Source organism: Nannobrachium achirus (assembly GCF_963921795.1).
Source record: "Nannobrachium achirus genome assembly, chromosome: 12".
NCBI classification, from domain to species: Eukaryota; Metazoa; Chordata; class Actinopteri; order Myctophiformes; family Myctophidae; genus Nannobrachium; species Nannobrachium achirus.
In genome coordinates, this window is record NC_137832.1 from 48007395 (window position 1) to 48079483 (window position 72089).

Consider the following 72089-nt stretch of genomic DNA (forward strand, 5'->3'; position numbering starts at 1 on the left):
TCACTTCAGTGTAACCACTTAGACTCAAGATATTTAGTAAAACAGACCTGAGTTGCACTGTCAGTTGATCTCACCGCATTTGCCTCCATGTAGATGTTGTAGCATTCTTCCACTGGGTCAGTGTCTGATGTGTCAGAATTGTGGTTGGGCTCAGTTTCTGCTTCGTCTGAACTCGATCCAATCGTGATGACATTTGGGTCAATAAAAGGTCTTCTCCTTGGAGGTGCACTCGACTCTCCCCCGGAGTTGGAAGTTGTATCGTTGCCATTCTACATGCGGTGAAACAAAACACGAAAATGGGCCGTTAATGTTTTTCATACATAGGCCTACTGTTTGTGTAACTAGAGTTAGGAGTCACTATGTTGAATAGGCCTATGCAAAGCCAAGAGAACACATGATTATCAATAAAGAGAAAAGCCATGTATCTACTAGCTACCTGCCCACATGCACAGCATAACTACACCGCGGTCAAACACCACAACTTACAAGAGATACTTTTAAGTAGCCTACATACTATATAGCAGGGGTATTCAACAAAATTGTCCAGGGGGCCACATTGACAGAAACCCAAGGGGCCGGGGGCCGCACTAACGTATCCACCCCCCCCCCCCACCAGCTATTAATCTAATGAACACTTGAAACAACGGGCACGACCACATTTTCACTACTACATTTTCACAAATAAGCACATTTTCATCTAACTACATTGCAAAGCAGAATACTTTTAAAGTAGAATACTTTTCATGTTAATGTGCTTAATTTCTGTTCAACAAGTTGACAACTGTACACATGCTTTCTTGTTTAAAACCTAGTGCTAACTACATCACACTATGATGGCCAACCTGGCTTTGATGCTATCTTAGAGTAGATGTCGACCTTATTGACAGTGCACACACAATTGCCTTCTTTGATGCTTTAACGATGCTCAACGAGGATCAGGTGGGTCGCAGACACACACACACACTCCACTCTGCTGCAGTGCTCTGACTGGAGTCTCTTCACTTGAATATGATGGAATATGATTAGGGATTACTGTGATTATGGTAAGATGAAGCTCACGTTTCATATCGCGCAAACCATACCTATGACGTTCATTAGTCTCCACAAAAAAAAAGATTTTGGATTTTTTTTTTTTTTTTTTTTCCAAAAATCTTGAGATTTCAAATGAGATGATGTGTTATGCATTTTATATAATAAAAGATTTGACATAGGCTAATCGTGAGGTTATCCTGAGGTTATCCTTTATTTTTATATTGATTAAAGCCTATACTAGCCTTGATTAAAGCCTATACTAGCCTAAAGGGGTACGCAGAGGTACTAAAGGGGGTACTTGAGAGAAAATGGAAACATTTATTTTACTGATAGTGATATGTGTAAAGATAAAACATTGACAATGTATGTGAACGTGCTGTTCCATTAAGTTTTAAACCAAATAAAATACACATTTTGACTAGCACAACTTACTGAGTAGAAAATAGGCTAATTGACATAAAAACTGGACTAATTATGTATTTTCTAATCAAAATGTTGTTGTTGTCGATTAAAGGGGGGTACTTGAATTCAGCAATCAGGAAAAGGGGGTACTGAAAAAGTGTTTGAGAACTATGTGGTGTCTGTAAAGTAAGACCAAGTACATTTACTAAAGTAGGCCTACTGTACTTAAGTACACGTCTTTTGAATTAGGTTACTTGAGCATTTCCAATTTCCAAAACTTCTACTCCACTACATCTAGGATACTGTACTTTTACTCCACTATTTGAAAACTTATGTTACTATAAGACCTACTGCCCAACAAAGGCTGAGTGCCGTAAGGAACAAAAATAGAATAAAAATAAAAATAATAAAAAAAGTAAATAAGATTTAAAAGTGTTACAAGTGATCAATGAGATAAAGGCATAAGTTCAGTTGTTCTTGAGGTAATTATTCCTACCCCAATTCATGAAGGCACATTTGACCTTTGGGTAGCTCTGGTCCATAGCGTTAGTAGAGTTCTCCCTAACGTTAGTGGAGTTCTCCCTAACGTTAGGGAGAACTCCACTTACGCTATGGACCAGAGCTAACCTTTGGGCTACTCTGCCTTTGTAGAGCAGTAGGCCTATAATTACTTTCTAGATTTTTGATTAAATTACAAGGCATACAGTACGCCTACATCAACCACTTAAGCCCTAGGCTATACACATTTCGATTTCAGCCATTTGAAAATAGTCGATCTACAAGCTCACAATGCATCCAGATGCAACACATTGCGAGATTGTAGATTTGCCATCCTATCCTTTATCCTGGATAAAGTATGATAAAGTATGTTCTGTCTGTCTTTCAATGAGATAGCCTATGTAAAGTGGATCCTGTGTAAATAAGCCATAAGGCTTTCTAGGATCTCATTTTAGTTGACCTGTAGGGCTACGCTACGAGTGATTTGTGCCGTCATGAAACGGTACATTTTTCTATTGCAAACTGCTAATAAACACTCCAATCGATCAATCTGAAAGGAGAGTCTGGTTTACGAGGCTACAGTATTGATACTTTTTACCTTTAAATTAAAAGTCTGAGTACTATACTCACATCGTTCCAGGCGTCCTCTTGCTTCACCGGCATTGATCTGCTCAATAAGGCCCGGAGCCTACGTATGGCACTGCTGTGGTGGTCAAAACGAAAACAGTTGAAGTTCTCAAGCAGAAACAAAATAGGCCTATTTAGATAGCTCTTTATGTTCAGTAACAGGGGTGTCCCCGTCAGACACACGACAAACCATTATCAGAATATATCCTCCTAATAGACCCTAGAGCTTAACCTTTATTTTATTATTCTTTACCAAAAAATCACACCCGTGTGAAGTGGAGCTGTGTGTGTGTGTGTGTGTGTGTGTGTGTGTGTGTGGATCATGTGTACCGATTTTTGTGACATTTGAAGAAAATATGTAGGAGAAGGAGCAAAAAGTGTGTTTTGGAGAAAATTCAAGATGGCGGAAAATCTATCATGGCGCAAATGGGCGTGGCCTATATGGGGAGATGCGTCATGACCCAAGGAATCCAGGGAAAAAATATTTTTAATTTTCCGACCTACGGTTCAAGAGTTACAGGCCAAAACGTAAAGTGGGGTGTTATGGCGCCACCATGCGGCCAAATGACACAATTATTTTTATTTAATCCTTGAAATCATTATGAACCTCCTCTCCAAGTCTTGAAACTCTAGCCCCTATGGTTTGCGAGAGACAAATAATTGAATGTGAGTTTTTGCAATTCCCATTATAAGTCAATGGGGAAAATTAATTCACTAATAAATTAATATCAATTAAACTATAGAACCTTTCTCTTAGAAAAGTAATAGCCCACGATTCCCGAGTAAGCCGGTCGATTTGACATATGGCGCGAGTGTGTGGTGGCAAAACTGTGGGACTAGTGGCGTGCCGAAGTTTAGGAAGTTCAGGCTACATACACACAGACACACACACACACACACACACACACACACAGACAGACAGACAGACACACACACACACAGACCCACACAGCCACGTATAGGGAGCCTGTGCTTCACACAGCTCCAAAAACGTATTTAACCAGAACTTAGCTCTGGTCCATCGCTTTCACCTCCCGCATTGCTCCCGGTGAAGCTCTGACAGACCCGTCGGGAAACGGCTGGACTCGAGATTGTCGGCCCCTCCGAGCGCTCAATATCAGTCAAAATAAACAAAACCGTTTCACTACTCACCAAACCAAAGGTCGTTTTGCGCTGTTGAAAGTCTATTCTCCGCGGTGGTGAACCCCTCAGCACCCCACCCACTCTACAAAATACAATATTTTTGCCATGAAATAAAGTGCATCCAACTCGACCGCCGCTTATTTCCGGTTTGTGAACCATTGTATCTGCGGTGGCCGCTAGGTGGCTCGAGGTGGGTGCGTTTTATTTCATGACAAAAATAATGTATTTTACAGAGTGGGTGGGGTGCTGAGAGGTTTACCACCGCGGAGAATAGACTTTCAACAACGCAAAACTACCTTTGGTTTGGTGAGCAGTGAAGTAGTTTAGTTTATTTTGACTGATATTGAGCGCTCGGAGGGGCCGACAATCTCGAGTCCAGCCGTTTCCCGACGGGTCTGTCAGAGCTTCACCGGGAGCAATGCGGGAGGTGAAAGCGATGGACCAGAGCTAACCAGAACTATAATTAGCCAAACCTAACCTGTACACCCTGCAGAAAACGAACAAAGCTGTAGCCTAACCATGTTAATCCCAATGGTATTTACCTCTGGGGACAGATGCAATCCTCTGGGGAAGATAACAGTCGTGGTATAAACGGCAGGATGTAGGCTACAGGCTACTCTTTCGTTTAATTTGTGTTCAAGCGACTTAAAGGCTACTTCAAACGTGTTGTCTGTGTATGTGTCAGCTCATTTGAATTGTTTGTGGCATCAACTCATTTAAAGACCGTGCCATGGAAATGTAACAGGTGTGTGTAATAGGCCTATACCAATGTAGCTAATTTTGCATAATTGCAAAAACCTGTTGCACTCAAATGTCCATTGGTTGGTTGAAGAGAAATGCCATGCCACACAAAAGGGTTTTATTCGTGCCTTTACTGTGCAATAACCCCTCCCCTATAGGTGTGTCCCCGTGGGGAAACTGGATTGCAAACCCAAAACACAATCACAAGGGAAATTATAGAATCCAAAATAATTCAAGTGATTTCATACAAATGGGGAGAAAAGAAAAGAAAAAAATGATAAGGTCCACAGACCGAGCCTTCACTTCACAGATGAAAATTAGAAACAAATTAGAAAATTGCAAACAAGAAATTTAAGTATAAGCGCATATGGCACAGTCAGTGTGCCATGTTCATGTGTGATGGACAGGGGTGTGAAAGATCTTTATTTGGATCAAAATCTTTTGACTTTGGCTTTGCCATCTTCCTTGATCTTCCATAACATGAGTTCCATGCAAGCAGTGGCGTCTTCTGCGGTGTCATGGCCAGAAACTGAGAGAGAGAGAAAATAACATTAAACACACAAGAACCAGGACAACAGAACACACCTCAGTCTTAAAGGAGCTATAGTCAACTTTTTCATTGTAGGTGTACATCCTAGTCTACAGACTAGGATGTAAACAAAGTACGGGCCCTGTAAATGTAAACAAAGGGCCAAAATGATTATTTTATCATTATTTTACGCTTTGTGTGGTCATTTTTTAATTGAAACACATATATGAAGCTTATTTTTTTATAAAATATTTTCGAAACATTATTTTTATTTTAGCATCCGTTTTTCAAGAAAAAGTTGACTATAGCTCCTATCCATACTATGACCGAAACCACCGTTTTCGGTCAAAAGGTCCTTTTCTACCATAAAATTATATTCCTCGGGACTTCTGAAAAGCATTGGACCGAACGAGAGTTCGGAAATTTGCACGTCGGAAAACACAACTCACCGAACATTTCGGTCGAAGTATGGAGAGGCCTTTAACCCTATATTTGTTGGCCAGGGGCCGCCAGGGGAGCCCCCCTCCCCTCCCCTCCCTACAGAAAATGTCTTATTTACAGAACAAGCGTGTAGACCCACTGCTATTTTAGATGAATGTTCACCCCAGAATAGGGACGCTAGTGTTCATGAGATTAATGTTTTTACACATGGCGGAGGCATGAATACAAATTGTGTTGCTTTATCGCTGCATAATATTTGCATTTAAACCAGTAAAAAAAAAAAAAAAAAAAAAAAAAAAATTATATATATATATATATATATTATATATATATATATATATATATATGCCCCCCATACATAAGGAAGGACCTTTGTGGTAAGGAAACACATTTACCAGTGCAAGTCACATACAGAAACAAATTTCATATTTATATCATCAGATCCATCTACTCCTTTATTGTTTGGGAATCATTTGGGACGGCTTAAGGAAGGTTCTTGCGACCAAAACTATGTGTTCAGTGTGTGCGGGAATTAAGTCTCAATCTGCAGTTTACTGGTGCCACAAACTTCTTTTAAATAATAATAAATAAAACCGGCCATTAATTTTTCCCAAAGACCTTTGCAAAAATATTTATATACATTATTTTAAGCATAGAATCAAGCCGTCCAGGATCCTGATGAATCATGACCATAAAACCTTTGATTCTGTGGGAAAGAAAAGATATCTGAATACTGTATTTAATTATATAATATAGCCTACTACATTTAAAACATATCCTTTGTTTAGCGGTTTTCAATGATATATATCTTTTTCTTTCAACGCGTCAGAGTGCGGCATGTTGTTGACTTAGCAGATCAGCGATTTTCGGTTCGCTAGACCGGCACGCAAGTATACATCATCTTCTAGAGAAAACCCAGAGTTAGCCAAGAGCAGGACGTGTTGGGACTCTGTGGTTGCCAAATGACTGAAATCAGTCGTGGCGACTGAGAACTTCAAATCCATGATGACTCCAGTGAGTGTTTGGTGGCTGTTGTTGTCCCGTGACCCACCGCTGTCCTGGATGATCCTCCTGAGGTGGTCTGCAACAAGGGTGTTCAGGGCCACCTTGTGAGGCGGACCCAGACGATGAGGGAAGACCACAGAGATGTCCATGACCACGCCATGGATCAACTAAACAGACAAACAAAAAACCAAAAATAATTCAAGCATCCAGAGATCATTAATATGCACAGTTTCTCCTCAAACGTGGGGACCAGAGTCAATTTTGGGCCATTTAATAGGTCATGAGTAAATATCCAGATTTTCTGTTTTGTTTAGTTTTTCCTTTCTTACAAAAAAATAAATTATACCTTTCTTTAAAGTTTGAATACATTCCAAACATTTTCTGAACTTTTCAGAAATGGAGAAAATAACCAATCTGTAAAACACATTTACATTTTCTGAAATGGGGATTATTGATCCATAATTAAAAATACTAGAAGCTCTAGTCGGCGACCTGGCCAACTCGGAACAATGTAAATAGGGAATGAATGCCCCGCCCTTTAATGCAAACCCCATTATACCTGTTTTCATAGGACCCGTTTTGACCATTTGTCTGCCTGTGTCCATTTATGCCCATATATGGAGATATCTGTATCTGTCTGTCTGTCGGTGTCCATTTTATGTCCATATATGTAGATCACTGCAGTTATAGTTCTGGGTCCATTTTATGCCCATATATGCCCATATATGGAGATATCTGTCTATCTGCATCCATTTTATGCCCATATATGGAGATCTCTGTATCTGTCTGTCTGTGTCCCTTTTATGCCCGTATATGGAGATCTTTGTGATTCTGCATCCATTGTATGCCCATATATGCCATATATGGAGATATATGTTTATCTGCGTTCATTTTATGCCCATATATGAGATTTCTGTCGCTTTTTCAAACAGATGGTCAAAACGGGTCCTATGACAACAGGTATAATGGGGTTTGCATTAAAGGGGGAACCGGCACTGTGTCTGCAACACAGTCGGAGGCACAGACAGATACAGAGATCTCCATAATGGGAATAAAGGGACACAGACAAACAGATGGAGGAGGAGACAAACTTAATGCAAACCCCATTATACCTGTTGTCATAGGACCCGTTTTGACCATCCGTTTGCCTGTGTCCATTTATGCCCATATATGGAGATATCTGTCTGTCTGCGTCCACTTTATGCCCATATATGGAGATCTTTGACCATCTGTTTGCCTGTGTCCATTTATGCCCATATATGGAGATATCTGTATTTGTCTGTCTGCATCCATTTTATGCCCATATATGGAGATCTATGCAGACACAGTGCCAGTTCCGGAAAATCCTGATGTCAGACATCAGAATCCGAACCTTTCGTGCTGGTTCCAGAAAATCGTGTATCGGGTCAGGTCGAGGCCGAGCACTGCACTACCTGCTGCGGTGGGGAACGCACGTGCCGAATTTGAAATAGGGAATGAATGCCCCACCCTTTAATGCAAACCCCATGAATGCCCCACCCTTTAATGCAAACCCCAATATACCTGTTGTCATAGGACCCGTTTTGACCATCTGTTTGTCTTTGTCCACTTATGCCCATATATGAAGATCTCTGCACACACAGTACCGGTTGCGGAAAACTCTGATGTCAGACTTTATGCCCATATCTGGAGAACGCGCGTGCCGGTGGGAAGAAGGGTTCTCGAGATACGCGGATTACATACATACATACACATTCACAGAGATTTTGTGTTGACTCATGTGGCGTACGTGATGTCAGAGCCTTTTATGAAGTGATGTCACAATGACTCAGCGCTTGCGCCGATTTCCTCCGGAACAGCCTGATGTCAACAATCAGCTCCGCATAAGGAGATTCCGAACGTTTCGCGCCGGTTTCGGAAAACCGCGAGTCGGGTCGGGTCGAGGCCCGGCACTGCACTCCGCGCGGCGGCGGGGAACGCGCGTGCCGAATCTGAAGCCGGTGGGACGAACGGTTCTCGAGATACGCGGATTACAAACAAACAGACAGAGATTTGTCGCATTTATAGATAGATTATATAGTATTTTGTTGGATTTAGGTTTAACCCTGGCGAAGCCTTATAAGCTACTGAACTCACCTTCAGGGCACAGAGGTCAGACTCCAGACTGTGACCGATCAGAATGGTGTCTGCATGGATGAAACTCAGCAGGGTCTCCTGGAGCTCACCCATGGAGGTCTTGATGCCCTTCATGTCGTCCTCACTGATGCCTGAAAATCTAGACATTCAGGATAAGGGTAAATACAACAAATATAGTCTTTCAGCGTTTAAATAAAGATTTAGAGTAAAATGATAAAAATCACAATCATTTGGATCTTGAATTTCCACATGGGAACAGCATGTGGATCTTGGACACTTTATGTGGCCAGCCTGTGATCTCTCTGACGTCTGATTGTCTGATATTGTCGGACGGTATGAGGCTACATTTCGGCTAGGTTTCAGCCCGATCCAAGCCCCCATTGACGTCCGTTATAAAAGTGAAGTTTAAAAAAAACATAAAACATGTAAAAAAAAAAAAAAAAAAAAGAGTGAGTTTGTATATTTGCCAAATGTTCGACCCCAGAATAGGGATATGAGGTGAAAAGAAGAAGGCAGAAAGAACTCTTAATGACATTAACCTGGTGTTGTAGTCAATAACTTCATTATCAGGTCTGATGAAGGCGTCATAGATGACCTGCAGGCCCGAGTTTACCACCGTCACCCTCGACAGCTCCAAGCCTGCAGTAGTATAACACTGACGGGACAAAATGGACACAACACAGGGGTCATCGCTATGCTGGCTTGTGGTGGACATTTTTATCCAAATTCCATTTTTGCCACAGACATAAAAAATAAATGGACAAGAAATATTACCAGAAGAATAAAGAGCAAGCCCTGAATGACCATACCAGGTCTGTAACTCTGGGAGTGTATTTGTACACTCAATAGTTAATGGGTGTCCTTGCAAATAAAACATTAAGAACTACTAGTACTTGAGGTATGACATTAGTACAGTGTCATACACATTCCGAAGAAAACCTGGAGACTTACATTCAGTAATTGGGTCTTATGATCAAAATAAGAACATTTAAATGGTTTGTAGAAAATAAACTCTCAAATTGCCACAGACGAGGCACAATCTTTTCCACGGACACATTTGTTTGAGTATGGACAACAGCAGACATCACTCATAATAGACTGATGAGACAAAATGGGCATAATGACAGACATCATTCATAATAAATCCATGGGCTTTTCAGGGACCCAGGGCAACTGTGACATCAGGTGGATGTTAATCAAGTCACTTTGAAAGGATAAGTGAGAAAGCTACTTGGTTTGGAAACCACAACAAGACAGTCTTGCAAGGCAAACAGGTAACTGCACCCAAGAGGGAATCCCAGCTTGTTCAAGGGCAATGTTGGGCTTATTCACTTCGAGCAGGGCTACATGTGGGGGAGGCTACCAATTGTAATAATATAACATACAGTATATTAAAGTTTTCATTGTTATACTGATAAACAAACGTAAACCTACAGCATTGGCGTTCTACCATGGCTTAACAAATCTAAACAGTTCAATGGAGAAGTTCCTCAAGAGGGCAATAAAGTGTATTAAACAAATTATTACCATTTCACAGTTCAGAGAGTAGACCCCAGGACAGCTCTTATCTTCTGGGTCTCTGGGTCGGGTGGACACAAACCCCTCCAAACTCACTGCATCGTGGACATGCAGCTGTGGAAGTGAGAAAAAGGTTTTGTACTTAAAAAAAGTATCAATACTGCAATGTAGAATACTCTGTTATGAGCAGGGCAGGAATTTCAATGGACTAAAGTCTTGTTTTATTTGATGGCCTTCCTGCCCTGGCATTTGGCCTTTGCGCCCTCAAAAAATGGACAACACCAAATGCCAAGTGGCCTTGCCCCTAAAATGACGAAATTCCAGGCCTGGTTATGAGTATCCGGAATTAAAAATGTACTTGAGTAAAAGTACAAAAGTATTGGTATCAAAATGTACTTAAAGTAGAAAAGATTTTTTTTTTTTTATCCCAGCCTGAACATTTACCCTACATTTACTTTCTATTAACCAAAGAGCTGTATAGACAGTCCTGTTACTGAACAAACACAATAAAGATTTAACCTATTAACAAAAAACAAACTTTTATTTTGTAACAATTCTTTTCTTTTTACATATTTTACTGGGGGGTTTTGTCAACTCATCATCTGTTTTTCTTTTTATATTTACCTTGAATACTTGGCAGCCAGGGGCCCCAATTACTGCCTGGCAGCAGCTGTAGCGTGTCTCCACCCCACCTGGGACTAATGACAATTGGATAAGATGCTCAAATCATTATGTTTTACTGTAATAGTTGCCCATATGAAAGAAGAAAAAAACACTAAGATATTAAATTAAATTCACTCACCTCTCTTCTCAACTCCTTTTCCATTGTGGTAATTGCATTCTTCCTTGCGGGTGTGTTTGCCTGTCTGGTTCACAGAATATGTGGCCCCACAGCGACTGCAGATTTTCTTAAAGGCTTTTGCTGGAATGAAACATAAAGGCCTCATCATAAATATATGGAGTCCCTTATTGCAAGGTAGGTTAGTATGTGTGAAGTGTGCCCCCCGGTGGTGTATTGAGAGCAAGGCATCCTTTAACAATTTATCAGGGAGAATCTATGAACCTTTTTGACATTATGACGACACAATGCTGTGTGACAGCATTGAAAAAGTGGTGCAAGTGATATTCTTTTGTTAATATAAGTGTTAAATTATCTCTAATAGTATTCATTGGTGTATCTTCTGTAACAGTTCTTTAGTAAACCGAAAATACATTTTCAGGCAGGGAGAACAATTGTATTAAATCAGGAGTTGAAACTTGTACTGGATACAGCATGAACAAGTGAATTGGAAGTGATAAAAACAAAAAAGAGCAGACAAAAATGTAACTAGAACACTAATGTAAGCTGATAAAATTGGTATCTCAACCTGAAAATTAATTCAGTTTACTTAACTCATCTAGTGCCAATCCCGAGAAGACTCGTGAAAAGTACTCGAGTACCCGGAGTGCCAATCCCGAGTATACTCGGGAAAAGTAATATATTACTGTAACGGCGAGTACATTACCGAGAAGAATGACCGCAGGTCCGGAGACGAAATCCGTCGCTGATTTCGCATCATCACGGCTCCACGAGCACAAAATAGTCCCATCCATAACATTGAGGTGGACAGGGGATCTCATCTTTAATGTCCATTATCTCAAAACTACACTTTAGAAGCTAGGATGGAGGCAGATGCTCGCTTATGTTACACAGTTATAAAAGCTCCCGGTCGGCCATTACACAACTCCACGTGGACACGGATCGGTTCCGGCGCACGATCCGATGACGTCAGACCGGAAGTGATTGCGTGGTGGACTTCTGGCCTTCAAAATAAGATAACGGCGGTGATGCCAGCCTGAAGGTGGCATCGTGGACTTTATAATCCGTTAATTTCAGGGGCACTAAATGAGCTGGAGAAATGGGGAGACCAGTTACTGAACAAACGCCATGAACAAATACTACTGAAATAAAGCTTTAATAAAATAAATAAACATAAAGCCCCCTTTAACTTCATGCTGGAAAACAGAAACACCTCAGTGAAAGAGACCCACAAAAAATGTGATTACACTTCAGCTGCATTTACCCAGCTATGACATGTCAAAGTGTCGGGCACATTTACTCTCAAGGTTAATTCATTCATTTTAAAAAAGCGCTTACGATCTGTGGTTCCTCTCTTGTCAGCAAAAAGGGCTGCACTGCCAGGTTTCTCAGGGTGTTGGAGAGGATAGTTGTTCTCCATCAGCATCTCCTCAGTCAAAATGTACTCCTTCAAACTCTCGTACAATGCAGCATCACCTGCTAGAGACAGACACACACACTTTGTTCATCACAAAAGTCAGGCTTTTATAAAACGGGAACAAGTTGAGAATGCATTTCAAAATAATATGCTGACCATTTCTTGCGTGTGCTTTTACATTGAGTGGAACTTTGCCCCTGGACATTTGAGGAATAGCTTCCTTTTCACCTGCGCAAAAAACTTTTAAATGTTAATTATGTACACTCATTGATTAAAGTATTTTTGTTCAGATCAAAGCCATCAGATCCTTGGTTCATCTCACCTGTAGCAGGAACAGTGCTTTGGCTTTTCAGTTTCTTCAGTGCATTCACTGCAACACTCAGATATTTCAGCTTGTTGTTGCTGCGATTAAATACACTCCTCTCCTCTGCAACTGCCTGCAGGCATTTAGATGGCAATTTAAAGCATTACTGTAGGTAATAATACATATTATATCTTTTTACCCGGCTTGGTTGAATGCTTGATTCTGATTGGTCGAGCGTTGAAATCAGCGGTGAATTATGAGCGTATAAGGACCGCTCCGCTCTATAATTCACCGCTGCCTAATGAAGGGCTCAGAGCAGCTGCTGTATTCAGGCTGCACTGCGTGGATTTCGTGCCGTATCCGACATGTCAGCCATGTAAACAAACACACAGCGACATTTACAACCAAACGTTGTTCTGAAGAATGTCTTTAAAAACATTTGAGGCGAGAAATAGACGACGCAGTAACAGAAATGGATTCTATTTGATCAGCACTTCCTTGTTTTCCAAGGCGACCGTGTTGCGCTCGGGGGGACGCACTTTCAGCCGTCTGTAAACAAGGAAACACTTTGTTTTGATTTTAGTTTTGAGTCAAATTATTAATTTTATGTATTAGCCGGGTAATAAGTGCTATAAGGTCTTGCTGCTTGGTCATTATGGCTTATATGGACACTTCGGGCTGATAATTCCCCTCGGCTCCGCCTCGGGGAATTGTACCCCGTCGTGTCCATATAAGCCATAATGACCGTGCAGCAAGACCTTATCGCATACATAATTCCTCAGTAAGACAGGATGACATTTGAAGGGAATGCCAGTTCTCGCACAGACCTTATCAAAAGCATCGTTGACACTGGGAGAGCTTCTAAGAAGCTCCTCCGTGAACATGGTGACGTAGCGCTGTCGAACATCGTGTGGAACTTTCTCCTTGACCTCAGCAGGCTGCTTCATCTTACGTCTGCCGCCCACGGGCTTTTAAGGACACAAATAATCTTATATATATATATATATATAATCCTATATTATATTACATTAATTTAAATCAGCAAACCATGACTTTTCATCTCCCACTCACTCTCACTCAGTATTCAAAGGATCTAAATTTCTCAACAGAAGTTCAGCTAGACCAACTACAACCACAGCAGTTATATTGCATACTCTACCATATAGATTGGTCAAAACAAATTGCATTCACTGCAGTTTTATTCAATTTTAACCAGGCATCCCTATTTTGAGAATGTCATTGTAGGTGAGAATTGTCACTGTAAAACAAATGTAATATATATATACAGTATTATATAGAAAATAACGATGAAAGCATTCAAGTTCAGGAGAGTGTGGACAAGGCAATTTTCTTGAATGCTGCCTTCAGGTATGGCATGGCAAGAGGGCATTTGCATTTCTTTCACCATAGTAAAAACTGCATTCATGGTGGAGAGGGCACTTTTTTACTGACGGATAAAAGGGCAGGGGCTCAAGCCCCCTTTCATGTCTGTGTGCACGTGCCTGCCGCTCACTTCAACCGTCCATTTCAAAGTAACTCACCTTGGCAGGGGCATGGAGGGCAGCATGTGGAGCAGAGCGAGAGGCTGTGCTTGAGTGTCCTGACACGGGATTGGATGTTGACGTATGCAGAGGGGTCTGAGATGGGGTGCGGCGGTGTGTTTGCACAGGGTTGAGCGCATTAGCCGGACGGCACACCTGCATGGGAGTGATCGGCGTGAGGATCGGGGTGATGGCGTTGCCAAGGGAAGCAATGGGCAGAGGACCGGTGCCCTCTGGAAGGATGAAATGAAGGTTGTTGCCCACTTGAATCACAGTAGTGCCCACAGGTATGCAATTCATGTAAGCTGGGAGAAGAGGAGGAAAATACATAAAGGAAAAACACTGTGAATCACATCATTTAAAAACCAGCAATGTCCATCTCGAATACCCAAAGATTACAAGGGGACAATCACACTACAGACACAGTAGATCCAAATAATGCCTTTGCAAACAGGGAATGTGTCCAGTCTGTCCACAGATATTATTTGTTTGGCTGCCATTACTATCAGCACTCTTGATTAAAAGCACTGAGGAGCAATGCACCTCCTACGCATTGCGCTGAGAAGTTGATCATATTTTAACTTGGAAACACACAACACGCCATAACAGAGCAAAAACAATGGTTTTGTTTGCTACACATTTCTACTTTCTAGCGCTGCATCTCAGAACTGTTTTTGAGAGGTGCTAACCATTCCTACGTTTGTCTTTGTCTGTATATCCCCATGTACACAGTATCAACAGCTGTGGTCACACAAGACTAAGGTCATAGAAAGTACACAGAAACAGACATCACCGCAGCTGATGTCACTGACATGCACGTGTCATGTTTGATACCATGCAAAGCAGCGCTCACTTTTTTTATTTAAACTGAGCACTGGCTTACTGGCTGTGTTTTGAGAGAGGGGAGGTTGTACAGCGACTGGCTTCTGGTGAGAGGAGCTTGAGCTCTTCATAGAAGCCGAGCGTGTGAGTGCACTCTGCTGCAGCTGTGGAGTCTTGGAGGTGGCAAAGAGCTGGATTGTTGTGGTCCCTGACCCCGAAGGCTCCTGCTGTAGAGGGACTAGCATCTGGGGCTGAGGTCTGCTGTTAGCCACCGGCTGCTGAATGACAGTAATCGATTCAAATGTGTTATATCAAGTCCAATCTAATATTATAGGGATGGCATTTTTACAGCCTTAACCACATTAACACTGCCAAGCGTATAGTGGGCAAAATCTCACATTTGGACTTTTCTCTTTTAGATATTTTGATATTTTCACAAATGGAGAAAAAAAGCAAGCTATTAGTACAAGCTCACAACGCGTTATGATGTAACTCGCTGCAAACTTGTAGATCTATTTTTGCTATTCAGCAATGCATATGGCAAAGAACATATGGCTTAAAGGAGTAGTTCACCCCCAACATGACTTTTTTTCTATTCATTACTCATGCCATGGAGAGTAGAGTTCAATAATATTTTTTGGTTTTTGTCACATTCCTAAGACAAAAATGTGATAACAATAAATTTTCCCCCATTGATTCCGGATGGTGACCCGTTTCGAAACGGGTCACCATCCGGAATCAATGGGGGACAATTTACTCTAATCAAATTTTTGTCTTAGGAATGTGACAAAAACCAAAAAATATTATTGAACTCTAGTCTCCATGGCATGAGTAATGAATAGAAAAAAAGTCATTTTGGGGGTGAACTACTCCTTTAAGTGATCTTTTTAAGATCACATTTTAGCCATGTAATACTACCTACCTCAATATGTTTGGCTAGGTGTGACATCCCATTCTTCTCTGGCAACACTTTGTTTATTAGACTGAATTCTGGTATTTCCGTTTCTGCATCTGGCACCTGAAACACATGGAAAATAAATGTTCTTATTCTATATAACCAAGACTGTTCTTCAATGTACAACTGATGTGTTAGAATATCACGGCACACCTTTGTGTGTTTAGTGAAAATAACAGATCTCACAATGCATCACAACGGGCTGTGAGCTTATATTAGCAACAAGTAGTGGCTTATTGTCGGTATCAGCCGGTAACATGCGAGTCTGTCCCCGTTACAATGACCCCTGGGAAATGGAGTGCTGAGGTGGAGCGCCACAATTACCATCAGCCCCCAGTACTTGCTGCACGACTTGCCGCAACGAAGTTGTGCCGAGTTGGTAGTGCCTGGGATCAAACCTATGACCTTGTAGTCCAAAGGCGAGAGCTCTACCGACTGAGCTACCACATTTGAGGAAAACGAATTATTTGAGGAAAACTAATTAAAATAACTATGATGAAAAACCTTTGCAGACTATGAATTGACAATCAACAAATAAAAACTAGACTAAAATGTTAGGGACTAGTGGAGAGAGATCCAGTAGAACTAAAAGACAAGTCATTTTATGATTGGTTGCACTCAGGTGTTGCACTACAAAAAATCAACACCAGTGCCTTGGCACACCGTTTGGGAACCAATGTTAGGTTATCATTACTGGTAGATTGTTCTGCTCTGTAGCTCCCTTCTCCCTGCGGTCCTCCATAAAGATTCTGTAGCATTCCTCCATCGGGTCACTGTCTGACAAGTCCACGTCAGAGCAGTTCAACTCGTCCAAGCTGGAGTCAACAACTTCATTTTCAGGACCTGCTGCTTCTGAAGAGAGTTGATTTGCCACAGAAAACTGCTGTTCCATCCCATTGGTCACCTGCAGGATTTGATTTGTAAAAAAAGAAACACAGGGGACATTTCCTTAAATAAATCCACCCCACATTTTGACACATTTTACCCAAATAAGGATGCCAGGGTCAATGTGATTAACATAAAAAATCAGATTCTAAATTTCTCAAAAGGATTAAATGCATTCTGATATCTCCACTGGCCATCCATGAAAATGAATGACCAGAGGGGTGGATATCGAAAGCAGAGGCATGGACCTCCCTTGCTAATTGAAAGCCTGGTCACCTTTGCCTGAACAGAGGTTGGCGGCACATGGAGAGCGTGAGCAGCGGATGTCTCTTTCTCAATGAAGTTTTCAGGTGAAGTGAGCGCTGTTATTGCTGCTGCTCCTGATGACTGCTCTGATACTTTCTGGCCACATGATGGCACTGATGTTACACTTTGCATGGGATGCCTGTTGTTGTAGTTTGGGTCCCACTGGGGACACTGCTCAGCTGTCAGAGCTTGCAGTGGGAGTCGATGGCATGAAGTGTAGGCAGACGTGACCGAATCCGTCGGAGGTGGCGAGGCTTCTCTCGGAGCGTCACGTGGCGGTGATGGAGAAGGATTCATTTCCTCATCAGTCTTCCTTTCATCCTCCACGATGACCAGCTCCTGCTGATGGTGGTCTTGGGAGGATTCTGATGTTTCAGGAAGACCCTGAAGCTTGACATCCCGACTGCTCTCCCTCTCCGCCACGTCTTGAGAGCAAGGGTTGACCTCCCGGCTTTTACTCCTCAGGTCTTCCAGGCATTTGGTTAAATCGTCAAACACTCCTGCATCACTTGGTTCACTCCTACGCTGCTGGTACGCAGAACCACGTGAGAGGCATTCGATGTCGTCTTCACCGTGACCACCATCGACGTCTTTTGCTTCAAGGGAAACAATTGGAGCGGGTTTGAATTTCTTGACGTCGATGACTGCATCATCCTGTGATTCGGTAGCGATGTCGTCATCACGACGTCTTTGAGCTCGACTCCTCTTTCTGGCAGGAGACGGGGGGATGTCAATAATGAGGTCGCCCTCCTCTTTACAGTCGTCAACTTCAGATTCAGGTGAGGGTTCCACCACAGCAAGCTGGGTCTCAAATGTGGACAACTTATTTAGATCATTTGATGAAACGTCCCTTTTCCCGACACGTCGTGCAGCTTTCACTTTCTGGTCCTTACCCAAAGGCCGCAAGCCAGCCGAAAAGTTGGATAAGGGGTCATATTCCAAATCAGTCCTTGGCTTGGAGTTGTCCACAACATACTTGCTCGCACAGTAATGTGGTTGGTTGCGTGTGAGTGATGATGATGGTCTGGAACTATCACCATTTACTGGTTTGCTTATGGTTTCAGAAGTCCTCTTGCTGTCTGACTTCACAGACTGGTAACGAGACAGTCTCCTTTGCTCCACAGCGACTTCGTTCCTGACAGCTTCTATCTGTCTGTTGAGACGCTCCAGCTCTTCCATGCAGACACTGCTGGTCTCACTGGCGTTCAACGAGGCTCCACTGGCGGCGGCTCCGAGGCAATGCTGCTGGACTCCTGTTTACAGGAGAGAAAAAAAGAATTGTCTCATTAACGTCACTGACACAAGTTACTTAACCACATCAGAAATATTTTATACTACATCGTACAGCGGTGTCACACAAAAGCAGCAAACATTTGATGTGCTATTTTTTTATATTTAAAAGGAAGACTTATTTAGCCTTCCTTTTAAATAGGGTGTTTTATTCTCTGTTAAGCCTAGATCTTAAGTGTTGCCTTTTTTATTATTACAGTTTCTATCAAACAAAGGCCTATGCATATTATTTTATTTATCGTGTGTTTTTTGTCTGTGTTGTTTCTTGTGTAGTTAAAAAGCTTTCACAGTTACATAAAGAGGAAACGAAGGAAGGGACAGAATACTAAATCCATGAATGGACTGTACATAGAGATGCATGATTAGTAGAGAATGTTGATATACTGTACAATTAACTTATACAATTGAGGTGGTTGTATCCCTGCTCTTCTATTGAGACATTTAGATGGTGTCCAAGTCATGTCATGTCTCGCCTAGACACAGGATATCTGACACAAATTCTAACTTGATGGTCAAGATTCGATTTATCTGCCGAGCAAGCAGGCCGGCTCTATTAGCTGAGCTCAATGGTAAAAATGTCAGGTTCAAATCCGGAGTAGAAGAGGAAAGTCACATATAGTGCTGCTTTAATGTGTTTGCAGCTTCATCATGGTGTGCTGTGAGCACAGAGAAGGGAGCAACAGTGGTTTTCAACCAGTGGTCTGGGGACTACCAGCGGTCCTTGAGGGGGTTCCAGGTGGTCCCCAGCTAAATGATGGAGAGTTGGTAACCAAATCTTTAACTCTCGAGAGTGTAAAATGAAATGAACCCTTACGGGTCCGTTTGGTTTCATTTTACGCTCTCAAGAGTTAAATTATTGTAAAACATATGTACCAGAATAAAGAAGAATTGTTATTTTGATTGAACGACAACAAAATCTCATCAAATGGTGGTCCAAGGCTCAAATGCTGAATAAATAAATGAATGGACCTTGATATGAAAAAGGTTGAAAACCACTAATAGTCATCTCAAACTGTCAGCATGGAGGGTTTTAAAAGTAGAATAACGGACTACTTGACCACTAAAAACAGATTTTAAGTTGCTATTTGTGTTATTTTACATTACAGGCCTATTGATACTTTTACTTTAAACAAATAATTGAGTAGGCTACTTTTTCCACCACTGTTTATTGTTTTATTGATCGAGTAGGTAAAGTCACATTAAGAGTTTTATATTACCAATACATATTACATACTCACCTCCTGCAAAGTGACTTAGTGAAGGTTTATGCATGGCACCAAACACACCCCGCGCCTCCCTGCCATCATGTTGGTACAAACAATGGGGCCGCTCGCAAAGACCACGTCTTAAAGACGAGGGACAACTTATTGTTCCAAACAGACCAGACGAGGGCAACATCAGTGGACGTGTAGATAATAATAATATGATGATTATAATGTGATAACATGGATCTAAGCGGGGGCTCCGAGTGGACGTGGCTGTCAGCCAGGCAGGACGCATGTCTGTCACTACCTTTATAGACTTCCTCAGACTAGTAGGACAATGTTGTGAGCAGGCTGCGGAGTGCGGATCGATGATTTCATATTGTTTAAAATACATACCGATTCTGTGTAGTGTGCTCTATTTAAATTCTGCGTAACTTAGTAACTTTCTTTAATGTTCTTTAGAAATAAACAAAACAACACACCCGCCTTATTTTGATGTTGCAGTTGCATTAACGCCTCCAGAGCGGTAGGTGTCACTGATGCAAAGCAAAGCAAAACAAAAATAAAAACTGATTCTGACAAGTAGGTGGCGGTAATGCACGAGTTTGTTTGCCAACCGCCAATACACCTGATTGAAGAAGAAGAAAAAGAAAAAGGGGAAAAGGGAAAACAACAAAAACAAGACAGAAGACTCAAATGTGTCTGGATTTCAATCATCATTTTCAATCATTAACGTTATAATTTATAAACACACCTGCTGGTCGAAATGCAGAGCAGTGAGGAGGATGTTGATGAGGAGGAGGATGGCACTGAATGGAAGAGCAGCTTCACTGAACTGCACACCAACACTACTGCAGCCTCCTGTGGTAAACATTATGCAGCCTATTTGGTTCCATGTGTACACAGTTATAATATTAAATCAAGTACTCAAAGAAGCGCAGTGGTTCATTCATTCATACATTGGGAGTTACAGAGTGAGGGGTACATTACTTACATCTGTCATTTGGTTCCTAACTATCAATCTAATGGATCCTTAATCTGTACATTTTACAGTATACACTATACATTTTGCTGGGGAACCCCCCATCAAGTACAGCAGTGGTTCTCAACCTGGGGGTTCCAGGTTTGTCCCCAGCTGAATGATGGGGAGTTGGTAACCAAATGTACCCATATATAGACCTTTTTAACACTTGAGAGTGTATACTGTAAAATGAAACCAAATGGACCCTAATTATTATTATCATCATTACCATCATCATTATTATTTTGTATTACAGAACCAGGGGTAGGGCTCGATAAGCACTATGCTTCTCCTTTTCCAGCACACTGGACACTTCTACTGTCAAATAGACTTGACAACTTGTGCCTTAAAACCTATTCTGTGATTGCTTAAGTTGCACCAATGCACAATGTTTGTATTCTGTTCAGAAAAAGATGGAAATAAACTGAAAGTGAACTGAACCCTCACAGGTGGATCAAAAATTAAACCAAATAGACCTCAAAGGTCAATTTGGTGTCATGTTTTGCTCTTAAGAATTATTCTTAACACCTGCATTACTTAATTTACTTGGAGTCTACACAATTAAAGAATGTAGAAGAATTGTTATTTTGATCGCTTGCCTGTTATCACAGCAAAACAATGTGGAATTGCTATCCCAATATTTTGTTATCCAAAGTTACCAAAATATCTTTGGGGGTCTGAGAGGCTAAATCTCATCAAATGGTTGCCCGTGGCTCAATTGCTGAATAAATAACGGACATGGATAAAAAAAAGGGTTTAAAACCACTGTACAGAATGTACAGTTGAAAAAAACAAGTACAGTATGTAAATGACAGTTTAGTCATCCAAGCAGAGCACTTGGTGTTTTCAGGTGGTTGTAATAAATAATAATACTTGTTAATAATGCTCTGTTTCAGGGGCCAGCAGCAGCTTCAGTAAGACACCACACGGTCACAGAGTCATTGTGCACTTTGATTTGGACTGCTTCTATGCACAGGTTGAGATGCTCAGGAACCCTGCACTGAGGAACGTGCCATTAGGTAAAACATTTTTAAATACCCATCCTATTTGTCTAACACACTTACCACTCTGTAGCCTTAAAAGTACAAATGTGTCAGCTGTTTATTATGAACAGGCTGCATGTGAACCGTGCGCTATTGCGTCCCAAGCAAAGGAGGCGTCACCATTTTACTCAAACCCGTTGTGAAATCAATACCCTGTACCCCACATTGAGAAACACATACTGGCCTACACCCTCAGTGTTAATTTAACTCAGAGGCTGTACAAGACCATTTGGTTGCATTTGTACATCAGAGTTACTGTACAAATGGATAAATGGACATCAAGGATTTTACTGAGTAGATCAGTGGTTCTCAAGCACTGGTGTAGACTATCGTTTTTGTTTTCTGATAATACAGCCGTGTATCTCATGCAGGGATTCAACAGAAGAATATCATTGTCACGTGTAACTACGTGGCCAGGGACCTTGGTGTCACCAAGCTGATGTATGTGACTGATGCCAAGGAGAAATGTCCTCAGCTGGTGATGGTAAAAGGAGAGGACCTGACACATTACCGGGACACGTCATACAAAGTTACAGGTGGGTGGCCATCAACAGAAAGTATAGCTTAGTCAGGGGTCTTCAACGTTTTCAGGCCAAGGACCCCTTAGCTGAGAGAGATGAAGCAGGGACCCCCTCTTTATATTGTATAAATGTGTGATGCAGAGATAGATTCATAGACTTGTTTGACAGCACTGTCATCAGTCTACGCATGATTCGTGTTTTTAGTTAACATGACCTTTCACTCTGTACTTGGTCTGCTCTTTTTTACCTCTACACCAAACCTATTTGCCGAAAATAGCCGATCTACGAGCTCTCAACCCCTCACAGCGCGAGGCGTTGAGAGCTTGTAGATCTGCTATTTTTGGCTAAAGTTCTCCTCAGAATAGGGATTCGAGGGTTCAAGTTGTTAATTTAAAAGAATTATCCTATCACAAAGATTTGGCGGCCCCCCTGTAGTAACTAGGGTCCTCATTTGTTGTGTTCTGATCTCTTTTCTATTCAGGTTTTCAAGTCAAAATGATAACCTATCAACTATCAAGCCATTGATGAATGTTGTTGCTGCAATAGTTCATTGAACTAATCCGTTTAATTGAAATCTGTAAATAATTAAATAATAATATTAATAATAATAAAAACAATCGGGGAGTTAACCACTTTCAACCTGGCATTCCTATTTTAGGAATGTCATTATAGGCAAGCATTTAAAAGGTAGTTGTAGTAGTTGTTGATAGGTTATTTCTGTGCGACAGCATTTGACTAAATAAAGAACAAGACTATAGGTTCATCGTATTCAGACTCGGAATCGATTTAATTGATTATTAACAATAAATCTGAATTTGTTTTGCGTCAATAGTTGATACAATTTGAATACAAATGATCTTTAAATTATATTTAAGTAATAAATAGAATAATCGTTAAGAAGATAATTGATAGTTGCAGCCCTAAATGTTACACCAGTCTATCACAGGTTGAAAGGTACTCCTGTTGCAAATTCAACTTCTCTGTTGAACCAACCACTCACCGCACGGTCTTGTCCTTCATCCAGAACTGCTGATGTCCTACTGTCCCTTAGTAGAGAGACTGGGCTTTGATGAGAACTTCGTCGACATCACAGAGATGATAGACAACAGGCTGACAGGGACATCAGAGTCTAACAGCTTTTCGTTCAAAGGCCACGTCTACAACCATGCCGGTAGGTCACGTTCCTACATAGATGTACAGTGATGTGCAGTTCCAATGCTCTCTGACTGAAACCAGGAAACGAGTTGTGAAACAAGCTAAGGAGGCTAAAATGATCACCAAATATTTGCATTCTCTTTCAGTTTCCCACTGCATTGAAATTCAACCCTTTTAGATTTGTTTCTCCTAGTTTGAAGAAACAAGGATGTAAATCGACCAGCTCATTTAAGATAAAGTCAAAGGTACAACATTTTGGATAGTTTTTGTTGTGTCTTCTTGACTTCTCAGGTGAGGATGTGATTGTGAAGGGCAACGACAACCCACGGTTGGCTTTAGGTTCTCACATTGCGGCCGAGCTGAGAGCAGCCATCCACAGAGACCTGGGGCTGACTGGCTGCGCTGGCGTTGCCACTAACAAGCTACTGGCCAAACTGGTGTCGGGGACCTTCAAGCCCAATCAGCAAACCACCCTGCTGCCAGAGAATGTCAAAGACATCATGAGTGGTCTGAGTGGGCTTCGCAAAGTGCCAGGTATAGAACCTCAGCTTTTGCATGAAACCCACACCCAGAAAGTGTTATATACAGCAGTAGTTTTCAACCTTTTTCATTCAAGGTCCATTATTCTTTCGGCCTTTGAACCATTTGATGAGATTTAGCCCCTCAGACCCATAACGTTGAATATGTTGTTATCGTTGGATAAGATTTTGTCCACAATTCCTTGCTGTATTGATGTGGTGCCCTAGGAGAGACAACAGGCAAATAATAAAACAGATTCTAAATGTCCTAATTGTGTAGACTTCTTGTAAATTAAGTAATGCATTGCAAATGTTAAATGATAATTTAACTCTTGAGAGCGAAACCAAATTATATAAGGATCCATTTGGTTAGCAACTGTCCATCATTTAGCTGGGGACCACCTGGAACCCTCTCTAGGACCACTGGTGGTCCCCAGGAACCCTGGTTGAAAACCACTGATATACAGTACAGTATCACATTATTTATTATGGTTTAATTATATTTGGATAGTTTACCTTTTTGCTGTCTTTCATCACCGCCCTCCATTGTAAAAGTGCTATTCAATAATGATCTCCTCAGGGGTGGGACACCAGACCAGTAAAAGACTTCAGGCTCTGGGATTGGTCAGTGTACAAGACCTTCAGCTCTGCCCTTTGACTGACTTAGTAAGGGAATTCGGGGCCATCAGTGCTCAACGCTTGCAGAACTTATCCCTGGGGGTCGATGACTCTCCTGTCACCCCGACTGGGCCCCCTCAGGTATGTACAAGACATATTATAATATTATGCACATGTTCCACATTAGTGGAACAAAAAATATTTTTGTGATCAATTGTCGTCAGCTTTTAGATTTTTATTTCAGTCTCTCAGTGATGAAGACTCCTTCAAGAAGATATCCTCAACTAAAGAGGTTTTGCAAAAGATTCAAGACCTACTGAGCAGTCTGGTGGAGAGGTGGGTCAGGTTTACAAAATGTATACTTTACATTCACTTACCGATGTACTGTTGTAAACTTAAAACCAGTGTTGGGCAAGCTGCTTTGGGGTGGCCGTAGCTGAGTGTGTAGAGAGGCCGTCTGGTAAATTAATCACATTGTCACCGATTCGCCTCACGGCTCGCCCATATCTACGTGTCGAAGACATGGGTGTAACTTGTAACCTTGTCTCTGTTGTACACCTGCCTCACAAAAAGAATCTATCCATCGTCTTCAATTAGTACAGAATGCTGCGGTTTGCCTCTTAACCTGGTCCAAAATATTCTACCACATCACGTTGTTTGTCACTGCATGTACCCCTACGGGCTGGGGTGGCACCTGCCAGCAGAGAATGTTGTACAGGAGGAGTGGGAGTATGTCCTCCCGTTGGGTGCTCCTCATTGGTAGGTGAGTCTGTAGGATGCAGCAGCAGTTAAAACACACAAATGTGCGTGGTGAGGAATCAATTGAGAAAATGACTAAATTGAAGAGAGAAAATAAATGTAGTTAACAAAGCTACTGTACTAGTTACTAAGTAGCTAATTTTAGTTTCTGCCCCTGGATGTAACATTCTCTAACTTTGTTTGGGCACAAGGATGCACAAAGATGGCAGGCAGCCTCAAACCTTCCGACTCACCATCCGTAGATACTCTGCAAGCAACAAGTGGTTCAGTCGGGAGAGTCGCCAGTGTCCCATCCCCAGCCACATAGGACAGAAGATCACCTCAGGTAGGCAAGAAGATGCAGACAGCTGTGAGCGTTAGGTAGCCTTCTACGGCATAGCCCTTCTCAAGAGAAAGGTTGCACAAACCGGGTCAGGATGCAAACTTGGGTTGCAGGAGATATGTACTGTATTTATTTCTGACGTTGTGCCCAGCAACATTAGAATCACAATGCATGAGCCATAGTATTATGTTCACTTTTAAAACTTTTAAACAAACTGATCTGTTTTTAAACTGAAGTAGCTGATAATCATGTGTTCGTTCTCACTGGTATGTGCTACAGTACATACATTTGTTTACTGTATGTATTTTGAGTGCAGGCTTTTCTTCTCTGTCCTGACATTATAACTTGTGAATTCAGAATGTGCATTGTGTGATTGTTCTGCATTAGGTAGCGCTGATGCACCGGCCCAGCTGCTCACCATGGCCATGAAGCTCTTCCACAAAATGGTGGACAGCGGCACCGCCTTCCACCTCACACTCATCAATGTGTGCTTCTCAAACCTGCAGTCCAGAGGGGCCAGAGTCAACGGCACGGCCTCCATAAGCTCTTTCTTCACATCTCCTAGAAAAACACAAGGTTCTTCGCAGAATCAGGTAATACTTCTTAGCTTTTTAAGTTTGAATGCTTGCTTTTATTGAATATAAATGTACTTGCCATGAATTGTTATTATCCGTTTTTTTATTGTTTTGTCACAAACATACAAAACAAGACATATAAAATGAAAAAATAAAATGTATACACGAGTTAACTTTGAACAATGGTCTTGCTTTACAGTATATGCTACAGTTTCTTCTTTTTTTTAATCAATTATAATAATAATAATAATAATAAGACAAAAAGAGGCAGAGATATCTGAGTAAAATAGTAAAGAAGAAAAAGAGGGGGAAAAGAAAAGAAAAGATGAAGAGAGGGAAAGGAAGGGAAAGGTGGGGAGGGGAACCCTGCTGTCTCGCCTAGCGCTCCATCCATGTAGGTCTCCTCAACAAGCGGCAATTGTAAACTCTCGTAATCTTGCGGTGGATTTTATTGCCACTCTGGAATGTTGGTTATTCTCATGACTATGAATGAATCTATAAGATCCATAAAGCACAACCTAACCTGTGTAGTGTGTAGTAAAGTTCGACGGTTGTGAGGGGTGCAACGTTTAATTGTGTTTAAGTGTTTTAGTCAATTATTCTTTTATTTTGTTGTAGAATTTGTCCGTGTCGAGTCATTGATATATCGATTATTAATCTGAAAAGTAATCCATAGAATAATTGCGAAGAAAATAATCTGTTGTTGCAGCTCTGGTTGTGACTTCAGTTGCCTTAACTCTCCAACAGAGTGCCTTGCCTCAGAGTGGGAACACTAACAGCCACTCGGTGGATCATGGGTTTGGATTTGACCTGGAGGAGCTGAGCAGCACAGAGGATATGTCCGCTCAGTCGACAGCACTCCCAGAAAGCCCTCCTCCCAGTACTAAAAGAAAGCTTCAAGGGTTGTCAACGAACCATGGTGCTCTTCTTGTCCCTCTGTGTCAGCAGAGAGAAGTAACACGCAGCACCGTGGATCCAGAGATCGATAGCGCTCAGAAGTTGAAGTGCAGATTACCCCCGGACATTGATCCGGAAGTGTTCAGGCTTCTTCCCGAGGACATTCAGAAGGAACTGTTGTCCCCTGCTTACACAAACTCCCTCCATAACGTCCCCATATCCGCCGGCGACCAACCTGCCACCGGAGCAACGTTGGATACTGGGCAGCACCTATCTAAAAACAACCCACCTCAGCCATGTCCCGCTGACTACCACCCAGTAGCTTGGGAACATGCTGAGTCGCATGGTTTTAAAGGCGGCGCAAAGGGCTTTGTTTCATGTGACAAATCGACCACTGCAACTGCTAGACACCAGCTGCCTCCAGGCCCAAGCACGTTACCAACAGGAGCCGTCACAGAGCGCAGCACTTTAATGGAATCCCAGTCGTCTGACCGTGGATTCCCAGTAGACGTGGACCCTACGGTGTTCTCTGAGCTTCCGCCGGACGTTCAGAGGGAGTTGATGTCTGAATGGAAGCAGCAGAGACCAGCGCTGAAGAGCCCCTCTTCCAAGAAACAGGGGAGGAACTGTTTGAGCAAAGACAGAAAGGCTGCAGGCAAAGGCAGTCAGCAGGCTAACAGCTTGCTAAATTATTTCAAACCCAATTAGAGTTTGTGGTTGTTCTGGCTGCTAAATGACTTAAAATGCTTTTCAATTTCTTAGGTTGTTCTGGCGGCTAAATTTTTTCAAACCCAATTAGAGTTTTTCTGGCTGCTAGATTATGTCAAACCCAATTACAGTTTCCAGTTGTTCTGACTGCTAAATAACTTCAAATCCAATTAGAGTTGTTTATCTGCCAGAGAATCGTAGTTTTGTTTCAACAATGCAGAAATTGATCAGAGTTGGTTGTGTGTAAATAAATAGACTTGATATTTTTCTGAAACGGTTGACAGTTTGCTTTAAATGTGCCTGATATTTTGCTCAAGCACATCTAGCCAATGTTGCTAAATTCTTTGATTGGTTGATACTTTGATTCTTTGATCCCTTGATAACCTGATTTGGCCTCTTATCCATTTTGTCACCAAATAATCTGATTATAATATATTACAAACAACACTGAGATGAAAATCTGCAAGTATTACGCTCCCCTCTATTGTTGTTGATTTGTTGTTTTCCCTAAGCTGTTTTTATTTATTTATTTTGAGCTGGGATTTCTCTGAGCCTCTCTAGACTAGAACACAGGCCAACTGTGCAGTTGGATGGTTTCCAATTAAATCCACAGAAGCACACGTTAATTGTCCATGAGTTCATGATCCCAGTTTTCAGAGAGCTCCTTTCCTCATGAGAAATGCCAAGGGAAAAAAAGAAACAAGGTCTGAGAATAGTCCTTTAGTCTCAAACTCCTCCCTGGATCACATGTGAGAAGGGGAAAGGTTCAGGCAATAGTATGTAAAAAAAAAAAAAAAGAAGAAAAACTCACTATTTTTCCAACCACGGATAGGGTGAGCTCTCTGAATGGAAGTTGGCATTTGGTCTGGCTAGATTGGTAAGATTCTGTTTATGTTCTTTATTTTACTCCACTGAAGGCTATTCGGTTTAGTATTTATTCATAATTTATTTCTACATTGCAGCATGTGGATTTTACGGTGCCGCTGTCCAACATTTTCAACTTTGAGCAATTTCATTTTCATGTTTGCTATATGTTATGTTTTGATATGTGGATTCACATTTTGATGGAGGTGGGAATATAGAGTGCTTTATCTGAGGCAGTGTGGTTGTGATTTGCTCCTTGGAATACAATCAACATAGATTAAGATTATAGTTCCCATGTAAACACAAAATATATATATACTGTATATATATTTTATAAGGGTATTCAACTTGAGGGAAACGGGGAGAGAGAAAGTTTATTATCCAACACAGTGAAAGTTAGTTATTGGTATCTTGTAATGGTGTATGTGTCAAGTTACACCTCCCCTCCCGTGGCTGCTTCTGCTGAATGTATAGAACCCAATACCTTTAATCATGCGCTTGGGACGTGAATCTAGATTTGATGGAGGCATCCCATTTCCCCTCACTGCTGTGGTAATGGAATTTGAGTCGCATGACTCTAGACAATCCCATGAATATAAGGAATAGCCACAAATTTAGATGGCATTCATAATAAACAAACGTATTTCTCGAAAGCCCTCTTTGCCCAAGAGGCGAGAGGGGGGGTCAAAAAAGACAGTTTCTTTGGCACCAAAAATGATTTGCCATGCCTTTTTGTTAGGGTGTTCGTCTCCCAAGTTGTACAAAACTGCAGAAGTGCAATGATCTGAAGTTGTGTCACGCAGAGTTGAGCTGTCTGCAGACGGCGCGGATTGTCAATAAAAGGAGGTCTGTCTGCCAGTGTTTTTGCTCATGTAGTCGGAGGGTAGCTGCAGAAAGGCATTTGACCGCTCATGTGGAAACCAGCTCCAGTCATGTGCTATGTCTCTGACTGTGATCAGCTTCTAATGATTGGGGGAGTCATGACGGCCCACTAAGCCTCTGTGTTGCCCGTTACCCGCTTGACTGAGAATTTCAACTATGTGCTTTGTGAAAGGAGCTGTTTTCACCTTATTTCTTACCTCCGGTGCTTTCGATGGTATATATACCAGTGGTCCCTGAGGGGGGTTTCAGGGGGTCCTCAGCTAAATGATGGAGAGTTGGTGACCAAATGGACCATTAAAGATCTTTAACTCTTGAGAGCGTGAAAATGAAACCAAATGGACCCGTAAGGGTTGTTAAACATCTGCAAACATCTGAAGAATTGTTATTTTGATAAATGTGTGCCTGTTCTCTCCTATGGCACCACATCAATACAACATGGAATTGTGGACAAAATCCTATTCAAAGCTAACAAAATATTGTCATCAAATGGTGGTCTGTGGCTCAAATGCAGGATAAATAATGGACCTTGATATGAAAAGGGTTCAATGGACTATACAGGTTGCTACTCTCTTAGAGAGGTAGGGTAAGAGGGTATTTGTGCTGTGACCAGGGGTGTCGCACCAAATTCTGGGCCCTGGGTACAAGGATTCACGGCGGGGCCCCCATGAATGTTCTCCATTTAGACTGGGAACGTATTATTACGCGTTATTTAGCACTTTAACTATTGAAAAATAGCAGATCTAGAAGCTCGCAGAGCGGCACTCTGTGCCGCGAAATATTGAGTCCAGAGCCCGCCCCCCCCCCCCCCCAAAAAAGAATATTGAGTCCATTTTTTCACGACTTTTCAAAAATAGCAGATCTACAAGCTCACAGGGGCCTTAATTACTATAAAATAATAGTAACTCAGTCCCACTCCCCCCCCCCCCCCCCCCCCCACCCTTGTGACGGCCCTGGTTGCTATTCTCTTACAGAGGTAGGGTAAGAGGGTATTTGTGTATATACAGTTGCTATACTCTCTTCCAGAGGTAGGGTAAGAGGGTATTTGTGCCGTGACTTGTGTTTCACAGGGCAAGCTGAGCATTGAGCTGCACAATCATGGCCGAAGGGGAGTATGACTATCTGATAAAGCTCCTGGCACTGGGGGACTCTGGGGTGGGAAAGACCACCTTTCTCTTCAGGTACACGGACAACAAGTTCAACCGCAAGTTCACCACCACGGTGGGGATCGACTTCAGGGAAAAGAGAGTGGTGAGTGTGTGAAATCGGCACCCTCACTTGACATCTGAACACCCTGGCTGTTTAGAAGCACTTATGCAGGGCCCCAAGGAAGGGTTTCCCAAACATTTCCATGCCAAGGAGCGGGGACCCCTAAAGCCAAAGCCTCTGGCCTTTTGTGAAATTGTAAATAAAATAAAAAACATGAATAAATAATTAACTAAAATAGCAAGCTCACAAGCTTTTTAGACATTTATGTTATTTGTTTAACTTGTTTGACATATTCAATAATGACATGCCTAAAATAGGGACACCAGCTTGAAAATAATTTAACAAAAATAAATATATACTTTTTTTCCGTTCCTTTCTCGACCCCCTGGGGGCCTCCATTGTTAAAATTCATACTGTGCGCTAAGGAAAAATCCATTTGGACCTGAATATCCTGCCATTCAGGGTCTTTTTGTGTCTGTATGTCCCAATTCATAGGTCATTCATTTGTGTGTGGTTTCTATCCTCAGAACTACACAGGTACTGAAGCTGATGGCATCACAGAGAAGAATTTCAAAATCCACCTTCAGCTGTGGGACACTGCAGGGCAAGAGAGGTATTAAAATCTCTACACATACTGAAGTGCAGGCGCACACACACAGCCTTACAATGACATATGAATATTACATAAAAGTAGACTTTATGAAATCAAGTTATGAGGCCTGGGGTTCGTTTCGGCGTGTATACTAATTAAAGTGTTGTGTATTTCCAATTCAGATTCCGAAGTCTCACCACAGCTTTCTTCAGAGACGCCATGGGATTTCTGTTGATGTTTGACTTGACCAATCAGCAAAGCTTCCTGAACGTCAGGAACTGGATGAGTAAAGTATCAGCCGCATTTTGTTTGTGCGCCGTCAGCTCGACAAGGCCACGCAGCCAATGACTCTCTAGCCTCAATGGCCTCTCTCTCTCACTCAAGGACCCACTGTTAACCACTTAAGCAATAGAATACTTAAAGTTTGTTGTATGACAAATGGCAAACATACCTGATCTATAAGCTCACAACGTGATGCAACGCGACTTGTTTTGAGAATATAGATCTAACTCGGTGTTGGAAAAAGTACCCACATTCTTTACCTAAGTAAAAGTACCAATACTGCAATGTAGAAAATATGTAAAAATCCGGAATTCAACATACTTTTTCTATTGATTACTCACCCCACGGAGACTTGAATTCAAGGACATTGTTAGTTTTTGTCACATTCCTAAGCCAATCATTTGTTAACCAGCAGTGGTTCCCTATGGAGAAACGCTGCGCCTGCTTTGTTCCCAATGGAGACAAAAAGAGTCTCCTCAAATGATTGGCTTAGTAATGCGACAAAACCTACAAAATATTCCATGAATTCAAGTCTCCATGGGGTGAGTTATCTAACTCATTTTGGGGGTGAACTATCCCTTTAACCACTTTCAACTCAGCGTTTTTTGTTGTTGTTTTTCTTGTAAATAGAGATGAAGTGGTTAATACGAGCTAATTGCCTGTGTGGGTTCAGGTCAGCTGCAGGCCAACGCGTACTGTGACAATCCAGACATAGTCCTGGTGGGCACCAAGGCAGACCTCCGAGACCAGAGGGACGTGCACGCCAAACAGGGCAAAGACATGGCAGAGCGATATGGGTAAGTGAGCCACATCTAAGCTACTCTAACTTACTTGTGTTAATATTCGGGGAGGAAATAGATTTGCCGTCAGCTGAGCTGCTGTAAACAAATTGCTAAACTCTTTAATACCTACTACTTCAACATGCGGCAGCGTCACTCACCAAAACATTTGCAAGCTCAAATGTTCTGTGAGAGAAACCGTGGCATGAAGAAGTAGGTATTAAAGTACATAGATGACAGAAACAGGTTGGCTTTTGTCCTACTTTTCTCTTCCACCACTAACTAGTTCACCAGAAAATGGGTGAGTCATCACCCCACTCTCCTAATAGATTCAGGTGGATTTAAAGCTACAATAACTTTTCTAGGGAATAAAATGTTATTTTGAACTATCCGTATGTTAGTGTCTGGGATATATACAGATTAAACCGACACAACTGCGGTGTTGGAGGTGGTCTCTCTGCTCTTCTATTGAGATGTTGCTCCTGTCGACTCAAATCAAAATAACTGGCCTTGAAATAACTGGCCTTCTCAAAACGATGAAATAACTGGGGCGGCAGTGACTCAGGGCTGCTTGGCAGCCGGAAGGTTCCCAGTTCAATCCAGGGCTCCCCCAGAGTTAATGTCGAAGTGCCCTTGAGCAAGACGTTGAACCCCAAATTGCTCCCGATGAGCAGATTGGTGTCTTGCATTGTTTCCTCTGCATCAGTGTAGGAGTGTGTGTGTGTGTGTGTGTGTGTGTGTGTGTGTGTGTGTGTGTGTGTGTGTGTGTGTGTGTGTGTGTGTGTGTGTGTGTGTGTGTGTGTGTGTGTGTGTGTGTGTGTGTGTGTGTGTGTGTGTGTGTGTGTGTGTGTGTGTGTGTGTGTGTGAATGGGTGAAATGGGTGAAATGTAATGCACAATCTATGCAAAGCGCCTTGGATAAAGGCGCTATATAAATGCACCATTTTACCATTTATTTACCATTTAACTGGCCTTCCCAAAAAGATGGCCCATCTACAAGCCCACAATGCATCACATTGTTAGCTTGTAGACCTGATATATTTACATGACGCTGTTGAATGACTAAGTATAAATTATGGCTTAGGTGGATAATATGCTTTATTATATTGTCTGCATTCCTAGTTAAAGGTGACGTAAGCCTTATTTCTTTTGTTAAAATGTGTTTTAAAATATGTTTATATAGAACTCTATATTCAGATAGCAAGCATTGCTATAGAGTTTGTTCCATAACAGATGTCTCCCAGTCTATACGAGCTCTAACAGAAAATGTATTATCATGTTGGGATACCAATTTCATCCAATTGGCAGAAAGAGAACAAATCCGTGATACAGGGTAAACAAAGTGGAATTCAAAACTGTAGCTGGAACACTGTAAATTTGAAACTGATAATGGATCTTTGTGGGGATAAAATGTGTATGGTAGCCAGAAAATGTATTTTCTTTTACTGAGCAAACCCAAACACTCAAAAAACAACACACAAAGATTATCGGACATCGGTATTTGTTTTTTTTTTTTTACAAAAAAACACTTTTGTTTCAGGATCCCCTACTTTGAGACGAGCTCTGCCACAGGCGTTGAAGTGGACAGGGCAGTGACCACCCTGCTGGACTTGGTGATGAAGAGGATGGAGCAGACGTTGGAGAGAGGGCCTGAGCGCAACGGAAGCCCGAGCACCAGCGGCAAGGTGGAGGAGGCCCCCGCGCGGAGGAAGTGTTGCTGACATGTGAACCACGCTGGAACCAGCGATCCCATTCCATTCCAGTCACGTTTCACTCGGGTCACACCTTATGTTTAGATTGTGTTGTTTGAGACTGTGTGCGTCATTAGGGCGAGACGTGTGCTATGGGGTCACGGTGTCACATGCCTTCCATTTTTGACTAGAACTACCTCTGCAGTTCATTTAGGACAGCTAAATGAACTGCAGAGGTAGTTCTAGTCTAGGGATATCCAGATGCTTATGTTGACGCTGCTTTTGTGCAGTGGTGGAAAAGTATTCAAATTTCTTAACTACTTGAGTAAAAGTACAAAGCTATTGGTATCAAAATGTACTTAAAGTACCAAAAGTAGATTGTGCTCGTTATGCAGAATGTCCTGTTTCACGGGTTTTTAAATGTATACAACGTTTAAAAATCTTTTGAAAATGGCAGATCTACAAGCTCACAATGCGTCTCATCGTGACTCATTGTGGGCTTGTAGATTGTCTGCAGTGGTGGATAAAGTACTACAAGCTCACAACGCGTCGCAAAATGCGACGCGTTGTGAGCTTGTAGATCTGCTATTTTCAAATAGCCAAGGTATAGAATAGGGCTAAAGTGCATTATGTATGTTTAATAATATAATAATGTATATCTGCAAAGTAACTATTAACTAAAGTTTTCAAATAATTGTAGTGGAGTAAAAGTACAACATTTGGATCCGAGATGTAGTGGAGTAGAAGTAAAAGTATTGGAAATTGGAAATACTCAAGTAAAGTACAGGTAGCTCAAAGTTGTACTTAAGGTACAGTACTTAAGTAAATGTACTTAGCTACTTTACACCACTGATTGTCTGTTTTCAAATGGACAAAACATATATACGGCTAATGTATCTTTAGTAATAACAATTATTGTATTAACAATTTCTTTACAAAACAGATTGCTACAGATTATGCATTAAGTTTCATTTACATTACAGTTTTAATATGGCAACATATGAAATATGGTTATGAAAAAAGTAAATTACAGTCACTAATGAAATCAGAGAAAAATACTGTTTTTATTTGACACATTGAGGCATTGATGGAAGGAATATGCAGGCACATACATACGTATATTTATCATGAAGTATAATTGAAAAACATTTAACACATGGTTACATCCTTACAATAACCAAGACAGCGAAGGCCCTTACATGGTTAATGGTACTGTGCACTGCTAAGCTTTTAATATGGATTATGGGAGACAGTTGCCATGCAAATTTAAGAAAGATAAAAGTAAGAATGTTATAAGGTCCTATAGAGTAAATGCTGTCAGTTCATGTGATTAAAGTCATTAGTTTGAACAATGCATTGTGTGCAATGCACAGGAGCTCTTCCGTCTGTTGAAATACAACTTGTCCTGAAGAACGAAGTCTGGGATTCTGTTCTCATATTATCTTTGACACAAATCCTATGTAATGATGGTGAACACTAAAGAAAGAAGAGAGGGGGAGGAATGGTTCATATCGGAGCTGGTGTGTTTTGCTGAAGAGTAAAACATCAAAGTATTGATTAGGATGACATTCATATAAAGAGTCACAAAACGACACGTCTGCAACAGAACGTGGAATGAAACCGAGAAAAGCAAAGTCCTTGATGACACCACATTAGTAGGTAATTCCCATTTTTGTGCCACAACAACTCTGACATCATACATCAATTAAACAATTTGGCAATACCACTTCCTCTACAACTGAATTCCGATTGCTGTACAGTATCCTAAAATCCCAAATCAGTTCACGGCACATTCAGATAATGGTAGATTCTTTCACTTGGACCGGTGATCTTTGGTGTACTTACAGAACATTCTATCGGTGTGATTAAAAGGAATCACTCAACATATCCATGGCACTAACTAGGTGGCCTACGATTCAACTTAAACCTAGACCTCAGGTTTGTGATAATAGCTTTCCAATGACGACTGCACAACAGGAGCCATGAGTTACTTTCTGAAATGCCAATGGAGCCCAGTAAGACAGAGGACCTTATGTCAGACAAATAACAAAATAATTACACATTATGTCTACCGCGTTGAGAGCTGAACTTACAAAAGTGATGCCAACCCCAGTGCATGGAGAGACCTCTTCTTCACACCATGCCAGTTCAACCTCCATACAAGTCTTCAGAGTTTTAACCAAATTAATCCTGGCATCTCTATATTGGCCAAACGTTAAAAGAAAAGAATTCCCACAATTCTTTAAAATGTGTTTCTAATTGTCAGTAATAGGACAAACTAGGCCACGGAACCCTACAGTATAGGCTGATTTTGTAGTTTGTGTTTTCCAGTTAAGGTTAAAGACTACATTAGAAACATGGTTTCCACTCATTTTAATTTGGATGTGCTCAGAGCCATGGTTATAAATTAGTTGCATCTGTGTTGCTTACATCATGGTGTACTATACCAGTGGTTCTCAACCTGGGAAGGAATTTTAAGACTTTTTGATACCTCAAAAAGAAAAGAAATTAAATGGAAAAAAGACCATTACTGCATCAAAAACAAACTATACAATAAACAAAGCCTCGCGACTGCAGGCCTTGTAGTATTTTTTTGCTGAACTGGAACGCAAACCACAAAATCAGCCTAGGGTTTCATCCCCCCTTGAGTGGTTAACACAAGCATGTGCCACGAGTCACAAGGTCTTCATGTGGCTACTAGTGTTTTGGCCCTGTCATTCTGAATCACCAGCCCACCATTCCAGCTGTAAGGTCAGCTTGACGTGATAGGTCTGTCATGGAGCCTGATGTTTGAGAAGTCAAGGTAATCTACAGATATAAAAATAAAGCTTGTTATTTATTTGTCAGAAAGGTAAAATGAGAAATAGCGGTTTGGTCCCATGTGAAATATAGAAGTCAGACTTTTTGCTTTGAAACATTGCCATATAAAGTCATTGGTAATATTCTAATGAATATACCATCCCATATATAAACGATAGCAAATAAATATATATATATATATATATATTATTTTTTTACCCTCAAAAGGTTGTACAAAACTAGCCTTAAACATTTCATAGTGCCTCTCACATGCAAGTTCAAATATTGTATCATGCTTGTTAAACAAGTTGAAAGGAGTCTTCAAACATCTTATTTCTCTGTTTTATGTCACAAATATTGGAAGTAATATGGTTCTTTCAAAGATTTATAACCTTTCCCTTTGCAAAAGAAAACCTGAAACAAAACAGAAAACAACAAAAACGTGGCTGCTAATGAATTTAAATTCAGCTTGAGAATTTGTTCGAGTTCGATAAGAATCTAACAGTGGCAAAATATGAGATTAATATTAGACATAATTATATCCTAGTTTGTTTTTCAATGCAGTTGGGAGACCCCCAAAATATAGGTAAAATGTATTTCCTGATAATTCTTGTAAAGGTTGTCTTATAATAATATTATACATTATATTATATTATATTATATTATATTATATTATAACCCAGTTCTGACTCCTAAATAGTGTTAGCCTATGGCTTACAGCTGGAATGTTCATTCTCATTCCAAGATTTAAAGAATTCCACCAAAAAATTGTGTTTTGGACAGTCATATTGTCTCAGGACAATAAAAGGCATACACTTATGGGGTATATTGTGACAATATTGTAAACAAACAACTTTCAGACCCATTCCCACTGTCTGTCACCTCCAGAACAGAAAGGACTGGTAAATAGCATTTACACCTGTGTGGCACCTGCAGAGGCCTCGAATTTGATTAGCAAAAAACACTGATCGATCTCCCTCCCTGAGATTAGGCAGTGATCAAAGTTTAAAGAATCAGAACAGCCTCGGAAAAGGGCATTATGATAGCATTATGCCTTAATCAATACCAAGTTCTCTTTCAAAACAGTTGGGGGAGTGAGTGCCTTGACTCAAATGAGTCCCTTGTGGACCCCGACTGGAATAAACGACACTTGTTTGAATAACGGTAATTTTGCCAGAGCAGCCATGCAAGAGAGAGAGATAGAGACGGGACGCAAGTGAACATCAAGGAGAACTGTCAGTATTCAATTCATCTTTGCCAAAGGAGTAACAAATGCAGCTGTGGTTATAATTCACATTACGCCGACTGCATCTCTGTAAGCCTGATTTATACTTGGTTGCACACCGGAAAATAGACTTTTTTCCGGTGCGCGACATCCGTAATGCAACCACGGGTACAGTATAAATCGGGCCTTGGTGTGAATAACCACGCTCACCGGGCCTGAGAGCAGGGATGTGTCATGAGTAACATGAGCGTGCGCTTGTAGAATGTGGGTGCCGTGAAATACCTTTAATGCTGGTCATGCACTGGCGTGTCTGCGTCACAAAGGAAAAGCATGAGCGAATGCTATGTTATCTGGGTCATGGTCTCTGGAGTTGTCAGTCTGATGGCCGCCGCTGCCTCCCTAAGCGCAGTGTGACAGGCTGAGTTTGGTCACGCCGTCCCCATGCATCTGGTAGAGCAGTTTGAACTCACTGGGCAGCTGGTGGGTCTCCTGCCACTTGGTGGTGAACTTGGTTCCTTTCTTGTCGTAGTAGTGGTAGGGCAGCTCCTTGCCGGTGTTGGGGTCCCAGCCAAAGGGCCAGAAGCCGTACAGGTGGATCTCCTCGCACATGGCGGACGCCAGAGTGTACATCAGGATCCCGGTGCTGAGCCGCTTGGGAGACAGGTTTTTCGTTTTCCAGTACCTGTGTCCGAAATGGAAACGATTCACAGATCAGATACCGACTCGTGCGTGACAGCGTAAAATAAATGACTTAATGGTGGGTTGTGCCCCCAGGAACATGTAAATGGACCCTTCTAAAAGCAGATGTTTTTGAAATGAAGATTACATTTTAGAGTTTCTGTTAAAAGGTTAAAGCTATATATTCTTTATTATATTCATTTGTGCGATAAGAACTTTGTTTTTACATTAACCAGTTGAACCCTAGCATCCCTATTCTGAGGAGAACATTAGCCGAAAATAGCAGATCTACAAGAAGTAAAAGTACTAAAAACTGGAAATACTCAAGTAAAGTACAAATACCTGAAAACTGTACTTAAGTACAGTACTTAAGTAAATGTACTTAGTTACTATACCACTGCTCATACGTACTTGTTTACATCCTGCATGATGTTGCCTGGCCAGGCCAACTCGATCTTCAGCTGCCCCTTGTGCTCCACAAAGAAGTCCACCAGCGTCCTGGTCACGGTGGCCGAGGTGTGCAGGAAGAAGGCAGGGATCCACAGGATGGCTCCCTCCAACTTCTTCAGGTTGAGGAAAAAGTTGTTCCTGTCCTGGATTGTCAGCAGGTTATTGTAGTACCTAAAACAAATGATTAGGATTAAAGAAGGTAAAGAGGTAGTAAGCTCACATTGGACTTTGTGAGTCCAGTGTGCATTCACACAGGACTCCCCACGTCAATCTTGTAGACCTCTGTTTCTCAACCAGCGGTCCACGATGGTCCATGGCATAAATACATGGGAAGATGTTTAAAAATATATATTGTATCTTTGTTGAATTTATTAATGTGTTTAATAATGATTTCAAGTCCATCAAAACAAAATAGAAAAGAATTGAGTAGGGGGAAAAAAATAAAAATAATTGACTGTTAATGACTTGATATACTTAGTTGCGCGCTGTGTCGCTTACCGAAAAGAGCTGATCTATAAGCTCACAATGTGTTGTGTGTGGTGTGACTGACATATTGTGAGATTGTAGATTGTCCCTTTTTTGGTGCACCTCGTGCAACCAAGTATAAATCTGGCTTTAAAGGGATAGGTCAAAAGTACTTTTTTTGCTCACAAAATGGTTGAGAACCACAGGGGTTATTTAGGGCATAAAGTTACATTAAAATAATAACGGCAGCTGATTTCCACCTGCGTGTATCTTCCTCAGAGCATGGCTAGAAAGCAGGTTGTTGCAGTAGCTATTACCTCTCCAGGATGCTGGGGTTGAAGGTGGTCATGTTGGTCTTCCTGCCCACGTCCTTGTGGTAGATCTCCGTCGGGGCAAAGTTACAGCGGAAGACAAAGTCGGCCTGGTCGATCTCCTGGCCGCAGTGGCTGCCGGTGAGGATGCCGCTGTTGCCCACCACGGCGCACACGTTGTAGTGCTTGTTGAGGATGGGCGACGTGTCCGGCAGCAGGGACTTGAAGTTGTTGCTGATGGAGAAGACGTACTTGTGGCTGGAGTAGTCGAAGTGCATCAGCTGGCCTACGCGCACAGCGTTCTTGGTGAGAGAGAAGTTTTTGGCAATGTTGATGTAGTTGAAGATTTCCTTCCTGAGAAAGACAGGGCAACACACAGGATGATGTGCTGCAGAAAATCATCTCCGCAATGGACTTATAATCAGGCAATGGTTCCCAACCTTTTTTCCTTGAAGCCCCCCCCCCCCTCCTTGGTGCCCCCACATATTTAAACCACTGAAGTCCTATACTTGTATGAAAGATAACAAAATAAGCTGATCTACAAGCTCACACGGCATATCATAACCATACCTGGGGGTCTATTAGAGTAATGTTAACTCCATGGGAGAGTGTTTCTTGCAGGTCGTTCAGTCCAAGTGTATGAAAAAAGCAACTGGGTTAAGGCAGCGGAAGCTTGTGATTGGCTGCGCGCGGAGGTGACGAAAGTCTGGAGGTACAAACCTCTAACCCTAACCTCAGTAAAGCTAACGCTGGTGAATGCTAACCTGGTGAAATGCTAACCTCCCGACGCTGGTGAATGCTAACCTGGTGAATGTTAAACTGGTTGGACCAACAGTGCTTAACCCAGTTGCTTTTTTGATACTCGGACTGAAAGACATGCAAAAAAATACTCTCCCTTAACTCCATATACACCTACAAAACAGAAAAGGTACAAAACTATGGCATCACCTCTTTAACTACCTCCAAAAAGATATGGCCCCCTGTAATCTTTGGCATTACACCCAAAGGGGACGCAGACCACAGGTTAGGCAACCATGCACTCTGTGTTACAAATGTTTTAAGACTGTAAACGGATGGGGGAAAATGGAAGAAGATGCCAACGGGAGAATTACCTTTGCTGATAAAAAGCTGTTCTGTTGAACTTCCATCTCGACGGCTTCCCTGACAGTTCTTCATTTAGGGCATTGGTTAATGGAATGAAGGATGGGTCCAGAAAATTCATGGCGAACTGAGACCTGAGAATGACAATATCTCATGAGATCACATTCAATAACTATCGATCAATGGTGGAAAATAAGAGCAATACCACAATTTAGAAATACCCTGTTAGGTCTGTATTGAAAATGTTACTTAATTGGCATCAAAACATATACCCTGTGGCCTGTAGTACCAAACATAAAATGACTCATTATCCAGAATAGCCTATTTCACAATAACATTAATGGATTGTAATACATTCATGTATGTATGCATCATTTCACTGAATTACTTTATGTACTGACTTCCTGAAGGCTTAACCTAGTATTAGCTAATGTGTATTTTATTTTGTATTAATAGTCTAAATCTGCATATTAACTAGTAGGCCTATCTATATCTGTAAAATGTTTGCAGTTGAGAAAAAGGTAGGCCTACATTTACCTCTGAGATGTAGTGGAGTAGAAAATTCAAGTAGCCTAGAGAGTAATTGAGTAAATTGAATGTACTTAGTTACTTTATATCACTGACGATGATACTATTAGAGTAAAATTTAGGTCACGACTGTGCAGCCATAGACGCACACACAGCAGTAGCACCATGGACAGCTCTTCTATTTGATTGAAAGCTTCTCAAAGAAGCTTGTATTACGCAATAACCGCTGACTCAAGGCAAGGCAGTCTATTCAACACGTAAGCCCCAAAACTGAACCAACCAGAGTTATTTTTGACGCGTGCCTGTATATATTTAATTTCAGGCTTGAGACTTTGATAGATTACAACACACACACAAGGCCAGACAGACAGACAGACAGACAGACAGACCCCTGGCCTGGCTGCTGCTGCAGCAGCAGCGTGCACAAGAAATGTGGGGTGCACGTTTTATGAAATATGGGCCTCCCCCATATAGGCTCTACAACACAACCAACACAACAATTCCAGACAATTACTCACCGAAATCCCGCATGGAACATAATTCTCGGACCTCCCATGTCATATTTGTTGGATGAGAAGACGCTGTCCTTTTTTAACGACACATAACTAATTAAAGACAGGATGAGCAGAGCGACGCTCAGAATAACCAGCCCCAAGGCGTTCGCTATACGGACCATGTTGATCGGAGCGTTTTCATTCCCCCTGTAGCCAAAGCCTACACACGCACACACACACGCGCGGCGCCTATATTTTCATTGCCCAGGGGACGGTGTGAGCATGCAGCGACGTCTGTCTGGTTGTTTACAAAAGATGATGCTGCTGGTGGTGATCGCAGATTTCATGTTGTGCGGATCGATGATGGCGTAAAATGGACGGCAGCAGGTGCCTGTGCAGAGCTGCGATTGGGTTGGGATGGAGGGATGGTGGTCGCGTAGCGGTGCTGCTGCTGATGCGGTTCCTTCCAAGCAGGCATTCCTGTGCCCATCCCCTCCCTCACTGACTGACTGACTGACTGCAAGTCTTCTCTCCCTCTCGGCAAACTGGAGTAGGAGGTTTAATCAAGGAGATGGTTTTGAAGAAATGCCCGTCAACACATCATCATGCCAGCAGACTGTAGCATACAGACCGCCCCCCTGACGCGCACGTATGTGCGCGCGTGTGTGTGTGTGTGTGTGTGTGTGCGTGTGTGTGCGTGCGTAGGCTCCCCTGCCAACAGGCTATTCAACGGTCTGCAAGAAAGGGTGCAGATCATCTAATCAAAACTGAACGGGTTTGCAAACCATTATTAAAGCACATCTCAGCCAATCACGATTATTATTCATGAATGTTCAGCAGCATGCAACTGAACTCACTGAGAGCACAATGTAGTAAATGATGAGTGAGTTATCAAAGCACTGGTGGCAAGGGACATGCAACCCTGGCCTATAGCCAAGGGCAGATTTTTGTAGTTTACTTTGTATTCCATTCAAGTTTAGAACTACAAGCAGATTATATACATGGGCTAGTACACAACACAGCTCACTGTTCCAGCTCACTGCTGCAGCTATAAGTCTTTTTAAAGAATTTGATCACAATATTAATTTATAATGGGTGTTACATTTTAGATAATGCCACACACCCTATTTGATTAGCTGCTTATCAAGGTTTATTGGTCGCTCTGCTGTTACCTGGACTGGAAAGCAAATCACATAATGATGAGCATATAGGGGTTCCTTCTAATTGCATTTTATAATATTTATATACACTATAGCCATTCTGTATCATTGCTTTTACTCTTGTATATTCTAATGGTAATACTGAAGATTTGAAAAAATAATGGTAATACTGAAGATTTGAAATCTATACTGTAGTCGTACGAGTAGGCTATTCCCACCACTGTACAAAAGAGATCAGTTGACTAAACATAATTATAAAAATGTATTTTTATTTGGGGAGATAATGTTACCCCACATTTCATCATGTACCACTATTGATAAACAATACACAATACATAGGGTACTAGTATAGACAAAACATGTTTTTCATAAGTTTTTCTTTTACATATTATGTACATTTTTTTAAATATTTTTTCTTTTTACAGTTAAAGTCAACACAAACATCTCCCTTTCAATATCAAAAATCTCCATGCAACCCTTCTGGGTTTTAATACAATCTCACATATGTCACATAAAATGTGTGTGGCATTAACAAGTTTGAACAATGCATATTGTCTTGGGTATCAAAAACTGGAATAATAAAAAAAAAAAAAAGACAGTTCACAGCAAAATCCTTGGTGTTAATTTAACTCGTTTTCTCAGGAGGGTGCAGGCTGGCAAATCCCTTAAGGGTTTTTCACACAGGATTGACATGCCGTGTAATTAATTTTCACAGAGAGAGAGAGGCGAGCGGTCAGGTAGGGAGGAACGGGCAATCTGACAGGCGGAGCGACAAGCGTGTGGACTCCCGTGAAACGGACACGTTTGTGCTCTTCTCATGCACACGCCCGCTCGGGACAAAAGTAACAATGTGCTGGGCTTTCTTCTATGCAACACATTAAAGTGTGTTTATTCATACGAGTAGCGCAGTGTGTGACCTCGCTGATCTAAGTGAGAACGCAGGCATTGTGTCGCTCCCCGTCTGAAAAGCCCTTTAAGGAAGAAAGTTAAGCAGCTCAGTCATCTGGAAGAGCCTGCTTATCCTAGAAGATGGATGGATAATTGAACCATTGAGAGTGATAAAAATGGGCACCGTCCGTTACACTCTCATAAGTTGAAATACACTGAGGATTTTACTGTATAAATTGTGCTGCTAGTACTGTTTCAAGTATTCAACAGCTAGTGAGCATCATGAGTCACATCCAGAGAGTTTGTGCCTTTTGTACGTTTCCTGGAATGTGTCATGCTTGGACACGGATTGACACACACAACATTTCATATAAAAAACAAAATGACATTCAGATGTACTGCCATCAAGCTGCCTGGATATTGCAATATTCAATTCTGCATGAGTGTAATAAAGTATACAAAATAATAATAAAAAAAAACATGAACCAGTAACTTCATATACTTTGTTGATCGGGGTCCACCAGGGGTCTATACTCGGTCTCCTCCTTTTCCCCCCCTCTACACCAAATCTCTTTGCTGAAATTAGACAATATACAAGCTCACAAAGCATTGTGAGCTTGTTAGATTGGCTATTTTCACAGAATGTTTGTCTATTTTTAACATGCCCACCATGAGTTGGGATTGCTAGCGTTCATGTGATTGAGGCACTTGATGACCCGGACCCCACTATTTAGTACAGTATGGTGAGAAACAGAATCAACGTTCTGACGCAGGGCGTCACTGTGTGCCGTTATTTATGGAAGGAGGAGGGGAAAAAGGAACCTTCACCGTCGCTGCCTGGGGATCCACACAGGCTGTCCTCCTCACAGCTCATGTCTTCGCACGAGTCCTCGCTACAGAAAAGACACACAGGATGAGATTGTCAAGCATTTTCAACCTAGACATCCCCGTTTTGGGCATACCATTATAGTTCAAAATATGGAACATAAAAATGCTCCAATATTGTCCATACATACAGGCACACAGACACAAAAGGAAAACATTGAGGACAAAGCTCACAACATGTTGGCGCATTGTGAGTTTATAGATCAGCTACTATAGCGAAACGCTGATGTACATGAAGTATACATGGGGCTAAAAATACCATTCATGTTCATTGACTAACTCTGGGTCACTGCGTTGTTTTTTTGTATTGGAATCCTCATAGGCAAATCTTAGATTGCGTCATACCTGTAAGTGTTCCAAACATAAACAAACCACCCTGGTGATTTTGTCAGCTATGTGACTCTGTGTCATTTATTGAGTTATATTGAGAGTCTTTGTTTGGAGATTTTCTTTTCTTTTTTGGTAAATGAGTACTTTTCCAGTAGACGCTTCATATGCATATGAGTAAAAACCCGGCGTGATTTGTTTATTTCTGGTTCTTACAGTTCTTACATGACCAATCTAAGATTTGAACTCTGTGACCCAGGGGAAATGAGCAATAGCGCCCTCTAGCGGCAGTGATGTCAGACTTTGGTGCTCTATACAACTGTCAACAGTTGAATTTGAAACGAGCCATGCGGGTGCACACTCAAATCAAAAGGATGCGGTGGTGCTGTACACTCAGCAACGGGTCTTTTGTCAGTGTTTCATTGTCGCGGTGCATCTAATCAGAGGAAGTGCAGTTTGGAGGAACAGGCTGGCACCAGGCCTTTCATTTACCTCTCTGTCTCGTCCCAACTCCCCTCTGGAATGGTTGGCAGACCGGGCACGCTGAAATGATTGGCCTGCAGGTTCTGCGCCGTTCGCCTGGACACGATCCAAACCAGCTTCTTGTTGTCTGGCTTGTTGCATTCACTCGAGCAGTACTTGGTCATGCACTCAGCCACACGTTCTCGCCAGTGGAGAAGTTCTCCGTCATTGATCTGTGAAGAAGAACAGGAGGGCATCTTGGGTGACCGATGACCAATTAAAACAGTGGTTGGAGTCAAATGTGGGTCTACCTCCAAACAGACATGGCCTTTGTGATCTTTGGGCACCCACAGTTGGGAAACACTGACTTGGCGGAGAATTCCGGACTAGCCGTTTTATTATGTTAATCTGATGTTATGATATCCCAGAACGATCGGTACAGTTTTTTATTATTATTTTTTTTTCATCTCAAGTTCTCGTCAGCTCTGACCACAAGTGGTGAGTTTTTACGCTAAATTGCTTATTTGTAACACTCGACAATTCCTTTTTCTTGTTCACATCTCTCCTTCATAATGGCAGAGATGGATGTAAAAAGGCGAACGGCCGCTAGATCCCACCACCTCCGGTCAGAGCTAACATGTGCTAGAATTCTTTTTTTAAACACACCTGGTTAATGGATGGAATAACATCAGATTACGGTAAAAAAAAGCACTTGTTCGGAATTCTTTAAATAATTATGTTGTTCCCTCTATTCAATGATATTGTTACATAATCTCATTCATGTTGTTATTCAGAGTAGAAAGTTAAGTAAGATGTGACACAAATGCTGGAACTGTGAGAAAGCTAAAGCTGACAGGATACTCCTTGTGTAAACTACGTTTGGCAAAATTATTGTGGCACAAACAAACGCATTGCCTTGCCGACGTGTTTTTGGCAGTTCTTGATTTTCCAACAAGCCAAACATCACTGCGGAGACACAGCAATGCAAACATTGTTTGTAGTCAGAATCTCCAGGTGCACTCTTGATTTATAGCTTTATTTCTGCCTGCCATGGACCAAGTACCACGGATAGTTTTTTAGGCAGTACAAACCTCTATCTATATCTGAGGGACTACAAACACAACAGACAGCAATTCATTAATGGAGAGTGATAGCACACACTTTGTTCACCGTGTCTGTCAACAGAACTGATGAGATCTCAGGAACAAGTTGTGTCAGGCACAGACTGGAATTTGTGGTCTTCACAATAACACAATATTATTTTAAGATAGTATTATAATATTATTGTTATACTTTCAGTGAGACCTGCGCCGCCCATTCCACAGTGACACTCGTGCCCCGTATAGCTCTTTGCTATCTTGACTCTCAATACAATTTATTAAAATCGTATTTATTGTTTGCTAACTGAGCCAGGGGTAGGGCTCGATAAGCATAATGCTTCTGTCCCCTTTTCCAGCATCTTGGACACTTTGCTATGTCAAATGGTCTTGAAAACTTGTGCCTTGGACTTTCCTTTTCTTGCTCAAATTGCACTAATGCACATCGTATAATTATGCATTTTGTTGTCCAAAAGAGCTGGAAATAAACAAAACTGAAATGAACCATGTCTTTTCTTATTAACTTTTTATTTTTGTTTTGGATCTGCTGCAGCCCCAGACTGCCCAGCCCTTCTGGCAACTGCCAGAAGTACCAGAGCGTCCAATCCGGGCCTGAGTTGTGTCAAATCTCAACGTAATATGAGCATCATACCTTTAGGTGTCTTTGGAGCAGCTGTACAATCTTCAACATGGCGATGGACTGAAGGGCTTCAAACTCCTGAGCAATGAGGGACAGTGCCAGCACCGATGGCTTTGAGACAAAGCAAAACATAAGACATAATTAGACCTGGCACTTCAACACCACTTTGCCATGATGTGTGAAATTGTCACCCGAGAACAATCCTTACTTTTGCCTTAGAGAAAGCAAGTCGACATAAGCAGGCTTTGAGCTGGGCTTCCAGTCTCCCAAAGCTTGGGATGTCCTCCCTTAAAATATAGAGGGAATCCTCATGTGATCCGCCAGTATTTGTCTCCAAAAACACATTTATTACACTTATCCATTGCATAGAACAGGCTCAATCCGACATGACTATTATACTCTCCCGCCCCTCCATCGAGCTTCCAATCGAGCTAAGGTGACACCAAACAGTGATGTGAAAACTGCAGACTACCGAATACTGAAAAGCACTTATGCCATATTATGCTTCAACATAAGACGTCGAATAATAGCTAAAATAACCTGTATGTATGCACATGGGTCATATAGGGATGCGTTGTGACTCGTGAGCTCACCATGTATGTTCCCAGACAGAATTAGCATTAACTTTGTCATTGTTTAGAACTCTCCTATCTATGCAAAGATCGCTATGTTTCACCCATTTCAAATGTAAACGCCAAATGTAAAACTTTTAATTGCCATAGTCGGTTATCTTGCCAAATGAAACCTTGCTTTTTTTTAGTCATAATTCCACCCTAGATGAACCAAATAATGGGAACCTTCTTGGTCTGACAGAGCTGCCTGCAGATTCGACCTGGTGATGAGTGAACATGTTGTCATGACTCAAGAAACAAAGAGATCAATGACCCTACATGTGCAAAATAATATTTTTTATGTCAACTTAATTTGAAGGAATTATTTAAGCTCTTTATGTTTTCTATCTTTAGCTGCCATGGTGAAAAGTGCACATAGCCTGTTCTAAAAATATTCCCCCATCGGGCATTGCACATTAGCGCTTGATACGAGCCCCCAGATGTTTTAGGCCGCCTCTGATCCTGTGCAGAGAGTTGGACAGCTACATTGAGATGGTTCCTATCTGCGGTGGAAAATTAAGCCAGTCAAGTTAAGTCGAGCCGGTTCTATGCAACTGAAAAGCACCTTATTTGACCAGCACCATGCAAACTGAGATGATGCCACAGTAATAACACTATATATTGTGGGAATAACTGATCATTGGAATAAAGACGTTGAACCCCATTATACCTTGCGACAGACGCGGATGCAATGGCTGAGTGGTAAAGCTGCAGGAAAGTGAAGGCTGTAACGGCTTTGGGCTCCAGGCAAAGCTTCTCCGAGATGATCTTCTCCATGCGACTGAGGTCAGAAACGGTGAACTTGCTTTGGCTGATGCGGATGAGTTCGTGTGTGGGTGAGATGTTGCACTCGTCCTCGACCATCTTGGCCGCAATGTTGAGGCAGCAGACGCCAATGCAGGGCAAGTGTTTGTGCTGGACCTGCAAATGATATTTATCACCAGAGTGGCAAGTGAGTCAAGGCGTGACGTGAGGCAGTGGCACGTGAGGACACTCACTGCCTCTGTGCCGCGTTGTTTTGTTTTTGGAGTTGTGTGATTACAGGATATTTATTAAGCAGTTAGCCACACAAACCCTAGGCAAAAACAGAAGAACTCTGAGCGAAAATAGAAGAACTTTGAGCAAAAATAAAATAACATCCAGCTAAAATCTACAGCGAACCTGCAGCTAAAACCTACAAGCATACAACACGTCAGATTGTGCCACATTGTATTTGACTTAGGACAAAAGTACATAGTGGTCTGGCTTCCTGCAGACAATGTTGGTATTAATATAACCACAAAAAAAGATTCAAAAAGGTAAGAGGGTGCAGTACTTATTAATTACCTGTATATGTTTTTTTTAATATTAATGACATTTGTTTGTATTTTGTTTTTAAAATGTATAAAACTTAAAAAATAAATATATATATATATTCTTTTAATGTAGGAAAAGAAAATGGGATCGTGACCCAAAAGAATTGGTCCATGACCAACTTTTCGGGAAACAGTGATGTAATTCGTTGAAAATTAAAACCCACCTTCATGATGGCCAGGAATCTGTCCAGCAGGTTGACTGCTTGAACAAAGGTCTGAGTGCTGTAACCAAAGAAACTGGACAGCCCCCACAGGTCCTCCACTTTGGCATCTCGGCATTTCACAGACACGCCGCTGTGATCCTGAAAATGAACGCTGTGTTAGCTACACAGCACTAAAGGCAGCACCACATATTAAGGATGGGATGATAATCGTTATTAACGTTCATCATGATAAAAAAACACAATAATCGTATCGCAGAGATTTTAACATATCGTGAAATTGTCCTCCATCACCCACTGGGATCAATTCACCTTTGATCCACTTAAACCCTCTACAATTGGTAAAACACACCTGTAAACATGCTTGATACAGTCTTTTTTTAAGAGTATTGGGCATATTTTGATTATCGCGATAATATCGTAAATCACAATTATTTTGGTCACAATAATCGTGACATGACATTTCTTACTGTCCCATCCCTACACATACTGTACATGACGGGGTGCGACAGTGAATTGAACTACCGGAATCGATTTTTATAATTTAATAAAACAATCGATACATAATCGATCCCTTGTTTGGGCCTGTCATTAGAACATCATAAGTAGTAGTAGACAAAAAAAATCTGAAATTGTGACAACTGTAGATCTGCTATTTTCACTATTTTAGCATGACGCCGTTGTGTAAAAATAACACTGATGTGGTTAATTGATTGGTTGTTGTTGATTTGTTATTGTTTTTGAACAGAAAAACCACAGCTCTCGATTAAAAAGATAAGTAATCAATAAAATCGCCCCAAATAAATGTGTGGCAGTTGCAGCAATATCATACATGTTGAGGACAACTGTGAACACACTGTGATTCTGAAAATGAACTCTTGTTAGCAACACAGCACTAAAAGTAGCATCATTCATTGCACGCTGAAGGCCACTGCCACAGATGGTGAAGAAACGTGAAGAATGTAGGTCAGCGGGTTATACCTCTGCAGCTGTGGACTCCATGATCCTCAGGCCCGTCTCCTTGGGAAGAAACCTGGACTCCTTAGCGCAGTTTGACTTCAGCTCCTTCAGGAGCACGCCATCGATGTTCTGATGATGGCCCCTCATCCTGAAAAACAACATGGTTCATGGGTTTTATTTTTTTGTGCAGCTCAACGTGTATGTGATGGGTTCACTCTCCCCAAGACAGGGGGAGAAGACTTGTCTCCTCCTAAAGCCTAAGCCACGCCTCTCGGGTGCTTAACCACGCCCCCTGGGTGTCACATATCAGGCGTACATAACCCTAACCTCCCACCAAAACTATTTGGCTGGCAACATTGTGATTTGTGAAACCTCCTAATGCCAAAATAATAAATATAGGCATCAAACCAATCGAAAGTGATTTAGTTTGAACCATATGCCATATGATCACAGATGAAGAAGATAGACATAAACATTAGTGTGGGGAAAGTAGGTCACGGCGGTTACAAACTAGGTCATCCGACCAACACCCAAACATTGAACGTTTTTACAACCAGTTGTGACCTTGACGGTGAAACATAAATAATGATCTGCAAATCACCCAACAACAACAGATAGGGCTGCTCATAATAAATATGTACACAGGGATGACTGATTGAATTAGCAATGTAGCTTCAGAGTTAGCTTGAATGAAACAGGACTGAATGGTATTCCTTACCTCGTCCAGCGCTCCTCCTAGACCCCCGCTTCTTGACCCAAAAAGGCGACAGCGTGTGCAGCGATCATTTATAAACACTTAAATGTTCACGATGTTCAAATGGACGCCGTGGATGGATTGATGGGAATGTTAAACTGAGGTGGAAAGGAAAGTGCAGCCACTGGCCCCAATAGACCTGGCCAGCCGCTCGGGACGGTAGGATGAGGATCCGCCCTCTATCATCGAACCAGTAAACAAAATAACTGCCAGCCTAGCTACCGCCGAACTACAAGGACCATGGTGCATCGCGGCAATCTAACGTAAACAGATGGGATGGCAAGCAGCTAGCAACCACAGACCAACATTCTGGTCTGTTTGTTTGTAATGTATGTCCCGCTATTGAAGAATCCAACTGCTGAAATAATAGGCAGGCCTATATGTTGTTAATTGAAGCTACAGTGAGACTAACTCAATACATAATAAATAATAATCACACGTTGGACGCATTTGCAACGTGCTAACGTTAGCAAATTAACGGGTGGTTAGTTACCATGGTGACGATGACGCTCCTTGTATAAGTGAGGATGTTGGCCGTCGGCGGCATTTCAAACCTCTAACAATGGCAGGTAAGGCTGTTTGCTTCCTGATAAACATTAATCTGTCTTCAGCGATGGTGGCGGGTGTGATGATTGTTTCTATGACATACTTGGTTACTTATTGTTTTGTTTGACTAACCTGCCTTAACCGCTCTCCTTTGCTAATTAACCTTCCTTAACAGAGACACACCACACATGCTTTCCTGTGATATTCAGCAATCTGAACCTGGAGGAGTTGAGGTGAATATCCTGGACTCAGTCTACACAGTACACCATGAATTAGGTTAGGTTTGGATATTTGACAACATTTGGCTTGTTTCACTGTATGTTTGCAGCGAGGAGCTTGACAGGCGCACTAAAGAGACCCAAATGCTTCAGGAGGAGGTTGAACATGCAACCAAACAAGCATTGGAGAGGGCTGGTCTCAGTAACACACTGCCTCAAAGCTGCTGTACCACAATGATTGACATGGGTGAGTTGTGTCATTGCTATGGCTGCTGTTACGGGTTTTATGTGTCTTGCTCATGGACCCTGACACAGGCTGGTTGGGAGGTGAACCGACCACCTCTGATTAGTCTCGCATGGCCAGACTGTTGCCTCAGCGATTTGGGCAAATGCTCCCGGTATACTCTATAGCATTTGGAGATTGTGGAATAGTTGTCTGGCTATGCGAGACCAACCTCTGATTACCAGACAGCTACTCTACCACCACTCAGACCCAAATAAGCAAACATTCATAGTTGATCAACAAGCTTACAGTGCGACTAGTTGCTCTTTGGAATAGGTTATCAAATTCCAATCTGAGCATTTTTAGGGTTATTACATTAAAAATACGTCAAAAGGGCTAGGCTAAAACCGGGTTATAACTGGTCTAAAAGTGAAGGTTTTTTTCTACGTTTAGGCTTAGCTTAGACATTGAAACAAGTCATTTCAAAGGCTACATATAGACGTATAACTTAAAATACAGCTAATCAATGTTGAAAAAACGTTCACCAGTTATAACCATGGTTATAACCCTGTTTTAGACAGATGTCTAATATCCGATAAAATATTCAAAAGTGTTTATTGTTGCATGGCTTGGCAAAGTAACTGCATTAATGTGGCGTATGACATAACCTTTTAAAAAGTGCATATATTTACTTATTTCTGCAGATGATTCAGTAATCCAGCACCTGGACGATGACCAGGAGAGTTCGGGGGTCACCCTCAGGAGTCTCCGCTTCCAGGAGGAGGAAGGAGCTTCATCGGTAAAGGACCCAGTAGAAGAACATTCTAAAGAGCTGTCTCAACTCCACAAGCAGCTTCAGGAGGTTTGTTGGGTTTCTTTATATCCAGGGGTCTTAGATTTTTCAGGTTATGAGCAGCAGGAGTGGTATTGCAGTCGCTGTACCGCACTGTTCTGACGAAAAGAGAGTTGAGCCAGAAGAGTAAAGTTTTCTGTCTACCGAGCAATCTTCCCTACTCTCACCTATGTCGTCCCTACTCTCACCTATGGTCATGAAGGCAGTACGGATGCCTCCCGAGGGAGGTCCTCGATGCACGTACCACTGGAAAAAAGACCCGTGGCAGACCAAGGACCAGATCACCAGATGGGGGGATTATATCTCCATACTGGCCTGGGAATGCCTCGAGATCCCCCAGTTAAAGTTTCTCCGGAAAGGGAAGACTAGAAATCGTTGTTGGAACTGTAACCCTGCGTCCCAATTCAGGATAAGCGATTGAAGATGGATGGATGGATGGAAAATGAATGAATTGACTATAAGGGTTATTTTATGTTTTCGGGTCATGGAAATGCAAAGTGTTGACAATAAGGGTAATCTTTCAAGTTTGGAAATGCAATGAATTGACAATAAGCCCTGGTTAAACCTCTGCCACACACAGACACTTGCTCGGTACGAGCACCTGAAGTTCCACTTTCTCCAGACGGTTGTACGGCTGCAGACGGAGCTGCAGGAAATCCAGGCGGAGAGAGATGTCCTGTCTGACCTCAGGTGAAGCCACGCTACGTTTTATTTAACCCATTTAAGGGTTCTTGTTGCTTATGTACAGTATATAGCAACATAATGTTTTTTTTGAGCGGTGGTCACAACGCTCCTATACGTGGCCGTGTGTGTGGGTCTGTCTGTCTCCGTGTCTGTCTGTCTGTCTGTAGCCTGCAGTAACCTTTTCTGACCACACATGTTAAGGGAGGGGCGCTGTTGCACACACACACACACACACACACACACACACCGCTCAGTTCACACGAGTGTGATTTTTTATATAACTTTTGAAGACATATTTTAAGTTGTTCTGGTTAGGATTTAGAAAGTGTTTAATATCGGCCTCAATTAACCAAGCAAAACGTTCTCAAAACAAATTTTTATGTACAACTGTGGCCTGGTAAAAGGCAAGGCCTCTTAAGGGAGAGGGGACATTTGACCCCTGCAGCAGCAGAAGAGTCATTTTGACCTGCGTGTTTTCTTCTTTTTTTTTTTCTTTTTTTTTCTTCATTTAGAATGAAGGACTTGAGGGAACATGCTGATCAGATGGACAGGATGAGAGGGGGGCTCCGGAGCATGGGGTGGTCTGACTCTGGAGACCACCAGACGCTGCTGGAGATGGAGCATGAAGCCAGGTCTCTGGGCAGGACATCAGAGCCAGTGGAGCAGACCTTCAGACGGGCGTACGCTGACCTGGTGGCTCACGAGAAGCAGAGCGGACTCTGTGACTCTGTCACTACTAGCCTCGACCTCGATGCCACTGCCGGCCCCGGCGACGATGCTGCCAGCCCCAGCCAGTTCCCTCCGGAGGTCAAAGCTATGAAGGTATACAGTAAATATCTCTGAGAGCGTACACGTGTAATCAAAAATATTCTCAGTTACAACTGGGTAAATTAACACTGATGGATTTTACTGTGTAAGATATTGACCATGAAAGACAATGTAAGCAAAAACTGCAATCCATATATATACAGTATAATATACATCTTTTTTTTTTTTTCATAAACTAATCTGTATGGTAGAGTGTGTTATCGTCTATTTCGACATGTTCTTTTTATTTTTTTTACAACTATTCTTGAGAGCAATGTTTACTTACAGCATAACATTCACGCAGTGCAGCAGGTGCTCTGAACCTTTGATTAGGCTGTAATAAAGCGGAGTCATTATTAAGTAATAACACACCGCTGATTTCAGGGATTGACCAATCAGAATCAAGCATTCAACCAAGCCGTGTTAGCCTAGCCCTTGTAAACAACCAACTTCTGTAATCCAGAAAGATTCCGTATTCCGTAAATTGGTCGTTTACTAGGCTAAAGTTGTGTAATACACTATTAGTAGGGCAGGAGAGAGGGGTCTACCAGCACCCCAATGACAGTTTTTCGAAACCTGTTTTTTTTGGACCGTTATGATGTCTAGTTATGATTTCTGCTTGTTGCCGTCGCCAACTAATGTCCCATGGGGTTCATTTTTAACCTTTTCTCACAACTATTCCCAATCTGAACCATACAATGGTCATAACAGAAAATGCCATAACGCTTGATGTAAACAACCTACAGGGACAAATGAACACACTTTTCTATATGATTTTGACCCAGGGAATTCATTAAAGTGGTTATTTTTTACATTTAAGCACATCTTGACCCTATTTCAGGACAGAAACGGCGAAGAATAACCCAAAAATGTTCAAAACACGTCTATACTTCTCTTTGTACAGATGAATTAAGGTGTATTCTTTTGATACCACAGGTTTTTTAGGACCCTTATGATGTCTAGTTATGATTTCTGCTTGTTGCCGTGGTCAACTAATGTCCCATGGGGTTCATTTTTAACCTTTTCTCACATATCCCCAATTAGTGTGGGGATTTAGGGGAGCAAATGCTAATTTCGTGCAATTTTGACTTAAAGCGTGAAATTTTGCACAGATGTAGCCCAGGGCTTGCTCTAATGATTTAGCTAGGGCGCCCGAGTCTGCGACCTTCGGGGTCTCCACAGCGGTCAAATCAAGTTGGGCTTCCATTGACTTTCTATACAGGAGGAAAATACCCAGAAAAAGATTTTTTTTCTGGGTATTTAAGGAGGATCTGAGGGGTCTAACTAGAGGTTTGCCATGATGCTGAATCCATTGCAGGCATTTGTTTTGCACAAAAAACATTCAGTGGGCTAGAAATGGCCTTAGAAAACAATACACGTATGGGTGAGTATTCATGTTAGTCGGAGGCCTTAGGGTTTCTTTTTCTCGTGCTAATCAGTCTAAAAGTTCAAGATTTTGCACAGATGTAGCTCAGGGCATGCTCTAATGATTTAACTAGGGCGCCCGAGTCTGCGACATTCGGGGTTGCCACAGCGGCCAAATCAAGTTGGGCTCCCATCGACTTTAGTGATGAAAAGTGATGAGTCATCACTTTTTAGAGTTGTCTGGGTGCTGTGGCGACCCCGAAGGTCGCAGACTCGGGCGCCCTAGCTAAATCATTAGAACATGCCCTGAGCTACATCTGTGCAAAATTTTGAACTTTTAGACTGATTAGCACAAGAAAAAAAAACCCTAAGGCCTCCGACTAACATGAATACTCACCCATACGTGTATTGTTTTCTGAGGCCATTTCTAGCCCACAGAATGTTTTTTGTGCAAAACAAATGCCTGCAATGGATTCAGCATCATGACAAACCCCTAGTTAGACCCCTCAGATCCTCCTTAAATACCCAGAAAAAAAATCTTTTTCTGGGTATTTTCCTCCTGTATAGAAAGTCAATGGAAGCCCAACTTGATTTGACCGCTGTGGCGACCCCGAAGGTCGCAGACTCGGGCGCCCTAGCTAAATCATTAGAGCAAGCCCTGGGCTACATCTGTGCAAAATTTCGCGCTTTAAGTCAAAATTGCACGAAATTAGCATTTGCTCCCCTAAATCCCCACACTAATTGGGGATATGTGAGAAAAGGTTAAAAATGAACCCCATGGGACATTAGTTGACCACGGCAACAAGCAGAAATCATAACTAGACATCATAAGGGTCCTAAAAAACCTGTGGTATCAAAAGAATACACCTTAATTCATCTGTACAAAGAGAAGTATAGACGTGTTTTGAACATTTTTGGGTTATTCTTCGCCATTTCTGTCCTGAAATAGGGTCAAGATGTGCTTAAATGTAAAAAATAACCACTTTAATGAATTCCCTGGGTCAAAATCATATAGAAAAGTGTGTTCATTTGTCCCTGTAGGTTGTTTACATCAAGCGTTATGGCATTTTCTGTTATGACCATTGTATGGTTCAGATTGGGAATAGTTGTGAGAAAAGGTTAAAAATGAACCCCATGGGACATTAGTTGGCGACGGCAACAAGCAGAAATCATAACTAGACATCATAACGGTCCAAAAAAAACAGGTTTCGAAAAACTGTCATTGGGGTGCTGGTAGACCCCTCTCTCCTGCCCTACTATATAACTAACACACCAGCAGTGGTTGTAGCCAGGTGGCCTCCCTGTTCTTCCATTGAAAAAAATGTAGACCCTGTTGGATGAATGAATCTCGAAGCCTGCCCAAAGGGGTCATCCGTCGTTTGGATCATGTATACAGTGATTCCCAAACTTTTCAGCTCGAGACCCAAAAGAGGGATGATTAGACGTTTATCTGGGACCCAAACTAGTGAAAATAGAAGATCTACAAGCATTGCCTCACGCCGTGTTGCGAGCTTCGGCTATTTTCACCTCTAAACTATTTATTTATTTATTTGCTTGTTTAAAATGTATTCAATTATTTTTAAACTTTTAGGCTAATTAAAAGAAAAAACTAATCTTTTGAAATATGTGTATGTCTTAAATGTAGGAAAAGAAAATGAGATTACTTTTTGTCTCTAAATTGTTCTTTTTGGAGCTCAAGCAGTCATAATGTATATATTCTTTGTTCAATATTTAATGACAGGCTGCGAAACAGTTGGGGAGTGTGGAACTCACATACCAAGGGAAGGCAGCATTGATGTTACAGGAGCAAAAAGACAGGTACGTCATGAACAGTTAACTCAGGTAAATTCTGATTATGAAAACATTTTTTTGTTATTGATTATTATTTAGCGTGGTTGCACTTGCTATAGCCAGCCAGACTATTGTTCTTGTCCATCTTTTTTCTGTTAACTTCTTTCACATTTAGTAAACCTTTTTTATGTTAACTTTTCCGTAACCCCCAAAGTCCATTGAGTTCAACTTTTTCTGTCCCCTTTCTGATTGGACAATATTAGGTCCAAGGATTGGAAAAAAATGATTTAAACTAGTGAAAACAGCCGATCTACAAGCACACAACGCCTCGCACCGCGAGGCGTTGTGTGCTTGTAGATCTGCTGTTTTCACTACTTTTGTGCAAACAGTTTAATTTTTACTTTTGTGCAAACAGTTTAATTTTTTCCTAATGGCCCGGCCTGGACCGGCCGAGAATGAACTGGCCGTTCGGGAGTTGTCCCGCTTTTCCCAATGGCCAGCACGTCCCTGGTAAGACGGAATTCATTTCCCTGCGGACTCGCGTCATTGCAACCACACTTGCAATCTCCCAGAATTGCACCTTTCTAGTATTTAGTCTTGTCCCTTGTTTTGTCGTTTTTTTTACTACTTTGGCCTCGTCTTAATTGGCCAGGTCTCACTTGTACATGAGGTCTAGAACCTCAATGTCCCTCTCCTGGTTAAATAAAGGTTACAATGTTTCACATTTCAACATTAAAGTATTTTGTCAGTTTGTCTTCAGGTGTGTTGACATTTATGTTCAGAAATGCACCCCACATGTCCTTCAAGTCTTTAGTTTTGACCTTGCCTTTTATTGCACTAGGATGGTACATCTCATTGCCAGTCATGACCAGGAGGTGGCGATGTTGACTGACAAACTGACCTCCTCCAGAAACTCCAGCGCAAGTTTAAATGCCCAGATGGAGCAACTGCAGTAAGTGTAGCCTGTTCACAAGACCTGAGGCAGATGATTCTACAAATGTCTTCTACATTTTAACTGTTTTCTGAAAAGTCTTTGTTGTTGTTGTAATAGTGGTGCTCAAACTATTTCATGTCAAGGACCCCCCAATCAGAATATGTTGTTGGGACCCCCAGAAGCAAAGATTTGAGTTTAAAATGTATATTCAAAGATTTGCATTCATATTCATGATTTTTCTAAAATAGCAGATTTACAAGCTCATAGCACAGCACAAAGTGACACAGACACGCTATGAGCTTGTAAATCTTCTATTTTTGAATAGCCAATGTATAAAATAATGGTTAAAATGATTGTGATGCGTTTGGTTTTGATGCATGGGTTAATCAGCTTATTTGCATCTTTTAATTTACATTTTTTAAGTAATATGCTGTTGTGTATCAAGACATTTGAGAAGTGAAAGTGGTCAAATGTGTGTGTTTTAGAAAACAAGCAGAGAGCCAGGCTTCCATGCACGAGTGTCAGGTCATTGAGCTGGAGTCTGCCATGTCACTTTACAAAGATAAGGTTGGTGCAATAACATCTGTTTATTTGTATTGTGTTTACTTTATAGGGACGGAGCACATTAATGAACATCAGTATAAAAATATAAGATGTAAAGGTGAGTTTAGCAAGAATGATTGTCGCTAGGCAATAGGTCACAAAAAAATAAACATTTAAGTCTGTGGTTTTCAGCCCTTTTCATATCAGGGTTGATTTTTCATTCTGCTTTTGAGACACGGACCCACCATTTGATGACTCAAGACTTAGCCTCTCAGACCCAAAACTTGTAGAATAGAATAATGTCGTTGTCGATTTTGTCCACAATTCCATGCTGTATTGATGTGGTACCATTAGTCGGAGACAACAGGCAAAACGTCGACCAAAATAAAACAAATTTTGTGTTCTCTAATTGTGTAGTAGACTTCTTGTAAATTGAGTAATGCAGATGTTTAACAATAATTGTACTCTTGAGAGCGCTCCCAAGAGTTAAAGATCTATAAGGGTCCATTTGGTTACCAACTGCCCATCATTTAGACCACTGGTTGTAAACCACTGACAAAGCAGTGACAACATTAAAATGTACAAATTCCACAAGAAAAAAACATTGTGTGACATCAAATTTCTGGTTTGCATGAAGGTTGAGGTGGCAGTTAGTTCATTCCAATATTTACTGACAGTACATTTTTTTCAAATGTGTCTGGTCTCCTCATAAAAGTGCCTGATTTGTTTATCCTCATTCTTCATTATTTGCTTATTTCCTGCTCTTCAGTCATTACCATTCCACTATCATTTGCTTATAATTGCTGGGTGTGTTCATACGCATGTGCCTCAAGCCTAAAATCTTAAAGTCCTGCCCCAGAATTCATGCCCGGGTCCCCCACACTGACGAGCACTGAAATGTCTGCAGTTAAGCTATAAGGAACAGCTGTTTGAGCAGAGGATGAACTGAGAATTTTGCCTTCCTGCAGTGCATCTTGTCAACCAGTAGGTGTCCTAACCAACCGCAGGATCTATAATGTCTAAATTAAAGAGCAGCATCTCATTTAGCTTGGAAATCAGCTCTCATCAGAAAGTGACAGCATCATACTACAGCAGTGGTTCTCAACCAGTGGTCTGTGGACCTTGAGGGGGATCCAGGTGGTCCCCAGTTAAATGATGAGAGTTGGTGACCAAATGGACCATTATACTCTGTGGATCTTTAACTCTTGCTAAACATCTTCATGACTTAATGAGTTAATTTACAGGAACGTATGTTTTGCTATTTTGATCAATGTTTGCCTGTCATCTCTCCTATGGTGCCACATCAATACAGCATGGAATTGTGGATTCAAAGTCTAGAGGCTAAAATCTCATCAAATGCTGAATAAATAATGGACCTTGATATGAAAAGGGTTGAAAATCACTACAGTATCAATGAGGCTGTACTGTGTACTGAATCCGTGTAAATACTAGGCATGGAATAGACAGGAGACGGTAGGAGGACAACGGATATGGGCCGACCACATGGATGTAAGGAACCTCAGTGCCCTGAGAATGACCCCGACAAATGGAGTGTTTATGTTTAGTTGCGACCGTAGTTCGCATTTAGTATGAAAACCTTCAGATCATGTGCGCTTGTGCGTCACGCCTCATGTCACGCTCCATGTATGGTCAAGATCCCTGATGTCATCAATTATAAGCCCATATATGGGAATGCCCATATATGGATATATTGAGTCAGTCTCATGATAACAAGTGTGGTTGTCGCGACGCGAGTCACACCTTCAAATTAATTACGTCCTTGTCCCTTTTATGCCAATATTTGGAGGTCGCTGATGTCATCAATATTAAGCCCATATCTGGGAATGTGTCTGTCCCTCTTACTGGTCCATTATGACCTGAGGCAGATTCTACAAATGTCTTCTAAATCCTTTGTCAAATGTCTTCTAAATTTCTATGATCAGTGGTTCTCAAAACGTTTTCCATGTCAGGGACCCCCGGAGGGACCCCCAGAAGCAAAGATTTGAGTTACAAATGTTCGCTTTAAAATATATACACGTAGATATAATCAAAGATTCTTAAAGAAATAGCAGATCTACAAGCTCATAGCGCGGCACTCGGTGCTGTACTAGGTGCTTGTATAGCTGCTATTTTTGAATAGCTAAAGTATGAAATAATGGTTAAAGTGGTCAAAATCTGTACTGTGTACTAAATCCGTGTATGTACTATATGGATGCAAGGAACCTCAGCTGGCCTGGGAATGACCCCGACAAATGGCGTGTTTATGTTTAATTATCGGAACAGGAAGATAGTGACCACCGTTGGGTATAAACAGGGAAATGCCTATAGAATTCAGACAGGGGGAGGGGGTGGGGGGAGAGTTGCTGTATGTATTTGTGGAATCTTTGGTGCCGCTTTATTCTACTGAGTAGCTGACATCATGCATTTAGATAAATATTTGATTTTAGAGTTTACACACTTGACATAAAATGTCCCTGTCCTTTTGATGTGTGTGTGCGTGTGACGTGCGTTTGTGCCTGCATGGCGTTTTACTCCACTACAATTATTTGAAAACTTTCTAGTTACTTCTCACTTCTCAGATATAAATTATTATATATAGGTACAGTATTATAAAACATACAAGAAACCACTTTAACCCTATTTTATACATAGGCTATTCGAAAATAGCCGATCTACAAGCTCAAGCTGACAACACGTTGCATCGCGGCGTGTTATAGATCAGCTATATTCAAACATTTTAGTACTTTTACTTTTGGTACTTTAAGTATATTTTCTTATTTTGATGCCAATACTTTTCAACTTTTACTCAAGTAACTCTTTTAACACAGACCTTTTACTTGTTAGGGCATGGTCACATCGCACTTTTATTCTACATATGAGGGTGGATTCTGCCAAAGCAATTCAATGGGAATGAAGCGGTTTGCTGCCATTCAAGGATTTCCAAAAAAGAAAAAAAAACACCCCATTTCCATTGAAATGCATTGGCAGAATCTGACTTCATAGGTAGAATAATTGTGACTGTACCCTACCTAACAGAGTATTTTTCTACACTGTGGTATTGCTACTTTTTCCTTAGTAAAATATCTGAGTACGGTACTTCTTCCACTGCATGCAGCACAATTTCCTATTCAGGATTTGTAAAAACAGCCGGGAGCGTGAACATGAACACAGCGACCAGCTGAGAACAGATCAGTGTTCTTCTCTCTGCCGTCGCAGCACAAAGCCAGAGAGACTGTGTCAACATGAAGATGAATGCGGCGCGTTTTCTCAATAGAAAACAACTGCATTCGATATTCCCCACATGCTGTGTGCCGCTGCAGGTGTGTTCCCTGGAGCGGCAGCTCTCCCAGACCCGCTCCCAGATGGACGAGGCCTTTGTGCGGCAGGCAGAGCAGCTCGAATCCCAACGCGCCCAGATCACGGTACCATGATGGGGCCACATGTCACACACCAGTGGTTGTCAAACTTAAATTTCAAGAAACCCCCATAACCCTGAGGCCCCGTTTAGACGACAATGGTCTCTAGAGAATACGGCGAGGTCCCATTATGTTGCCACTTTTTTCCAGCGTTTATACGAAGACACACGAGTGAATGAAACACTAGTGTGCATAAAATAAGAAAGAAGGTATATTATAATGAAGGGTAGACTAGACACTGAATGTGACTCTGGTATATACGTGCCCACAGAATAGGGATAAATAATGTTTCAAGAACCAGTGTGATGTTATAGTGATGTGAATCCAGAAGATGTCAACCTTTATTTTTTTAGTTTGTGTCATTTATTTTCTTTTGTTGCAGTTTTTCTTTTTGTAATCAAATTTTAAAACAAAAAAAACAAAAAAAAACGTTTCCATCTAAATGGGGTCTGAGAGTTGCAGACCTGTAGTCCTGGTTCATTTGGAATTCCCTCAAGGAACCTTGAGGGTCCCTGGACCTCATACACTGTCTGATTAAATGCATAGTGACAGAGATGCCAGTCACCAAACCCATTCATCTTGATCTCTCAAGCTAAGCTGCCAGTCACTATTCTTTAGGGATATACTGTATAGCTTAGAACCAGCTACACAGACATGGAATAAGCATAGTTGTCGTCTAAGCCGTATTCGTTATGTCTGTGTACACCTTTAAACTTGCAACTATATCAGTTTGTTTTTCTTTGCATACACTTATGTACATTAAAAACTTTTGAAGATGAGGGCAATCTCTGCCAATGGCTAAAAGTTCAACTGTTGATTTTTAAGGGAGTTTAGAGAAAATGTAACAATTTTATATATCAAACATTGATGGTTGATCTCACCATGACTCGTGCTGTGTTTATCATTGTGTCAGTCGGAGCTGCGTCGGACGCAGGAGGAGCTGTCCCAGGAGAAGGAGCGCAGTGAGCAGCTGGAGGTGAGGTGCGCGGGCCTCTGCGCCACCGCCGAGAAGCTACGCAAAGAGCTGGACCAACGCAGCCTGCTGGGCCCACAACTGGGAACGTTCGGGGTGGACTGCCAGGCTCAGATGGAGACTCTGGTAAGGTAATTGGGTACATGATAACTGGGACTACACCTCATATATACAGTACCACTGTTTCTCAACCTGTGGGTCCCCAAATTATTCAGGGGGGTTCCCAAATTATTCCCCAGATGATTAACTTAATGTGGAACTTTTTTTCTCAGTCACTCAACAGTAAACATCCAACATAGAGAGGCATGGTGTACATGTAGATCTGCTATTTTCACAATAGAACCGTGTTATACAAAATGTAATGCCTCAACTCTTAGTGCTCGTCAGGGTGGGGAGGTCCCCAGTTAAAATATGATAATTGTGGGGGTCGCCGCCTGAAAAGGTTGAGAAGCACTGATATACACAAATGTAGTTGTGATATTCAGGCCTTTTGTATAACAAATGTACTACAATATTAATGCCGGCAACCGGAAGGTTCCCACTTCGATCCCGGGCTCCCTCAGGGTTGATGTCGAAGTGTCCTTGAGCAAGACTGAACCCCTAATTGCTCCAGATGAGCAGGTTGGTGCCTTGCGTGGTTTTCTTCTGCCATCGGCCTATGCATGTGTGTGTGAATGGGTGAATGTAATACACAATCTATGTAAACTGTCTTGGATAAAGGTGATTTATACATGCACCATTTACTTCGGGGGTGTCTTAAATTGGGATAATGTACAGTATCTGGAAATTACTCATGGTGCAGATATTGTGTTATATGATTAAATGCTTTACCAGATGTTTGCAAGACTCTGGAGGGCCGGCCCCAAATCCTGGAAATCATTCAGTTCAGTCGGACACTCGTTGAGATGAAAGAAAAACGAGAACATTTATTGCTGTGATATTGCATTGTATTTGGCAGTATGGTTCTTCTCCTGTGAGGCTCCAGAACAATCTGACATAGATCTGACATCACAATCCCCAAAGCAGAGCCTACATTTATGTCCAAATGTCCATCCCAAGCTGTGGAACAAAGTCCCCATTGCAATGAGCACTACAGACTCACTCCCTAGCTTCTGCCGTGGTCTGAAGACTAACCTCTTCAGACTCCACCTTAGCCCATAGCACTTGCCTAGCCCATAGCACTTTGCCTACCCTTAACTCATTCCCTGCCAGGCCCGATAGTCCCGAGATTATTCCAATGTCTTTCCCCGCCAGGCCCGATAGTCCCGAGAATTAAAAAAAAAAAAAAAAAAAAAATGTTTGGACCCCAAAAAATGGAGTAGGCATGATAGCAATCGCGAAATTGCATGTTTAACCCCCATAGCAACCCCATCTTTCAAGCATGGCAGCCATTTTGGCAGCCATCTTTGTTAAACATAGTGGCTGTTATCTCATGAATGCCTGAACGGATTTCCATTCGGATTTTTTTGTTTGAAAGCTGTGAGCAATGTGGACACACGTGGTGCATTATCTAGGCATGGGTGTGCATGATCCGTGCACACCCAATTACATGGAAGTCTATGGAGACGAATGGCAGGTGGGAGTACGGAGGTATGTTAAAATGGCGGTCAATGTGTTAATGACCATAAATGTAATTTAGATAGCATTTTTTTTATATGTTGTATCCTGATTTGTTATATTTTTCACTGAATAGGTGACTTGGTCTACCTAAGTTTTTCATAGATTACTATTTCTATGCATTTCATGTATTGATGTTGATGTATTACCTTGCTTATTGTAATTCGCTCTTGATTAAGAACATATAAAGACACACAGTTATTACATGGCCATGATAATAGACATACAGTATTACGCCCTCATAGGGCAGAACATAAAGATACACAGATATTTATTAAGAACATGATACAACACATAATGAACCTGCACCAAGTGACATACTGACATACTGAAGTGAACACCTAAATGCTACTCCAGGAAATGACTGGGGAGTTTGTTTGTCATTGATGAGCTGAGCTGTCCTTGTGGTAGCGCCAAAAGATATGTGGAGCACGTACAGACTGAATGTCAGTCAGCTCAAATAGACCACATACTGTACGAACTGTAAAGATTGTGTCTGTTATGTGATTGGAGGGTGTATGAGTGTGAGAACGGCTTCACTTCCGTGCCTGACTGAACTACTACAGTATGTTCCATTCATGTGAGATGCACAACAGCCTGTGATGTGCCAAGGTTCCAGTGAATCTAATGCTCCCATATTTAGAGTAGAGGATGACATTTGACAGGAATTTCCGTGTGTCCCGTGGGATTCCCGCAGGACAGGAGTCAAATTTGTATTAATGCCAGGATCGGGACGGGACAGGAATGAAAATCAACAGTGTGGGCAGGAGCGGGAATCATCCCAGACCAGTTCATCAAATCGCAGAAATAAATTGCGCAGGAAAGTGAGGTCTTTGAACTGCGAACATTATAAAATTATACATTATATAATAATAAACATGATATCAAATATAATATGGATCAAAATAGAAAAACATATGCGCGATTTTATTTTTTTATTTTTTTCGGGAGCGGGATGTGAACGGGAGTGATTTTGACCAGGAGCGGGATGGTACCAGGAGACATTGTACAGGAGTGAGACAGGACGGGATTTATTTTTTTACTCTGGCCCAGGATTGGGATGGGACAGGATTTTTTTCTGCGGGAGTGGGACGGGACAGGACTGAAAATCCACTCCCGTGTCATCCTCTAATTTAGAGCGCTGCCCGGCGATAGGGCCGCAAGTTTCGGGTTGATGCTTATTGTGGGCTCGCCTGGAAGGCGAGCACACGTATGTTATCTTCATTATTTATTTATTTATAGCTATATGTGTATCTCCTCAAAACTTTGGCGCGATTCATCTCCTACACGCTTACACCTTTCAACACCATTCAAATTTGTATGTGTTCAGCTTACTGAGGACACGTGTGCTTGTATTTTTCTTTTTGAAATGTTTGGTAGTTTTAGAGAAATTTAACCTAGAAAAGAAGAAAGTTTTAGGATCCTGATTGGTTGTGATATGTCCCTGGCAACCGGCGGCAACCAGTGGAATGGCGGACTGTCCCTTCAGGCTATAGAATTTAAGGATTTTACTGTAGGTCCCAGTGGCCTGAGGGGACAGTCAGCCATTGTGTTGGTTGTTGTTGGTTGTCAGGGAGATCAGTTGACAGGCTTTTCAATAAGGTACAGTCAAGTACAGTAGAGTACATAAAAGTACAGTACAGTAAGGTACAGTAAGGTAGTCAGGTACAGTAGAGTACAGTACAGTAAGGTATAGTAAGGTACAGTAGAGTACATTAAAGTACAGTACAGTAAGGTACAGTAGAGTACATTAAAGTACAGTACAGTAAGGTACATTAAAGTACAGTACAGTAAGGTACAGTAGAGTACATTAAAGTACAGTACAGTAAGGTACAGTAGAGTACATTAAAGTACAGTACAGTAAGGTACAGTAAAGTACATTAAAGTACAGTACAGTAAGGTACAGTAAGGTACAGTAGAGTACATTAAAGTACAGTAAAGTACAATACAGTACAGTACGGTACAGCAGAGTACAGTACAGTAAGGTACAGTAGAGTACATTAAAGTACAGTACAGTAAGGTACAGTAGAGTACATTAAAGTACAGTACAGTAAGGTACAGTAGAGTACATTAAAGTACAGTACAGTAAGGTAAGGTACAGTAAAGTACAATACAGTACAGTATGGTACAGCAGAGTACAGTACAGTAAGGTACAGCAGAGTACAGTAAAGTACAGTACAGTAAGGTACAGTAAAGTACAGTACAGTAAGGTACAGTAAAGTACAGTACAGTACAGTACAGTAAGGTACAGTAGTGTACAGTAAAGTACAGTAAAGTGCAGTAGAGTACAGTACAGTAAGATACAGTACAGTAAGGTACAGTAGTGTACAGTCAAGTACAGTACAGTAAGGTACAGTAGAGTACAGCGAAGTACAGTACAGTAAGGTACAGTAAGGTACAGTACTGTACATACATACACAGGGTATAGCTGCTCAGAGCATTGCCTGGGACCTTGACACCTTTTACTATTATTTTTTGGGTGGAAGCGAGCCCACACTGTTTCGAAGGAACAGTATTTCTAGTTTGGAAAGGTTACTTTCATTCTCATTCTGACCACTGTGTTTTTGGAATGTAGATATGGTTTTCGGTTTGGGTTTTATAACGTGCTGCATCTGTGTTTTTAGATGTGGTCAGCTGTGCCCCGTAAATATATTTCCCATCAGTAGTTACTCAATAAAAAAAATCCCCTTTTTAATCGTCTCTACTTGTGTCTGGAATGGATCAGTTTTTACATAAACCATTCCCAGCAATTCACTTTAATTTTCTAACTCTCCTTAATGGAGCACCAGGGGCTCAGCAGGTATGTATTAGTGTATGTTGTATTAGTTACTTAGTTAATGTTATATAATGCAGTGGTTCTCAACCAGTGGTCCTTGAGGGGGTTCCAGGTGGTCCCCTGCTAAACAATGGCAAGTTGGTAACCAAGCGGACCCTTATAGATCTTTAACTCTTGAGAGTGTAAAATGAAACCAAATGAACCTGCAAGGGTCTATTTGTTTTCATTTTCCGCACATGGTTTCATTTTTATGAAGATGTGGTTGCACCACATCAGCATTACTTAATTTACAAGAAGTCTACACAATTAGAGAATGTAGAAAAATTGTTATTTTGATCAACATGTGCCTGTTATATCTGCTATGGTACCACATCAATACAGCATGGAATTGTGGATAAAATCTTATCGAACGATAACAAAGTACGGTATTCTATTTGACGAATAAAAAATGGACCTTGATATGAAAAAGGTTTAATGTATTAATTGTTATCCCCCCCCCTTAAAGCTTTGATCCTAGAATTGGCTAGTTTCTTGCACATTAATGTGCAAAAAAAAAAAAAAGGAAAATGCCCATTGATTTTAACAGGGCCGTGGTGCCAGCCTGGAGGAGACCCAGGGCCGGTGCAGGGCTCTGCAGGCCGAGGTGGACGGCCTGAGGCTGCAGCTGGGCGACAGCGAGAGGGCTATGGAGCTCCTGAGGCTGCAGACGGAGAGCGACGTGCAGACCACGGTGCAGCACGGCCGCATCATGGACACCCTCCACCAAGAGAAGAACCACCTCACCAACCAGCTCAACACCCTCCACCAAGAGAAGAACCACCTGACCAACCAGCTCAATGAGCACAAGCTGGAAGTCCAGCAGCTCAGGGTGAGGAGAAGGGTTTGATAATAGCACTGCCCGTCGGGCAAGTATAGTTCATGTTCTACACTGGTCTTGCCCACCTGCCCGAAAAGGAAATTGTCAATTATAAACTAACAGGTAAAATGGAGGAATTACTGTCCAATTTAACACAATAAAAAATGTCATACCTTAATATCTTTGTCAAATACCTACATAGCTGTGAATATATTATTACAGCGCTCTATCTTGTGTCGTGTGCATAGATGGTTGCATCTCCTCTCAAACGTGCACTTGCCTGGTCGGGCAATCCGAAATCAAATCCAGACTCCACCTGCCTGAGAGTCTTTGAATATATCATTTTCAAAGCCAACCTTTGTAACTCAAATCTTTGCTACTCGGGGTCCCTGGAACAACATATTTTGAGATGGGGGTCCTTGACATGAAAATGTTGTAGAACCACTGATGATAGAAACATGAGTTTTATAGAATCGGGTCCATATATTCAAAGACTTGCAGAAATTGTCATGATTTAAAAAAAAAAAATAGATCTACAACCTCGCAGCACGGCACACGGTGCTGCACTGTGAGCTTGTATATCTGCCATTTTATTATAGTTAAAGCATCAAATTATAGTTAAAGTCATCTTAATGGGTTAAAATATTTATTTTAACAACTGGTTCTCATCCCAAAACAGGCTGAGTCAGCCGAACGTGCTTCAGGCCTGGCCGCTCTGGAGCAGGACAGGAAGGAGCTGCAGGCCTCCCTGGCCGAGCAAAGGCAGTGTTTCCAGCAGGCCAGCCTGGAGAAAGGGCAGCTCGCTGCCCGGGTCAACGCACAGCGCACACAACTGCTGTTACTGTCTGGTAAGCAGTGGTACTCGCATGTTTCAATTCTGCAATATGAAAATACTCCACAATTCAAAATTGACTTGAGTAAAAGTACAAAGGTATTGGCATAAATATGTACTATGATATGAAATGTAAGCTTACCTACTAGTAAGACACCTGAGGGTGGAATGCGAACTCAGGGTGACATGCGACCTCGCCCTAAAGGGCGAGGTCGCGCCAATTATTGACTATCTGGCCAACCACAGCGTTTCTCTGACGATTCTAGTTGTTATCATTCTGGGGGGAGTTTGTTCATGTTTTTGTGAGGGTATCAACCCTAGGAGACACGGGGAGAACATGCAAACTCCACACAGAAAGGCCCTGGTGAAATGGTGAAATTGGACAAGCGTGTAACTAGACAGAGGAAGAAATGCCACAATGAGCACAGTTCTAAATATCAATTTAGATATATTTGTTAATTGCCCCATGCAGCCCTATCAGTAACAGCGCTGTTTCTTGGAAAGAGGCACTTCTTTCGTAGCTCGTTGCCAAGCATAATCGTCTGCTTGCTCCACCTAAAGGCTAAAGCAAACAACAAACCATGTCCGGTATGTTTTCACAAGTCAACCAAGCCCCTTTTTTTTTGTCTCCTCTTCCATCTGTGGTCCTGTATCTGTTAGCAATGCGTACTGTACATCATTTTGTGGCGTGCCTCCTCTGTATCTAACGTGCCTGTGTGTGTGTGTGCGTGTGTGTGTGTGTGTGTGTGCGTGTGTGTGTGTGTGTGTCCGTCCGTCCAGAAGGGCACAAGGGTGCTGTGCTGAAGCTGAGAAGTCAACTGAAGTCCACCCACGCCGAGCTGGAGCAGGCCAAGAGAAGCCTCAGGGCCCTGGAGGGGGCAGATGGACACGGTCTCACACACACACACACACACACACACACACACACACACACACACACACATACCAACCCTGACCCTAAAGCTCTAAAGCAAGACCCTAAAGCAATGTGGCACGCTGCGTGACACTGGCACTTCACCAAGTGTAAATCAGGCATAGCTCTAGCCTCTAATGTTTACTCCTAAACCTGATCTGAATCTTTTCCTAACTGTAAACCTTACCAAAAGAAAAGCCCTTTATAATGTAGATTTATCAAATTCTACTATACTTTTTGTCCACACAAGTATAGTAATACAAGTGCGTGCGTGCGTGTGCGCACGCGCGCACACGCACGCGCGCGCACACACACAATTCATTTATAAAGTCAGCTCTTTCAATTAAAAAAGTCTCCCTTTATCAAAGAAACATCTGTTTGGCACTAAGACGGAGTCATCTGCTTCACATCACATAAACCTGTGATAATTTATTTGTACTGGAATATCTGCTGTCTGTAGAGGTATTAATTCCTTAGATAACGGTGAATTACTTTGGGGCGGGGCAGGGGTTGTACCTCTGCTTTGTTGGCGCTCCAGTTGGAGCAGTTTTACTCTGGTGCTCATAAGCACCTGTCCTTGGAAAGAAAAACTGCTTTTGTTTGATTTCTATCCCTAGAATTGATGTGAAACAGATGAGAAGATGTACTCTCTCTGAATCGTTTCTGTCTTGTCTTCTCCTCACTTGCTCCTTGAGTGGAAACCCATGCCTTTGCTTTTGATACCCCCTCCCTCACGCTTTTTCTTTGTTTATATTTATTCAACTTTCAGCATGATCATCACAGATGTTTAAAAAAACAGGTGCCATTAAAAACACTGAATTATTTTGCTGATTACCATATAAAACTTAAAGTCTAAAGATGCATTTGCCTATCTAAAAGTCCAATAACCTAAAAACACAAATCTAGAATCCACTATCATTTAAGAGTCGGCACATGTATGGGATTGGTGATTTCTTGTATCTCTCAGTTTTGCATGTTGGCGTGTCCACTGTCCAGGTCGTCTCCATTCCTTGTTTGGTGACAAAGAATCTCCTTCCTGAGGGGGGGTGGCCAGTTTCGGAGGTTGAACTTAAACAGATTCCTTGCAAAGTCCAGACACAGTTGGGTGCGCCTCTCTGCTAGGGTGCACAACGTGAGGGTGCGGAGTACCTCTGTGTATCCTGAGTATCTCTGGCCAAGTATTTTGCTAGACCGTTTCTGAACTCTTTCCAGTCTTTTAGTCTGGTTGACAGTCAAGGAGCTGTGCCAGAGGGGGACTGCATACTCCAGCACTGGGCGCACATAGCCTGTGTAGATCTAAACCAATTCCGTGTCTTGGACTCCAAATTTCTTGAGGCAACATATAGCTTTCTATTGGCTGAGGTCAACATATAGTCCACTTGGC

General features: G+C 41.8%; 5 protein-coding genes across 5 annotated transcripts; 2 read left to right on the top strand and 3 right to left on the bottom strand.

Moving 5' to 3' along the window:
• Nucleotides 1-4874: 4874 nt before the first annotated feature.
• Nucleotides 4875-19768, bottom strand: LOC308295654 (uncharacterized protein; the record flags this gene model as incomplete). The annotated part of the gene is made up of 17 exons (XM_080738704.1): nt 4875-4972; nt 6465-6585; nt 8534-8672; nt 9073-9188; nt 10061-10165; nt 10676-10749; nt 10854-10967; nt 12189-12326; nt 12590-12704; nt 13399-13525; nt 14113-14171; nt 14269-14417; nt 14996-15212; nt 15857-15952; nt 16584-16793; nt 17312-18333; nt 19609-19768. 17 exons carry the CDS (start codon nt 19766-19768, stop codon nt 4875-4877), a joined length of 3060 nt encoding a protein of 1019 aa, XP_080594830.1.
• A 600-nt stretch (nt 19769-20368) lies between these two features.
• Nucleotides 20369-27712, top strand: poli (polymerase (DNA directed) iota; the record flags this gene model as incomplete). Its single annotated transcript, XM_080738705.1, has 10 exons — nt 20369-20441; nt 21493-21615; nt 22011-22175; nt 23185-23331; nt 23607-23849; nt 24414-24592; nt 24696-24787; nt 25402-25535; nt 25920-26125; nt 26855-27712. The coding sequence occupies exons 2-10, from the start codon at nt 21579-21581 to the stop codon at nt 27710-27712; spliced, it is 2061 nt and encodes a 686-aa protein (XP_080594831.1). The 5' UTR covers nt 20369-20441; nt 21493-21578.
• Nucleotides 27713-30541: 2829 nt separating this feature from the next.
• LOC308295656 (ras-related protein Rab-27B-like) lies at nt 30542-34037 on the top strand (the record flags this gene model as incomplete). Its single annotated transcript, XM_080738706.1, has 5 exons — nt 30542-30706; nt 31192-31277; nt 31439-31542; nt 32212-32335; nt 33857-34037. The coding sequence occupies exons 1-5, from the start codon at nt 30554-30556 to the stop codon at nt 34035-34037; spliced, it is 648 nt and encodes a 215-aa protein (XP_080594832.1). The 5' UTR covers nt 30542-30553.
• Nucleotides 34038-38430: 4393 nt separating this feature from the next.
• On the bottom strand, nt 38431-42240 carry LOC308295846 (alpha-N-acetylneuraminate alpha-2,8-sialyltransferase ST8SIA3-like; the record flags this gene model as incomplete). Its single annotated transcript, XM_080738911.1, has 5 exons — nt 38431-38713; nt 39121-39330; nt 39942-40289; nt 41048-41170; nt 42083-42240. The coding sequence occupies 5 exons, from the start codon at nt 42238-42240 to the stop codon at nt 38431-38433; spliced, it is 1122 nt and encodes a 373-aa protein (XP_080595037.1).
• Nucleotides 42241-43562: 1322 nt separating this feature from the next.
• LOC308295850 (cyclin-G2-like) lies at nt 43563-50766 on the bottom strand (the record flags this gene model as incomplete). The annotated part of the gene is made up of 7 exons (XM_080738917.1): nt 43563-44999; nt 45811-46013; nt 47530-47628; nt 47726-47804; nt 48799-49049; nt 49648-49785; nt 50626-50766. 7 exons carry the CDS (start codon nt 50764-50766, stop codon nt 44897-44899), a joined length of 1014 nt encoding a protein of 337 aa, XP_080595043.1. The 3' UTR covers nt 43563-44896.
• Between the last annotated feature and the right edge of the window lie 21323 nt (nt 50767-72089).